Raw genomic sequence first — 72089 nt, forward strand, 5'->3', positions numbered from 1 at the left:
TAAGCTAGCTGCATTCCAGATAGGGCACAGCAGTACCTGCATATGCTACTGCTGCTTCAGCTCTTGGAGGAGAAACTTGTGGCAGTTGGGGGGACAGAGAAATCTAAGTGAAGACAGGGAATGGTAGCCAGCAGGTGCTGAGCTCTCTGTGTGGATGCTGTAGGCTTTCCCTTCCTGACATGGGGATGATGCTCACTGCTCTGCCCATCTTCCGCTATGGTGGAGCACAGAGCTGGCACAGTCCACTGCTTTTCTAGAGGAAGGCACCTACAAATGGATGGGGGGTAATAGCCAGCCTAAGAACATGAACTTGCTGAAAAGCTTTGGAACCTATGATACACAAACAGCATTCCTGTCCTTATTCCCTAAAAACTTTCTGAAGGTATCTTTTGATCAGAATCATTTAAAATGGATCATGAGGAGGTATATGAAAGGTCTGAGAAGCAAAGAACGTGCTGAATGACATGGGTGGATTTACTTTCTTTAAGTATTAGAAGACTTCATGTTTTTACTCCACATTTCTGATACACATCAGCTACAGTAGCATGTTTATGCTGTGGTGCATATGCTTTTATGCTTTTCCTAACAGCTGTTTGTGTAGCCTCACAGGACTGTTGAGAGGAATATCCTAAGAACTGCAGTCCACAGTAGCGGCTGTGGTTGATGTGCATCTTGCAGCACTTTATCAGTACCTTGTTAACAGCTGCTTTTGTGTGCATTCCTCTCTGAAATTCCAGTATATATTTCTCCCAAACTGATATCTACAGAAGACATTTTTTGCCATTCTTCTAGTTTTCCACGGGCGGAGCTTTTCCTAGCTAACTGAGTGTTGTAAGCAAAGTATATGCTTAATTTCTGTCTTTTTCCCTTAGCCCTCTTGTATTTGAGGCAGGAGGGATACTAAAGTATGAAGTAAGAGACACGGGTGCTTTTCATTTCAGTTTTATTATGCAGTGAGATATCATTATGAAACTGAAGTGGCTGCCTACACTTTGTCTATTAGCCAAGGTAGGATAAATTAGGACATTGTTAAAAGGTCCTACATATGATTGTCAAGGCAGGTGATTTTCAGGTGGAGATACCCACCTTCTCCAGGCCTGACACAACCTTTACTTGCCTATGTTTGCCAGGTAGTAAGGCTAGTTCTCTGACTGGCTTCTTCAGTGGGTTTTGGCTGAGTGGAGAAGGGGCGTGAAGAAGCTGTTCTATGGCAAGTGAATGTGGTGCTATTGTAGGACTGGCTTGTAGGATGCATTCTGAGTTCTGTGTGCTTTATAGTTTTGACAAACAGTATAAATATTTACAGACTGTGCTTCCTTCTAACTCTCCAAATGAGAGTCACTCACTCTTCATGAGTGAGTGAACTGGATATTATGTGCTTCCCATGCAATCAGCAGGGTATGAACTGGGTTTGCTTGGGTAAATAACCTTTAGTCTTCTGAGCTTTCTGGGCAGAACTGACTTCTGCCCTCAGAGAGGAATTAGATTTAAGTCATCAGCTGATTTCTACAGCCACCAGGCATCACATTAGATTGTACCAGCTTTTGATCAGTGTGAAACTGGACCAGAACTAAATTGGTCATGTGGATGTGAATTGTTATCAGTCATATTACAACCCCTGTGATTCACTCATTGCCACAGATAGGTTTACCCAGTTCTCCCCTCATCTTTTCCAAGTGCTTTCCCTCAGTTTACTTTTAGTTTGTGTACTGTTAGTAGGTGTTAATACAACTACTACTACTGTGTAGTTTATTTTTCGTGCCAAATTTGTTTTGCTTCTTCATCTCTACTATAGCTGCCTTCTTGCCATTATAAAATGATCAAGCAGGTTAACAATTTTCCGGTAAAACAGAAGATAGAGGGGAAAATGTGAGTCCATAGGTACTACCAAAATCTTGGTCCAAGGGTAATTTTGCTGACAGTTTGCAGTTTTCAGTTTCATGAGATCAGCTCTTAATCTGAAAATCATTCTGACCTGTCCTTTTATACAAAGATTTATTAAAAAAAGGGAACAAACTGGGTGACTATTCCCTTGCTTATCCACACACCTCTACACACTTTCATAAACTCTTTCTCCTTCGTTTTTTAAATGTGTAACAATAAAAGCCCAAGTGAAAATTATGACTTGGCAGAAATTTAGATTGATTTAAGTTTGAAAGGATTTGATATTGTTACGATATAAAACCAGTTCTTTGCTCCTGACTCAGAAAGGGACATTTAAATCATCTTTTACCCAATTACTTCTTTAATTGTCTTCCTTGATGAAAGGATGTGACTGATTGTCATAAGCTAGTTAAATTTATTTCCAGTGTTGAGAGAATGTAATAGGATGCGTGGACAAGTGACAAGGTCTAGTGGCTGACTAAGCCATTAGCTATTCTTAATGACCTGCTTGGCCCGTAACAGTCCCTAAGGTGAGGGTAATTGCTTTTCCCACAGCAGAAGGCTGAGGACAGCTTCCCCTGGTGAGACCCTGTAAAATAAGGTATTCTGAAAGTCCATGTGATTTTGAAAGGCTGTGTGACTGCAGCGCAGGTTTTCCAGACAGTGATTTTCCCAGTGTGATTAGGCTGAAGCAGACCTTCAGCAAGCTTTATGGGAAGGTGTTTTCACAAACTAGGTTGCAGGTTTGGCTCCCAAAATACGGGAGTTCAACAAGTGAAAATAAGAAAATGTCAGAAAGCTACACATTCTACATTTCATTATCAACATCTGTAGCTAGATTGCTTTCTTGGCCACCCAAGAAGGGCAGAGAAGATCCTAGTTGTATACACTACCAGGTGACTGATCTACTATCAGCGCCCTGCTGATGAAAAATCTATACAAATACCTTCTTCATTGGCTACATTTGGCAACTGAAGTAAAGATCCTGCAAGGTTCAGCAAAGAAGGTAACAGATCAAAAGTAGCTCATCATTGCCATGTTCTAAGGATCTTGCTTTTCCTGTTCCCTTTTTTTCTTATTTTGAAGGAAAAGGTTTCTGGTGGCAGCATGTGGAGCGAGTGTGTTTGCATGCCAAACATATTCTTGAAACAACTGCCTTAATATTGGCCCTGGTAACGCTTCCCTGTCTTTAAAACCTAAATCTGCAATTCATCTGTTCCAGGTATCGCTTCATTTAAGAAAGTTGTTTGAAACTGCTACCATGTAAGGTGATAGCCTTGTTTAATAGAGCTACTTTGATCTGGAATAAGTAGGTAAACTGCTCTGTCGGTGATTAGATTAAGAAGAGGATACATGATAAGAAGGAAATGATTCTATTGCTAGCTGCAAGATCTGCTCTGACTGTTGATAGAATCATAGAATCATAGAATAGTTAGGGTTGGAAAGGACCTTAAGATCATCTAGTTCCAACCCCCCTGCCATGGGCAGGGACACTTCACACTAAACCATGTCACCCAAGGCCTCATCCAACCTGGCCTTGAACACTGCCAAGGATGGAGCATTCACAACCTCCCTGGGCAACCCATTCCAGTGGCTCACCACCCTCACAGTTAAGAATTTCTTCCTTATATCCAATCTAAACTTCCCCTGTTTAAGTTTGAACCCGTTACCCCTTGTCCTGTCACTACAGTCCCTGATGAAGAGTTCCTCCCCAGCATCTTTATAGGCCCCCTTCAGATACTGGAAGGCTGCTATGAGGTCTCCACACAGCCTTCTGTTCTCCAGGCTGAACAGCCTCAACTTTCTCAGCCTCTCTTCATACGAGAGGTGCTCCAGTCCCCTGATCATCCTCGTGGCCCTCCTCTGGACTTGTTCCAACAGTTAACTAAACCAGATAGCTGTAATGTCATTGGCAACCAATGTGCTGATCTGCGAGGTCAGGTTCAGTTGTGAGCAATATTTGTCATTCAATGCTAATGAAACCAGGGAAATATTAACAGTTTCCATCTGTATGGTGGCTTTCTTTTAAGTTGATGTCATCTTGCTCATTTTTTTAATCAGGTCCGTGGAAATTAGGGAGCACTAATTTATTCATTCCTTCTCCTCATGGCCTGGAAGTATGTAGTGAGGTGAAGAAGTTGAGTTTATAGGAGTTTACACTAAGTTGGTGTAAAAATGGTAGCCAAAAATTATTTTCTACACACTTTACAGTGTTATTCTTGCAATCTTTCATGAAACAAGTATCATCAATGTTGAGTGTTACATTTTGAAAATAAGTAATCCTTGTAATTGAGTATGATGCCACCGAATGTACTAAGCAAAACTGTATGCTGGTTGTTTCTAAATGGACTGTGGTCAGCCCTTACACACCCAAAAGGAATTATCATGGGTTGGACTAGGCAGAAGTAATAAATGAAAGACAAGAATACTGAAAAGGCAGCTCCTGTTTAGGAGAGCTTGTAGCATTCGCATGTGAACAAGCGCTAGAAGGTAGAGACTGGTACAGTTTAGACACCTGAGCCTATTAGGTTCTGCAGAATGAGAGCTGTTCTTTCCCAGAGCATTGCATTGGGTGCTAGATAGGCTTGTAACTTAAATTTAAATTCAGGAGCTGTAGCTAGCTTTCAAATCACCTGTGTGCTGCCTTTCCCTAAATCCCAGACTTCCTGTAAACTGGAATAGAGTTAGCGGCAGTTTGACTGATCTGTCATTTGTCTTTGAAAGTGCAAGAGAAGCCATCCATTGAAACAGCTGCAAGAGATCATGTTACACAGCCTAAGAGATTCTTCCCAGACAGCCCAGTAGCAGCCCTCCCTTTTTTGCCTCTCCTTTTCTGCGAAATACTGCACTAGATCAGCTAAATCCGGTATCTCAGAAGAAACTGGAGCACAGTGCAAATTCATAAGTAATGAGATTTCTTTTTGTGTAAACTCACCTTTAGTAGGGACAGGGAATAAATAGGGATTGCAGGCCATAGCTGTATAATGGATTTGGAAAATCAGGGTTATTTTTATCCCAATAAGCAGTGTTAATGGGTGACATTATCTTTCATTTTGGACTACACTTGTTGTAATTTCTTGATGTTTGTTGAAAATTGCAAGAAAAGGAGAGGAGAGGGTATACAAGTGGAGAAAAAACTTTCTTTTTTTTGGTGGCCAAAACCAAAAAAGGGTGAGTTCTGCCACCAGTGCAGCTCTATACACTGTTCATAGCTACTGTTATTCATCTCCTTTTTGTGTGTAAATTAATGGACAATTACGCTTGAAAGACGTATAGCCAGGAGACAAGTGTCTCCCTCAGGATCTGTGGATTGGATGCTGGCCTTACAGTCAGCCTTGCACCCGTGCTTTGCTCTTCCTGAAAATTGGAGAACATGCTCTGATAGTGTCTTAGAAGGCAATGTGTGAGAACCACCCTCAGGAATATGCCATAGAAAAGGGAAGGTTCCTCACTGCATGTTCCCTTCACAGTCTTTCCAAAATAAATCTAGTATGCAAATAGAGGAAACGTGCCTTAGGGTAGAGAGAGCAGGATTCCTGTTGCAGTCATACCACTACCTCAGTATGATCCTGGATAAATCCTTTCGTGTCACAGACTGGTTTTCAGGATCCGTAGAATCAGCCATTGAATAATATTTGCTTCTGTTACCATGAGCTGCTAATGACTGGGAAATGCTTTGAGATCTGTAGGCGAATGGCATCAGATTTATTGAATACAATGTGCTGCATAAAATGCTGGCCCTGTTTGAAAGGCAGAGATGAAGAAAGGGTGATTATAGAGCCCTTTGAAGTCTGTGTCAAAGTTTAACAAATTTCTGTGGGCTCTGGATCGGATAATCAGTGTGGAGGGAAGGGTGAGAGAGAAAAACTTCAGCAAGGCCATCAGCTACTTTCAAACAAGGAAGCAAGCTGGTGAACTTGTGACTGGTTGCCCTTTGTACTGGTGCTCAGATGGAGGGAAGGTGAAGGAAACATTATTGAGATCCCACTGATGTGCAGCCAGTTTTGGAACGTATCATGGAAACTCTCTGCATCAACACTGTCTGAATTTCTCTGTCTGCAAATGATGATCCACTGATTAATACACTCATAAAAATGGAAATAACACTATGCTGCAGCCCCACTCAGCAAATCCCCTCACAAATAGACCCTCCAGCTACTCAAGAGTCACATTACCTGGATTATTTCAAGAGTCAGTGCCCAAGTGAGGAATGTGACATCTTGGGCCATTTATGTAACCACCTAATTGTGTAACAGGTGAGCAGGAAGCCCGAGTACAGTGTAAACAAATCCCTTTGCCATTTTCTCCTGCATTGTCAGTCTAATTCTGACGCAGGAAACATGCAAAACTGAAGCCAGGGAATCCAAGGCTTGGAACCTGCTCAGAGCTTCAAGAGGAAGTGCTTCAGTGAGGGTACTTTCCGGCGTGTTTCAGGTGAAGACTGAAATATTTAGCCTGCCTCCTCTGTCTCATTTGTTAGGTCTCTTCTGCACCACCTTGGGTGAGTGCCAGAGATACTTGTGCTCCGAGGAGAGAAGAGAGTGTGATTGACTCCACAGCATGTGGCTTGATGCCAGGAGTTGAGTTCTGCGTCCAGATCATTATTTAATCCCTGATCAAGTTAGCGTGTCTTGGTTTCCTGTCTGTGAGCGATGCATTATAGAAAAGGCTGTATTCCTTTGGGTCTTCTGGAAGGAGGAGCTGGGTGTCTTCATTGTCTCCGCTTCTCCTGACCTGGAGGCAAGTTAAGCACTGGCTGCAGACAGGAGAAAGGTCCACTTAATTCCTGATGAGAGTGTACAGCAGCTGACAATCAACAGCTTTTCTCCTCCAATGAACATGTGCAAAAGAAGAGCTCTTGCACCTACTTCCCCATCATCAAAACTGAACATTTATAATGGGCACTTTTTACTTGTTCAAGACCATCAGTTTACTCAGCTGGTACACACCATGGATTCTTGCCTGTGTTTTATGTCTTTTGCAGCTTCCTCTCCATTGAAGTGCAGCATACTGTGATACCCAGAAAAATCAACCTGATCTTTAAAAAAGAAAGATATTTCTCCAGGTTTACCAGGGCTGTGCTGTAGTTATCATCAATAAAAATATCTAACAACTGGTTGCACTTTCTTGAGAGAAATATGTATGTGTATGGGGAGGCATTGCTTGATGTCAGCTGAATATTTTTTAGCCAAGTTTCATAAGTTGTTTGATTTTTCTCTGCCAAACACACAGTTAAAGGCAGCTTTGTACGTATTTTATGGTGCATAGTAAATATTTTATTGTCATTATTAGTCAGGTTAAAGGGAAAGAATAGGGAATTAATTGCTTAACCAGCTGATGTCAGAAGGCATATAACTCTTATAGCTAATACATTTGCCACATTTCCTAGTCGATGATCAAATTGTCTTGTATCTGCACAGCACTTCATCATGCTGCTGGGCTGTTTCCCTCTGTGTGTATAGTGTTTGTCATTAATGTGTCCATTAAATCAACATACTTTAATGGATCTCCATGCTGCTTGGGTTTTTCCTGTGCAATGAGTATCTCATGTCTTGTCTATCTGGATGTTATTTTTATATGAGGGGAATATAAAGAACAAAAGCAGCAGCAGTGCTCTGATGCTGAGTCACTGCGAGCAGGAGGTCTTGTTCTGTGTGTGTGTTTCTGAGTACATCCTCACACTGCCTCCCTAAGTCAAGCAAGAACTCATTTTACACTGTATATGTACACATCAGGATCATAGCAACTCCCTTACTTTAACACAGCTTCATGTTCGGTCCCTATGCGGACACCTGCTGAATCCCTGGGAACTTGGTTTGTAAACTGAGATAGTCCTTATTATCTAGGGAGGGAGTCAGGAGAAGGAAAGTATCAAAAGCATGTGTAGGAGGAGTTTCTCCGAGCTTGTAACAGTCAGGCAGTACTGGAGGCCACATAGGACCAAGATGGGGAGAGAGACAGAAGTCTTGGACTTTGGGAGATCCAGAGGTGGATCATCTTTGTGTAACACTTATTGAAAATGTCTATGGAAGTACAGAAATCTCAGAAGGAGAGATACTCCACTGAGAATCAGTGACAAACATAGAGAATAGTGAATTTTTTTTCCTGTCCAGTCCTGTTGGAAACACCCCAAGTACAGGCCTTCAGCACTCAAGCACTCAAAACATCCAAGCTGTTTGCAGAAACTGTCCATATGTTTTACTGCTAAGCAACTAAGATTTTCTTTTTTGCTTCCTTTAGTCTGTGCTAACCCGTCTTTACTGGAAACACAGTGGTGAGAGAGTGGAAACAATTTACCAGGATTTGCAGATTGAGGAATGATGCTATACTAAACCTGACTCACTGTAAGCCCACTAAGCCTTGTGGAAAGCCTTAGTTATGGCTTTGGGACCTTAGCTTTGGTATTGAAAAATATGCCTATAATAGCTCAAAAATGAGGCCATTTCTGCTTTCCTGAGGATTTTCCGTTGAGAATTCCTGTGCGAGGTCTGCCAGTGCCTGATGTGTTTAGCCTACTGTATGAAGGGTGCCTGGTTCATCACTCTATGCTGCATTTCTCATTTGCTCACCTCTGGACATAATTCAGTGTCCCTGACGTCCCTCCATTGATTTCAAATTGCACTGGATTAAGCCCAGCAGTCGCTTAAGCATATTCATTTCATGGTTGTTTGTAGTTATGCTTTGGAGGTTTAAGGCTACTGACTTATGAATATCTTTATAGTTGGCCTTATAAAAATGCAGTGCCTTTTCACCGTATATCATGCCTTCACTATTATCATTATCGAGTTACCCCTTTTAACCACTCTGATTTTAAAGTGGAAAACTCTTCCATTACAAAAACATAGCAACCTCCTCCATAGAAGAATATGATTTAATGTCAAGTCATTAACTGTGGAGCATTTTGGCTTGGTTTGTGAGCATTTACCCTAATCCATTAGGCAATGCCAGTACCAGCAGGTGAGTCTTAGTTCACACTGCTCCACAGTCGAGGTTTCTTTAAGCTCTGTGAAAAGCTGTGCTAGCTAGAACAGTGACTATGCCCATATGTCACTAGCTATCTATGGAGGCAAGTTTCTAGAACACAGAGCTAAAAAGGGTTCATATTTTCTTGGCTACTGTGTCAAGCAGCTTTATGTCAACATCTCCAAGTTACATCTAGCCTTGACCTTCAGTGTCTGGTTTGGGACTTTCCAGAGTGAGATTCTTTAAATGAACAGTACCAACAGCTTGGAGCCCAGAGTCTGGTCTCTTTTGTATGGGTTACCACAGGAGATGCATGTACAATTGCCCTATGTGAAAGAGCCAGTCCAAGCCTAAGTGCCCAGTAGGTGATTTGGCACTTCCTTTCAAACCCCATCCAGCAGCTGTTTCAGTCAGACATACCCTATTTCTTTATGTGCATGAATCGTCCAGGAAAATCCTGACTGATTTATGCTGCTTGGGCACAAACTCAGCTGCTCAGTTTCTGTTGTCTCCAACCTTAAATCCCATCAGGATTTTCAGGTGTCTTTCACCTGCAGGACCCAATTCTGTAGGCATTCCAGGGCTAGTGGTTTGGTTCAGGCTATGCACAAGACAGCATGATGGGGAGAGACTTCTTAGCAGGGCCTGTTGTGTATCACACAAGGACAAATGGTAAACTTTAAACTAAAAGAGGGGAAACTCAGGCTGAATGTGAGGAAGAAATTCTTTACAATGAGGATCATGAAATACTGGCACAGGTTGCCCAGAGAGGTGGTAGATGCCCCATCCCTGGAGACACTCAAGGCCAGGCTGGATGTGATTCTGGGCAACCTGATCTAGTTGAAGATGTCACTGCTCATAGCAGGGGGGTTGGACTAGATGACCTTTGGAGGTCCCTTTCAACCCAAACTATTCTGTGATTCTATGATTCTATGACTTGGTTTTCCTGTTCTGAGTGAAAACAGTATGTTGTTGACTGTTTGAAGCATGCATATGCCAGTTTTGGCCACTCTTACTCCCTGGAATGAGAGGTGTGAGGTAAGACAGAGTAGAACAAAGGAAAATAACAATGATTTAATATGGTGGGTTTCAGTTAGAGAAATCTGTTCTTACACCCTGTGAAGAGTGTAAAAAGAAGCACAGGAAATTACTTGGGTTGGTAATAATACAGCAGTCTATGTGGATCACAACTTGCACTCTTCCTAAATACAAAGTATATGTCTTATATTCAAATATAGAACTGGTGGATGTGGTCAGGAGTGATATGCCTGGCAGCTCCTTAGGTCAGTGTCTGTAAAGCATTTAAGCATTTTAATCCAAGTGTTGCTTTGGTCCTTTCAGAACCTCTTCCCTCCTGCAGCGTGGGGTGATCGCTGGGGAAGGTGTCCTTTGTACCATGTGTGTCACCTGCAGCACTTTAACTTTTAGTCTCCCGTGGATAACAACCTGAACAACTTGGGGCCATCAGACTAGCTCCACAGCTCTGTCCTGAAACACCCAGCACAGAAAGTAGGTAACTGGCATGGCTGGAAAAGATGGTGCTTGCCTAGATCAGTGGTGCACCTGATTTCTTCAGCAAGAGATTCCTGAAGGGTGGAGACAGCCAAGTCCAGTTCATGACTGGCCTATTGACGCTGCATGTAGGTAGCTGTTGTAGCAGCAAAAGATAAGGTAGGTAGGGCGCTGGTTGCTGGCCATGTGGATTGTTGCACATTGCCACTCCCAGAAGAAGCAGCCATATTTGATGGGTTAGAAATGGTCACTTGAATGGGGAACTTAGCTCCATTTGGTGCATTGCACTGACTGTGCTGACTGAGAAACAGACACGCTGCTGTGTTAGCTCTGGAGGAGCCTGCAGGGCAGCAGAGCCCTGAGGAACCGAGCACAATGCTCTTGGCATTGTACTCTACGCAAGCACAAAATGCCAGAGCATGGAGCCAGCACTGTAACACTGTGATTCATTTGATCTGTCATATTTAAAGCTATCTCCCTGCCTTCTCCTCATCGTAGTGTCTTAAAGCCTCACTGTTGTCGTTGCATTTGTTTGTGCACAATGCCAGTGATGATTTGTATCCTTGATTTGCAGAAAGAGAGATGAGATGCAGAGAGACACAGGGAATGTTTCATATGTCTAAGTTACACATGAAAGAAAGCACAGTCTTAGTGTTAACCAAGCTGTCCTGGAATCAGGCAAGCTGTGTTAGCTGAAGCATGTGCTTGGGTTAATTAGCAGCCTGGACACAATGAAAGTATTGCTTTAAAAATGTGTGCTGGCATCTGTGTGCGTGGCTTTTAGGAGTATCATCCCACTCAAAGATTACAGAGTGATCTTTAGCCTTATTCTGCAATGTGGCATGGGAGCATAACCCCAGTGACCTACTCCACTCACATGGAGAGTGGGTGGCCAACAGGAGCCTCTCAAGTCCCTGGCGAGCACCTTAACACTGGACACTCTTTCCATAGAGACTATTCACAGTGGAGTGTTCACAGGGACTTTTAAGAGGGTTTTTCATGGGACTAATCACATCTCAGTCCTGCTGTGGATGCTTATTCCACAGGACTCCCTTATTTTGTGGAGGTTTCTTTCTTACATCCATTCCTTTCCCTCTTTCTTTTCTCTGTGAAACAGTCTGTGGCATGACTCAGACATCTTTTTGTCTTGCACAGCATTCAAGATACAAATGGCAGCTTGAACAGCTTGTTGGAACATGGTCCTTTAAACGGAATACAGGATTTGTTCCCTCAATCGAAGGACTTAGCAGGAATCATTTAAAGGCCTTTGCCCAGGTGAAGCCTGGAAGATGACACAGGTTTTTCTGCACTGCACTATCAACTGGAAAACCCCATAAGAAACAGGCAGTTGGAATTATTTTTCCTGGAATTATCTTCAGGTTTATTATCCTGTGCCACACAAGCACTCTTCAGGTTTTAAGCTTTCAGACAATTGCTTTATTAGCAACGCCTCATGATGAATATTCCTTTTTAATTTGTTTTTAATTAGAGTTTTCAAACTTTATCAGTGTAACATTTAAAGAAACATTAGCTCTCTTCCTACTTTCAGGTTGACTGCCCATGGTTTTAGAGTATAAATTTCTTTTGTCCATCTCCCTGTCAGAGCTTATGCTATTTGAGGCAAATGCCTGTCTCTGGTATTCAAATCTGTAGCTGAGCTGAGCATGGGATATGGGGGACCACGTCCATTGTACCAAGCTGATGCTTATAATGAGGCAGATGTCACCTTCTCATCCTTTCCCACCCCCTATCAATCACAGTTTCTATTTGTCCATGCAGGAATCATGAAGCCCAGTATCACAGAACAGGTGAGGAGGGAAGAACACTGGGGGTTTGTCTGTGTTGTACACTAGTGACACCCAAGCAAATGCTAAGAAAACTATCTGGGATACAGTAATATAACTGATCATAACAGAATGGGCCACAGTGAGCTAACTCACTTTCCTCCTCTAGAAGAATGTAAACCAGCTTTAGGCTTTGTATCAGAAACATCCACGTCTCAGCAAAAAGGAAGGCCCAATAGCACCAAATAGCAGAAACTAGTCTGTTTTCTGGTGACAGCTATCCCTGAAGCACTAGCCGTTTTTTATGGTTTTTAATTACCTCAGGAAGAGAAGCATGACAAAATTCTTAATGCCAGGCTCTGGGCAGCTGGAATTAGACTGCTCTAGCAAGTTCATTTCAAGATGCTCCATTGTGTCTGCACCACACTGTTGTCTTCCTTCTGTTATGGCTAAGACCCTTGGTGACAAAGGAAAATTCAGTACCAGCATGGGAATTGAGGCATGTTTTCCATGGCCCATTCTTTTCATTTGGAGTGTTTGGCTCTGAAAGCACTTACATCTTGATTTTCTTTAGTTCTGCTAATCCCAAACTACAGCATTACTGTCTTTACTTATTTGGCATGGTCCTCCAAGCAACACACTGAAGGCTGAGTCAATTTTTTAATAGAGCAGGCAGAGAGAATAATATGTGTTAGTCACTTGCTCTTTTTTTCTTTTTGCTTGATCAGAAGAGTTAATTCATTATGGCTGTAAACTTCCAGTTCACAAAGATGTAACAACAGCTCATATCTTTGCAGTATTTGTACATTATGGAAATATGTTATTAGCGTTATTGAATACATACAGATAATTTCAGTGTTGTGATATAAGTGAATGTATCTGACTGCAGAACCAGAGTAGTTTAAGTCTAACATGTGATATCAATTATTTCACTGCTAATGTTAATGATTTTTGTTGTTACTCTGGCGTGAGGGGAAGGAGGATAAAATGGTCATCTCAGAGGGTTTGACAGTAGGCAGTTCAAACACAGTGGTTTCAGCCCCAAGAGGCTGGAGAGCATGGTTTCAGCACAGACAGGCTTGTGGCATGGAGTGCTGTTTGAGCAGAGCACATGGCTGGATGATGGAGACATTGGCAGTGAGATTCCTTGGCCCTGAGTGGTCATTGTGGCCACAAGTTCCACTCTTGCTTAGGAATCCAGACCATTTGTACTAGCCAGTGTACCAGTTTAACAGAGGAAAGTGATGATCTGCAGTTGTGACATACTTTTCTTGCTAGTAATCCTGTGAATGTGTTGTATCTGTTTTGAAGTGAGTGCAAGGCACCGATGCCCTCTCAGTCACCGTTTCAGGTTAATGCCATGATGACCTATGTATTTACAGTATCTGCTGAGCGGCATTTTGTCACTCAAGGCCTTCTTGTCTGCTTCGTTAGATAATGCAGAGTAACTGCATTTGATAGATTATTGGCCTGTGAATTCAATGCTTGCTGTACCGCAATGTTAAGTGCAGAGTCTGTGACAGCGAAGGCAATTGTCAGACAAAGGTATCAGGAAAGCAGGTAATATTGAACCAGATAAAGAGCAAACTGCAGATTGTGCTGCTAAAAAGTTTCAGATTTCATTTTAAGTGGTATTTGCATCAGTCTTGTCTTATTTAGTTCTCTCCCTGAACTCCACAGAAATTGCAGTAGGTGACTTTTTCCAGCCCAGTGCAGCAGATTCAACAAATAAAATCCTTGGTAAAATCAGCCTGTGAGCCGCAACAAGTGCAAGCCTGTTACAATTTAATAACTATTTGATTGCTGATCTTGAATGAAGTCCACGATCACGGGTCAGTTTCTGGCAGAGAAGCAATGGCAAATAGTGTTACTTACTCCCTTTGTTGCTGGCCTCAGCAGTCCAGCTGTTGGTAAGCCACAGACACTCAGCTATTCTCCTAGACCTCAAAGAGGTCTGTGAGGGGAGGTCAGAAATATGTGACAGGAAAGTGCTCTGTCCGTTATGTGGGTAAGAATTTCTCCAAGGGTACCTCAAATTTTCACCCAGTGTCAAACTCACTAAGTCAAATGAAGATAAATAAAGGAAGAAAGGGGAACTTTCTGTGTAGGATCATGATCAGAGGTTGTTTATTTACTAGAGCAGCATTCCCTGCCTGCTGCTAGCTTAGGACTGAGAAAGATACATCAGCTTTCTCCATGTGAGATGGCTCTATTTCCTCACACAAGGAATAGTGCAAACCTTGTAAAAATTGATAGGGAGGCTTCTACTATTATAAGTGGGCTTTGGACCAGGACTTTGATCAGTGGGGAGATGTATCTGAAATTGCACTATGATAAGCTGTTTTAAGCTGTTGTCTTTTATCATTTTTATGGTGCTGCATGCAATTAGTTTGTATGTGACTTGACAGGCCAGGCAGGCAGATTGCTGCTCCAAAACCTTTCAGTAGCTGTAAGTATTCTTACATGAACACAGGAGAGATGGTGAAAGCACAGGAACAGCTTCAGTGCAAAATCATGTGAAACTTAGAGGAAGAGAAGCTTGACCAGGAAAATAAATGAGGAGAAGGTAGTTGCCTCCCTCTCAGGTTATAGTATCCTTGTTTGGGCTACTATAACCCAAGGTGAGACCTACAAAAGGCCATCTTAGGTGCTTTGTAAAGCCATGTTTCCTGCCTCCCAGATGAACATAGAAGGGCGGGCTGAGGAGGAAATAGTCTCTATGAGCTTGCCTGGATGAAAACCAATGGATGAGAGTCACGTTCACCCCTGGACATAGCTGTGGCAATTGCTATATTTCAGTGAAAGACAAAAGCACTGAATTCCGGATAGCTTGTAATTATGGCAGTGTTTTTGCTTAAATATATCTATTTCCAAGTCAAAGCTTGTTCACTTAAACATGGGTCTGAACCCAAGCCAGAGTCTTAAGTAACTTCAGACTTTGAAGTAGCTTGAGCAATGTGTTTATGTTAGCTGAAGCAAAACCTCTTCTGCAGCCTCACACAACCATAGAACTCAGAGAAGTTCAGTTCATATTGTGCCCAAGGCCCATTTTCTTTAGTTTGTTGAGATTTCATTTGCTTTTGTGAGTTTTTTTCTTGCCTCTTTTTTCAACTGTGATCACACCTCCTCCTTCTACTCACACTTCATTGTTAACTTATTCCTTCTGTTCTCATCTCTGTTTTCTTCGGTCAAGGATTAAGAGCTCCCAATACAGATTAAAAGAATTATATCAACATATCAGTTGGTTCTGCTTCACTTGGCAAATCCTCTGCTTTTCAGAGATGATATTTGATATACTGTGCTGGCTTTTTTCCTTGCAAAGTTATTTGGGGAGCTTTCTCCAAATTCCTGAAATTTTGCTGGTATTAAATTATCCCAATCATCTCATCTCCTAACATAGGGGAGCATGCATTTTATTTTAAGAAATTACATAATGACATAGTCTTCAGGTGGCTTCATCTGTCTCACTGTTCACTTCAGTTTTTTGCATTCTCCTGAGTTTTCTTTCAGATAGAACTATCTCTTGTGCACCTGTGTTGTCTTCTGTGCTCTCCACAATTTGGGCTGATCTTTTTAGGACCACGTTCTGCACTGTAGTGATTTCTTTTGCTCAGGCAAGGCCTGGAAAATTTGGTCCTGCACGTAAACTGAAGCTCACATCCTGCAAAAATGTAGCAGAGCCTTAGGACTTAACCTCATTGTCTTCATGAGGTTAAATCAGTTAGATTTCCCAAGACTAGACTATTTCAGTTGGAAGGGACCTACAAGGATTATCTGGTTCAACTGCCAGACCAGTTCACAGCTTTTATGTCTGAGAAAGTCTGAAGAGAATATGGAATGCCTTGTCTGTCCCTGTGTATCTTGGCACAGTCTTCAGTTTATTTCCCTCTGACTTGAGATCCAGTTTTTCCAGTCTTCCTGGTAGAGATGCACCAACTAAGCTAAGATCCTGAAAAATATTTAGATGCCTGAGTTTTGCTTAAGACTGGACCCCATAAATTTTGGCCAAAGTTCCCAAGCTGGATATGGCTGAAATCAATGTGTTCAGGTATGCTGAAAGACAGAGCCAAGCTTTCTGGCTCTGACCCACAGGCACTTGTCCATGTCTTTCATTTTCAGCATGTGGGCAGCCCTGCTGCCTTTTCTAAGCTTCTCAATGCATAGGTCCAGATTACGATAGAGAGCATCAGCTATATGCATACAAGTACCCTGAAATAGTGAGGAATAAGGTAGCAGTCTCTTGTGTAACCACTGTGTCTTCAAAAGTGAATGTAGGCACAAGCAATGTTTTATGTTTGATAAAGTGTCATTAGCAGAACTCCTCCTGCCAACAAATGTTCATGCCAACAACTCTGGCACAAAGTGCCACTATCAGTGATGTTCATACTCTCTGTTTGCAAACAGTACTGTAGCCTTAAAGACACAGGCCAGTACAGTAACATGTTGCTGGTGTGATAAGCATGGGCTTGAAATAAAGTTTAAAACCAGAAAAGGATTAAATGGCTGCAAGTCAAGGGCCAAATCTAAGTAAGTTTTCCTAAGAGCCAACTGGTCTTCTGCCAGGTCTTCTGGTTTATCCACAAACTGGTTTCCCTTTACCTGTGTTGGCATCTCTCTGCTTAGGTGATGCCATGACTCTCTGCCAGGTTTATTTCACATTACAAAATCCCGAACACTGACTGGAAGAGGTTGAAAGGTCCCTCTTGATTTTAGAGGAAATACACCTTATTTTAACATGGCTATGGACTTGCTATTTACTTTTTACATCAGTGCTGTGTTGCTAAGTCTGTTTATTATTACTCTTATAGTATTTGATGTCCTGTAAAACTAATCCCAGCTCTCACTGTCAAGTGATTAAACAAGAATCTCAGCCTTCACTTAAAAAACGCATTTACAGGTTCAGTGTTGTTGAGAAGTAATTGAAAAATACTGTTTGAAGCACCTGAAAAATAGTGGAAGTCAAGAATGTGGAAAAATGTTGGAAGTGCTTACGTACTCTGCAAAATGAGAAATCAGAATATATGTAAAAAATAAAGTTCTCTCTTTTTTTTTTTTTTCTTTTTTTTTTTCTATGAAAGTCCCATGATTTTTAAGTTAAGTTTTGGGAGAAAGATTAACTTCAGTTAATCTTCAGTCAAGTCCTCTTCCTTGACTCTTTGGGGTTGATAGCATTGTCTGTGTTTTCCCCAATTACTTATGCTGTTCTCTTACTCAAACCTCTCTTCAAAAGGAGTGGGTCAAAGTGGGTGGAGGATGTAGGTTTGGCTTAGCACCAGCCTTCACCCATTTTCAGGTTAAAGGATACCCACAAAGGGAGTCAGTGTTGGTATTTCTTTTCCCCAGCCAGCCCACCCCACTTTTTATTCTTCACTTTTTTCATTAAGAATTAGAGAAATTCAAAAGGTTCTCCTTATTTTTTGGAATTTGCTGCATTTCCCCTTGTGAATGCAAAGATTCCCCTGCCCTAGTTTGTCTAAAAAAATCCCTGACAACACTGACAATGTGCCATCTGCAGCCCTTTGAGCGTGACTGGGGCAACACTCAGCATTTACAAAAGAGTGCTGTTCTCTCAGAGGTTTGAATTCTATCCATACTGATGTTACTTATTAAATAAAGAAGACTTTATTTCCTGATGTTTTATTTATTAAAAAACAAGGGTTTATTTAATATGTTAGGCATAGAAGGGACTTCAGTGATGCATTGGCTTTGTGTTGGCTCTTAGATCAGGGGTGACTTTCACTCTGTACAGTACATGTGTAGGTGGGGTGCTTGTGTACCACGGCAAACATGAGAATGAACAAGTTCTGCGGGCTCCCTGTACCAGGCATCTGTGCTCAGTTGTACTGGGCCTGAATAGGCACAACGCTGCTTCCCTGCAATGGTGTCTAGTTTGTGTTAGCACAAGTGAAAGGTGGTTCAGATTTGGTGAGGTGTCCTAAGCAGGTCAAAAGGCTCTCTTTTCTGGAATTTCTGCTTTAGGAAGGTCAAAGCAGTCTTGATCAGGTTTTGAAGCCAGTGAACTTTTGCAAGGCAGGCTCATTATCGCTCTGCTCTGTGCTGAGGAATTTGGGCTGGAACCTTATCAGCTTTGGAGAAATGTCTGCCGACACGGAAAGATTACCTAACATTAGAAATGGATGCTGCAACTTAGATAAAAACTTAGATGATAAAACATAAGTTCAGTTCTTGGCTTTGCTGACTGGCTGTCCTAGGAGTTCTTAGGAACCACTTCTTCTCTGCCTCAGTTCTGCTTTTTTGGTTTTTTTTGGTCCACATCCCATTTCTGCCTTCTCCCAAGATACATTCTGTTTCCCACCCACACCTTTCCTCATCTGAGAATTACTTAAGTTCCTGAAGAGGAGTCCTGTGAAATGTATCCTACACAGATGCACTGCTGGGGCGGAGCTGGGAATAGAGCATGGGTGGAAGGAAGTGACTGGGACAGGGATGAAGGAGAAAGGTGGTATATGGGACAATGTCACATTGCCACGCCAGTGGACGGCAGAGTAGAACTGCTCCTTTCCATGGTGCTGTGGGTCTAAATGAGCTTAAGCTGATCTTGCAGTGTCCCCCACAGAGGCCTCCATAAGACCATGGTGCACACACAGAATTGAGAGCAGCCACAGCAGTCAAGATAAAACTGTGTAGAAGATGGTATCCATTTAGAGCAGGTCTTCCTAGACGTGATCCTTCTATGCCTGATTATAGGGCCTGGCCTTTTCCATCAACTCCCTGCCATGAGTGCCTTTTCATCTGGTGTTCTACTGTTTGGAGCTCCACTGGCTTCTTTTGCCTGTCCACTTGTGTCAGCTAACAAGCTTCTCCAGCTTCCCTGGGGCTCTTGATTCCTCTTTCCCACTGTTATGTACATGTCTCAGCAACTGGCTTTCACAGGGACTCTCTAATCGCCACCACGGTCTCTGGGAATGACAGAGAGTTTCTTTGTGTGCAAAGTAATAAGCTGGTGTAAGTAAAATCAAGAAAGAACAAGGCTACAGTAATGCAAAACCCATTATTCTTTTATTGGACAAGTGTAGTTTTGATGCTCACACTTGAGGGTATGCTAGCAAATATGTTAAAAATGCTTGGAACATGGAAACTGACAGCCTGACACCTCTTGTTTCCTATGAAGCTTTACAACTAAATTGATACACGGGGTCATCATGGCCCTTGAGCCAGCACCGTGGAAGCCACTGCTAAGTTTTCCATTGACTTCATCAGCTGAGAAACTGAGCACTAAATTCTGGTTTGTTCAAGAGCAAAACTCCTGCCTCTGATCTTCCTGGAAGAAATCAATATTCTTTCTTATTGGATTACAGCTGCACAAGTGCTGTGCAGTCTTGAAGCATGGCCAGCTTATCCTTTACAGGGAATGAGGTCTGCGAGTTGGAGGAACTGAGTCACCTAAGTCATTAGCTTTATTTGTCTATTCTAAGCCAAAACAAGGCCAGACGAAATTTGTTTAGGCATCCATAGTGGAAACACAGTCCACCTAAAAAGTAGACTCCTGACAAGAGCAGTATTTGTATTTACTGAGAGAGCAGGTGGCCTGACCTACTCCAGGGTTTGCCTAGAGTAGAGCTCCTGGCTAGTTATGGTATTAGAGACCTTTAAGACAATATAAAAGAGACTGTCAGTAAAGCTGGGTGGTTAGGCTTCTGTTTTTATTGATGGATCTATGCTCATTTAATCAGGTATTGACGCTTCTACTGTTGTAAATACTTGGAGTTCCCCTGTGCAGGCAGACCTTTGTTGCAGTGGAATTACACTGAGGACTGTACATGTAATGCCAGATGCAGGACATCAGAGACCTCCTGGTGCCACTTTCAGCACACTCTCAGCTACTGGTGCTGAGAAGCTGGTAGGGATCGCTGGATTGGTTCCAAGTACAAAGTAGAAGGCAGGAAAGTCTAGTTCATGTTGGAAAGGTTATGGTGTGTTTCCACCTCATTTGGAGTGATTGTGCTAGGAGACAATTTATACAAAGTTGCTATGTGAAAGAAAGTTGCATGTGTTCAGAATGGCTATATGTTTATATAAAAAAGGTAATAGTGCATATGCCATTGACTTGAGTATCATAAACCTGTATGCCATAAGCAATTTTAGTTGGGGGATACAACTGCCAGTGCAGCTTGAAGGAATCCTCCAAAATCGCTGTTGCAAGCGTGTGGGCTGGTAATTTATTCATTAGCTCCAGAGGGAAAGAATTGTATCTTCAGCAGACAGCTGATGAGTCTTGGCATTTTTTTGTGAGCCTAATTGCTGTTCTGTAATCAGTGAACCCCATCCCACCCTGTCTGTCCCCAAGCTTTCCAAGTGAGGTGCACTCAATCTTTTAAGCATTTTGAAATGGGCAGTCATACTCTGTCATCCTGCAGACAATGAATTTCCACTGACGATCCCTGCATGAGAGGCAAGAGAGAGATATTAGTGATCCAGAGTGGCAGAGGATAAGACTACACAAGGAAGAATAACTTTACTCCAGGTATTGTGGCAACAAAAACATCTGCCTGCCATTAGCTAACTTTCCTCTGGGTGCTTTGTGGTTTTATGGGATGGAAGGAGATTAAATATGTCTGATATAATTCTTTCACATTTCCTTACAAGGTGAGAAAATCAGCTCTCTGAATAATCAGGTCTCTGAGTATCCTTTGGAAGACAATGACTCTTGGTGGTGATCAGTCCTAAAGCGACTTTAAATCAGTGACCAAGAGGAAAAGAATGGTTCTGTCAAAAGTCATTGACGTGATATATTGCTCAGGAATGTGTACAAAGTAAAATTGCGTGTGATTTTCAAGTCATTTCTAAGTGGGGAGTTATTCACACAGCAAAATTCACTTCTTTTTTTTTTTTTTTTTTTTTCTCTTTTTTTTTCCCCCAGGTCATCTAGCTTCAATCTTTTATTAAAGATATGAAGGAATCAATAGTGAGAGAAATTAAATTCACTTGTCATCCTTGATCTCCGCAAGTCACATGTGAGGCAGAGTAATGTATATGAATGTAAGGAGAGTTTATGCTCTTCCTAGTCTGTGAGTAATTGGATGTCTGTGTTCTCTCAGCAGGGTGATACAATACCTACTAACAACTGCTAGCTGGAAGCATGACTGGAGCAGCAGGATTCAGCAGTGGAAGCCAGTAGTCTACTGTCCAATAGGCTGCAAATTTCCACTTGGTTTTATTGTGTGTTAAATTTCCCCTTGACAAAAAGGCGTAAGTTCAAAGGATCGAATACTGTCCTGCTGTGGAGCAAATGTTCAATTTAGGCTGCTTGGTACTGGCTAACAGGAGTTCACATCTAAGTACAGTCCTTGGAGATGGCAGCCATCATTTAAATTGGTAGTGGGTAATACTCAGGGAGGTTTCTGAAGGTTTTGATTCTGCTAATGGTGATCTCCTAAACCTGAGGCATGCGACAGGTAGTGCTGCTGGAGTGATTCAATAGGAGCTTGCTTTTCAAGACTCCTGCACCATCCTGGTTTTCTGGTGACTGGCTGTAAACAGTGAGGAAACTGGTGCAGAACTTCCTGTCCCTCAGGGATGTACTGGGACATCTGAACCCAGGTTTCGGTATGAGTGGCTCTTACGTGTTTTCACTGGCTGGGTAACTCTATCCTGAAATAAGAATAATTTGACTCTTAAGCTCTGTGTAGGTATAAAGTGTCTCATTTCAGCTTTCATTAGCTGAGGTTTTTAATTGGAAATTTACTATGCCACTTTACCAGTTTATGCTGGGTGTTGTTTGGAATGGGTCTGTCTCACACTCACCAGCAAGTCTGTGTTTAGTTATGTAGTGTGTAATTTTGTTTTTCTTTAGGCTTTTCCTAGATGGGTTTTAATTGTAATTTCCTCATAAAACCAAAGGTTAATGAAATGCAAGATTAATTTTTAGGTTTATTTTAGGAAGTCCTCATTTGGATTATATGCATGCTCTTCAAAGGCAGTTATTGCTCTTTTGGTCACCAAGCTACCTAGACAGACCAAAAAAAAAAAAACCCAAAAGGTGACACATATGTGGATTAACAGGATTATGTGAGTCAAAATTAAGATCTGCTAAACTAGTACCTTTTGTCAGAGAGACTTTTAGCTCAAAAGCTGAAGTAAAATTATTTTTCTAAACCAGGGTATTGTAAAGTTAAAAGTCGAGTTCTTTAAAATAAATGTATTTTAGTTATCTGAATTAATAACATGCTTTAAAATATCAGAACAGAATTATTTCTCAAGTTGTAAGTTAAGCTTGAACTTGCAGACACTCTGGCATCTATCCACGTGGTTGATGGCCAATAGGTTTATGCATTTAATGTCTTAATACATCTTTTATTGCATTACTTATGTTTGAAGTTACGCGTATGTCCAACTTTTCAGGATGTAGGCAATTGCTCTGTACCATTGTTACTGTGTTTTTAATTCAACAGTAATCAGCCTATTTCAATTTGTAGATCCCATTCATGTTTTCCAGTGGGGGTGCAGATCTCATCAGGAATTGTCCTGTGTGGCACACTCTCGAATATATATGAACTTGCCTCTGTAAATCCTTAACACCAGTTTGTAGGTCCCCTCCAAATTGCTGATTTCCTGCATTTTCCTTGGCTTGGGGAGTCAATATTGAATTGTCACCTTTACTCCCCAGCTGTCATGTGCTGTCAGATTTGAATTTTTGATGCTACAGAGAAAATATCTTTTATATCCAAATATTGCCAAACAATCTGTTTCCAATTCAGTTAAAAAAATATTTATGAATTCCTTTTCCTATGGAGTCTGACAAAATCCTCTTTCTTTAATCATATGAAACTTATTAGGGACCTAAAATACCCTATAATTTAGCTCAGCTAAGCTTGGTAGATACCCAGCTTGTCCAGGCGTTTCAAATGTACTTACTGTCGGGGTATCTGGGTGTTGATCTATCTTTCAGTGGTGATGTCTGAGCAGATCACCCGAATAAGAGCAGAGAACAGTTTTGTAAAAGAAATGAGATTTTGACAGTCTTCACGTGCTGTTTTTGCATTAGGCCGTGAATACCTACCAAGCACATCTGGTAATCCCCACCTCCTGTCCAAGCTACTTGCTGCAGGTTGGGGTGGGGAATGCTCCAGTAGTGCTCTCTGGGCTCAAAAGACAGATCCAAGCAGATCAGAGTCCCTGAACAAGGTTCCATGAGGGACCCATGCCTTCCTCACTTAGCATGTTTCAGAGCGCACGCTGATCTAGTGGAAAGTGTCTCCCTTCCAGGGCAGGTGAAACTAGATGATCTTTAAGGTCCCTTCCAACTCAAACCATTCTCTGAATCTATGATTATTTTCAATTTTGGAAGCTATTTTACAATGTATATGTCTGTGTGGGTATTTTCAGTTGTTTACAGCCAGCTTCACACACTCCCTCCGAAACTTGCCTGTGTCACTCTGTTTGACAAAAAATACTGCCTTCCCCTGTAAATGTTAACTTACGTATGTCCAGAGGTCAGCCTGTCTGCAACAGTGTTACCACCAGTCCCAAACATGCTCCCAGGGGTACTTGAGGCCTCTGCTAATTCTTTCCAGCTGCTTTTGTTTTGCTTTATAGACAGTTGTTTCCTCCTTTGACCCATTTAAAGTGGAACTGAAAAATGTAACCACTTCTGAAGTCTGTTCTCCACACATGAGCACTTAAAATGTCTGATGATGCACAGCAGCTCCTTCATTCATTCCTGATACACAGGCATGGAAACATACAGAGAGATATTATGGAAGAGGAGGTGGGGATACCACCTTTCTAAACTTTCTACAGCTTTTGCCAGAGGCATCACCTGTTCTCTCAAATGTCTGTGTATCAGCAGTGACCTCAGTGATGCAACATCTTAGGGAGTAAGAAAGGAAGATATGATTTCTGCAAGTTTATTCGAAAAGTCTATAAATACTGAACTGTTTGAAGTTATTAGGAAAGCTTAAACTAAAATACCTTCAGAGGCTTTTTTTGTGCCTCTTGTTAGCTCAAGAGCATTGCCCATCATGGGCTAAATAGTATGGACACAATTTTAATGTGCTTAAAAATGAAAAGCAGTCTCAAAATCTACAGCATCTTTACACAGGCAAGCTGCATGTGTGTTCTCCTGGCAGGCTGAAACTTGGAATAGATTTTTCTGCTCCTATTCTGCCTCAAACAGACGCAAGGAACCATTCAGGCTGACAAACTCTGCTGACTTTTGTGAGTATACCACTCAGGGTAATCTGGCATGAGTCTGAATTATGAACTGGTGTAGCAGGAATATTTTTCACTCATACACTAGACAACACAAGTTGGTTTTAGTCATTCTGGAAATTGGGAGCCAGAAAGTTCATTAACACAGAAAAGTCTCCCGGATTGCAATTCATAGTATGTTTTCTCTACAGTTTTCACCTGCTACTATTTTGCAGGTTCATCTCTGTTGTCACAGCAGTGGTGGGACAAAGGTGTTGGTGGTTTCTTCCCTTTCCAAGTGCTATGGTCCCATAACCTGTGAGGACCTTTAGTCGTGATGTACATCCCTATGATGCTGCCTCTGCTCCTGCCTAGTTCCCCCACTGCTACCCCATTCTGAGGGCTGTGTTAAGCCTTCAGCAGTCAGAGGTAGAAATCTGCTCAGAGGCATCCATTACCTCAACTACTCTGTTTTCGAGGCTTGTCCTCTGACTTTTCAAGGCTTGATTTCTGACTTTTCGCTGGTCTGTATCTGATGGAGGCTGGAATCCAGCTGCAAGGGGAGAGCACTGTCTGCTTTATCTCCCCTACGTTCTGCCACAGTTATGAGGAACAAGGATAACAGCACTGGGAAATATTTAAGAGAAAAACCGCAGAACAAGGGATGTCCCTTGCAACCCTGTAAATTTTTTATCTAAAGCGATAAACACATACTGATTCAGTTAACTGTGAAAGTTACTCTTGGACTCATAGGAACAATTTGCAGACATGGCTTCCATTTGGCAATAAACAGGCTAATGAATTTTTGCCAGAAAATTACAGTTATAGACCTGCAGCTAATGTGTTATCATTTCTGGAAAAGCCTCCTTATTTTAGGTAAGCTTTTGTCTGAGGGACTCCTAGTGAACTCCAGCAAATTGAGAGTATCACAGTGACAAAAGCACCTCGGCTCCTTTGAGTGTTGCTAGAGGAATCTTGAGCTGCTGGTGTGTTTAAACTCCCACTTCTCTTTTCTCTCCCCCCTTCTCTTGTAGCCAGTTTTGGCAGTGATATACCAGCACAGTGCACCTTGCCTTGCTGTCTGTGCTGTGTTTGATAACAAATGCTTTAATATGCTGGATTGAGGTGTCTAATAAAAAACATCAGCAAAGAAATAGCTCACAGTTGATATATTAGAGGTCAGCTTGAAAGTAAAGAATCAAAATCCCGCTCCCGCAATCAGGTTTTAGCGACTGTTCACACTCTCCTTAAACTTGCTCTGTAAGGATCTCTGTAGTCCCGGGCAAACAGCACTGTGGGGTTTATATTAAGTCCAAATTAAAAATGGTTAAGTCATTTTTGGGAAAGGGATCAATGTGCACCGCATTGCCTTAATTCCTGGTGTGGCCTCAAATCTGTTAGAAATGTGTTGCAATGGACTTGGCAGTTTACAGCATTCACATTGCAGTTTGTAGGGTCTGATCTTCGCATGTTGGCAGATTCCCTGCTTCTCTGCAAAGAAATAGTAAGCGCCTCATTCCCTGAAAGGACAGGGTGTTCAGGCTCAGTTTTTACTGAGTTACATGAAAGATACTCCAACTAGAGGTAGGTGAGAAACAAAACTAAACATCTGGTTTATACTTTGCATAGCTCAGATTTAGCCAAGCCTCCTATTGCTGCATTTTTCACTGCTCAGATGAACATGGCAAATGATCCACTTGTACATGAAGGTACCCTATGCCTGATACACCACCCAATTAGCCATATCCACTGTGGTCCTCAGAAGTACTCACCTGCTGCTGAATACCACAGCAGATGATGTAGCTGTGCACTGATTGGGGGAAACAGGAAAGGAAGACCGTTTTAAAATAAAATAATTAAAAGTTCTAATGAAACAGGTGAAAAACAAACCTGTCTACAGCAGAGAAAGTTGTGGTTGCCCCTCGGATGTAGTAGTCATAAGTGTACATCATCATGTCCATATCTTCTCCATAGTGTCCTGGATATTCTGTTGTTAACCTTTTACATTAAGGGAAAAGAAGATAATACAATTTAGCATCATATAAAAAAAAAACACTTGACAGAATGCAACTCAAATAGTAAATTTTTCCTGCTGCTTTGAAAATTCTTGTTTCTTATCAGCACCACAAGATGCAGTGTCACTGTGAGACTACCTTTCTCTTCTACACAACTAATTCATGTAGTTATTTGAATATATTTCAGTAAGTTTAGAACTGTTAAGAGCTAGTTGGAGTATTTTATGTATATACATCTGCAGCTCTGGCATAAAAGCAGTGTGAACAAGAGCTTGTCTACCACTTATGTCTTTATTGCAGGGATTTGCTCCATCCTCTTTTGACTCTGTTTGGTTTGCTGCTGTGGAGTGCTGCAAATGCTGCCAAGTCAAATAACTGCAAGCATTTATCCATTTATGAATTACATTAATGAATGTAGCAATTAATCCATTCCTCTTTGTTGTTCCCACTTTCTGCCTAGTTTATAATGTAAAAATATGGGCCTGGACAACATTTGTTCCATGTATTTTATCTAAGAAGCTCAAAGTGATTTTGCACTTATTAATCAAATTATGGTTACTGCTTCCCTGGGAAATAGGCAATACAGTACTTGGTTTTAGAGATAATGAACAGATGCAGGAAGGAGCTGGGATCTTGACCAGTACTTTATGTCAACATTATGTTAGAGGTCAGGAATGGAAACCTGGCACTAGTCTTTCCTTGTATTACTCCATTTTATGTGGAAGTTTTTAGTGGCATTGTGTCAGCATCACTTTGAAATGGCACAGGGAAGAATTAGGTTCCCTGTAAGGGAGATGCTGTCCTTGTGGAAATGAATGGTTAACTCCTCTAGAGACTAACAGGGTTAAGATGCCTGTACAGAAATCCTGACAACCATTTTTCTGACTTCATTCAGCCCAGCAGCAGTGCTTGAATGATGCTTGAAGGTGATCTTTGCACTTGCCAGCCAAGCACTCATGTACATGTTTAGATATTGTTAAACCAGTGGGGTCTGGGCACAAGCTTAAATATTTTATTCTTTAGGAATATAATTATTGGGATAGTTTTAAGTGTTTAAAATTAGATGCTCTGGGTGCATTTGGAGCCCAAACCAGTAACCGTTGGAATACTCAGAAACGGAAAGTTTACCTGAAAACTGAGGGATTCTGTAACATTGCGCTGTTTTCTCCTGGAGCCATTTGCTATAACAAAAAACTCCTCTGAAACTGCCATTATTCTCTGTGTTTTTTTAATGTATTTTTGATCACCTTGTCTGCCCTATTTTTATGCTTTTTACATCTTCTTTGCAAAGCAGATGTTTTTCTTTAATTTTCAAAAGCTGAAGCAGACCTGGACTTAAGTCACATCATTCAGTTGTAACATCATTCCTTGTAACAGATCATTATTCCTCGACAACTGAAAAATGAGATTGAGTGTGAAGCTCAAGCATGGCCTTTATACGATCCCTAAGTGTCAGCAGTCAACTTCTTTCTTTGAAGATCTCTTTCTCAAGTCCTTTGGCTGTGGCAATCATTAAACAGATTACCAGTTGTAGTACAAGAACACCTGTCCTCAGGTGTGTTTGGGAAGCAGAAGATCAGGCCTGGTCACAGTGTCTGTTGTCAGAGCTCTGATCAAGGCCCCCTGGATTTGTAGTACTTTTTTTAGTAATTGTAAGTAAGTAAGTAATTTGTAGCCTTGCAGTGCTGTGCTGTTGGTAAGAACTACAGTAGTATTTCACAGGTCATGCAGACAGCTGCTGTGGACTAGGAGAAAAGAAGAAACCACGTACATGAGCAATTGTCGGGATGGATAAACAGACAGAGTCATCAGTGTGCTCTGCAAGTGGAAAATTAGAGCCACAGTTTTCAGCCCAGCTCCCATGAAAAGTCAAAAATGAAACCACTATGGAATTTAAGGGTACTGGCTCTGATCCAGGCAAAGAAAATAAATATATATATATATTATAAAAGGCTGTTTCCCCATGGCTTCTCACTGGTTAGCTGGTGATCTTTCTTAGACTAAAGATCATCACTTGAATGTGTTTCTATCAAACAATGGCAAACCTGATTTATTTGCTATTTTGATTGAAGGCTGATGTTACTATTTTTGCTTTCAGGACATCCCCCCTTGTGCTCCCAAATACATATTTATTTGTCAGTGTCAGGCAGTTTAAAACCCTGACTTGAATACCTCTTTACTTAGACAGCCTATGACTTCAATCTAGAATACAGTTTTATGGCCCCATAGGAGAAACCTTTAGCTGATCATAAGCTGGTCCCTTGGTATAGCCAACTTGCTGAAAGCCTTGCAGTTTGCAAAGAGCTGCTTTCAGGGCCCTGCGCTCCATGCCCAGAGCTGTAGCGAGAGCTGAAGTATACTGCACAAGGCCTGACCTCTGCTACATGGTCTGCATTTTATCCATTTTCTTTACACAGAAATCAAGCCCTTGAGGAGGACTTTTTTGCGTGCATGAGTCTTCCCTCAGTGAAGCTGTGGGTCTGAATCTGGGAACTTGAGCCTATTTCTGGATCCAGAGCCACAGCCCAAGAGAAATAAGGGTTACATCTATGCTAGTAAGTTAAACAGCACCAGAGAATGTTTCTGGGCACTATAACTCAATTGCCTATATATGTATTTTATTAGAGTAACCCTTGGGGCAGTTTTAGCCCAGACCAACTAGCAGAGTTCAGCCAATACCTCAAAGACACAGCAGGCAGAATGTGGACACCCTGTTTTGGAGGGTAAGAAAGGTTAATGGTGTGGCTGCTTCCTCTGCCAGAGAAGAGTCCCCATATTTAGTTTACTAATTTGGAGCTGAGTGTCTGATAGTGTGTCTTCAAAGATTCCCGGGGTGGAGCAGGTTTTTAAAATGTGGCATGAAAACCAGCTATGGATCAGAATTTAGTTCTGCATTCCCCCATCAGCTTTAGGGTTTTGGGCTTCTTAAGGTTATTATGAGAAAACTTCAAGACATGTTTATATATATGTTCCACCAAATGTGTTTTGTAACATCTGTTTGGCGTTCAGCAAGGAAAGTGTTCCGTGATCTTGACCAGCACTATGTACTGGGCAGACAAGACTGTGCAAAACACAAGGTTAAAAAGCAGCTTGCAGTTCTACTGAGAGACAGAACTGAGAGTTAGTTCTTTGAACTTGTTTCATGAGTCTTTCAGTTGAAAAGGAAATCTGACAACAAGCTTCTGAATTGCTGTGAAGGGTCTCGCAGACCTTTCACAGAAGCAGGTGGTGTTATTTTGAAGTGAATGGATGCAGTAGTGAGCCTTCATTTAGCTTCCTTCTTCTTCTGCCTGCTGTCATCTTCCCCTCCCTCTCTATTCTCCACGTTATCATTCAGCTTCCTAAGGTCCTCCACTAAGCATATTCAAAAAGCAATTACTGAAAGTAAGTGATGTGGGGACTTGAGCTGCTCTGCAGTTTGTCTTGTTACATAGACAGATGCCTACTGACTCCTTTTGTTCTGGAGAGAAGTTATAAATAGTGTTATGACAGCAATGTTCAAGTTCACTTGGGTCTGTGTGGTCTGTCTGTCTAATTCAGTTCTCTTTGACGTTTGCTGTACTCATTTCTGAAACTGTTCCCTTAAGTCCACGCATCTCAAGGTCATCTGGATTGCACTGTATCATCTGGCATCTGGGAGGAAATGCAATTGGTTGTCGTATAGCAGGGCTCTGTGGTGTGACCCAGCTCTTCTCTATCATCCCCATTTTTGGAATCTGGGCGAAGTTGCACAAAAGATCAGCACTGAGGGATACTCTGGTGTTTAATGCATAGGGATATTCAGTAGGTGGTTTTCTCATCATGAAAGGGAGAAATTCTGGTCGTTTAATTCAGCCATTAAGGGTTTTCTCGAAGTGGTCTGCCCAGCACTGGACAGCAGTTCACTCAGCATTTGTTGTAGTTCGGTCTGTAACCTTGTTATCAAGTGTTTCATATCAACTGTGAACCACCTTACAGACAGGTAATTTATTTACAAACTTGGTAACATTTATAAGCCACGTGTGGCAATACATGGTTTGCACCTGAGAGGAGTTATGAAATAAGGGAGAAAATTTTTGCACTAGTTGGTGAGAGTTTGCCTGCCCACAGGAGTCTGAACTCCCAAAGATTCCAAGGCCAAAGGCAAGACCCATTTGGGAAGAGCCATCCACAGTAGTCTGCACAAGGGCCCTGTAAGCACTTCTAGCACTGACCTCTTAACAGAGGAAACTGAGCTAGGGGAGTAGTGAGAAGTTTGCAAATAGCGAGTGCTGAGACAAAGTCCTTGCTGCTGTTTTGGGGTGTATAACCCAAAACCTAAGGCCTCTATAGCCAAGCCATGGTGCTTGTGGTGCCTGAGAAGGATACATGAGGGAGGGCCCTAGGAAAGAAGCTTGCAAATCTGCTATGAGAAGACCTGTGTTATACTGATTGTGGGACCTAAGCACTGAGTAGTTTGGTGCCAGATGAACTCCAGGGAGGCAGAGGATCTATGTGAGGGCTAGCAGGGTGCGTTTAGTGGGATTGTTTACTAAACACAGATATGCACATAGGTGTCAAGAGAAGAGAAAGTAGGTAATTCTACATTAAAAACCTGAAAGAAAAGTTTGTGAGAAAAGATATAAGTGGTTTGGCATGTGTGTGGGACAGCAGGAAAACATGACAGAAAAAGGTATTTTCATAATGGGGTTTTTAGCTGGGACAAAGTAGATGTGGGATAGTTTAGCTTCTGACTGGTTTGCATCACCGCACCCATCCCCATGTTTTTCTCATGTACTTTACTATAACCCGATAAATCTTGCTCAGGGTAGGAAACGTTGGAAAAAGGCACAAAAATAACATGGTTACTGTTGTTATTGTTGTAATCTGAAAGTAGTAATGTTGTTTATTTTCCATCGTGAAGAATTACTGTTAGAGATTAATAGAAAACACAATTACTCATTTAGCACTGAGAAGAGTGTTTAGTACTAACCCACAGTGATCCCTAGCACTCTTTGTAATGACTGACTTCAGAAATAGTTATCATCAGTCTATGGTTTACTGATCAGAAGATCGAGTCCCACCAATGGCCTTATTAATACTGTACAGTCTGCCCCTTGGAGAAGTAAATGGGAACTGTGGGTATGCCTTGCCTTCAGGTATCAAGCAGATGAAAGAAAGGAGTCTTTTGAAATATCAAAGACCGTGGTAAAGCTCATGGTTTCTTGCTCCAACTGTTGAAAATACTTATTCCCTGCTAGTAAGTACATTGTTTCAGAGTACTCTTACATTTTTCATTTCTTGTGCAACTACAGTGCTAACAAGATGAATAGAAGAAGCTGTTTCATTTCAAGAGTAGAACATAGTCTTTGACATTAACTTTCTGACCTTTGAGGAAGAGGAGTGTCCCCTGAATGGCCTTGCTGTTTCAGACATTATTTACAAATGCTTCAAATGTATGACTCTCCTAAATGAGAATTTTTTTTTTTTCAAGAGCCAAGAGCCTGCATATTACATTAAGGGAACATGGAAATTATATGCCTCTTCAATCAATTTCAGTACTTCCTCCAGCTGGAAAACAGTGGTCATCCCGTTTTAAAAAGCACACTGTGCTGAAAAGCGAAAGATGGTCTTAGTAAACTATGTGCAGAAATTGCTGCTAATGCTCCCAGTATAGGTAGATCCCAGATTGCTGGGGTGCCAGGGAACTAGAGGTGACATGGAGCTGCTCTAGAGATAAGCAATTTTCTCATGTGGCCATATCATGTGTATTTTGGGATTGAGTTCAGGCTCCAGGATCTGATATCTCAGATTCTCCTAGAAACATCACTGACCTTCTGTTTCCATTCACAGGGCTGAGGAGCCAAGAGGCCAACACAGTCGGATCGCAGTTCTTGGAGGCCTACATGAGCTAGTGCAGTAAAGATAAAAGCAGCAGCAGAGAGCTCAGGGCATCTTACACCTGTTCCTCAGGAAAGACATGTCTGAAAAAACATTAACCAGCTTTCCAATGTTAAGTAAGTGAGTTTCTCCTAGGATGGCTCTGGAAGATGGTCCTGGAGATTGAGCTGTAAGGTTGTATTTGCTGGGATACAAAATAAACCTCAGTTAAATACCTTTATTTAAAAAAAAAAAAAATAAAAAAGAAAGAAGAAAAGGAAAAGCGAGGAGGGGAATTGTGTTGTGCTGAAGTGTGTGTTTCTGCCACATCTGTTCCTCAATCTGTATGTCTGCTGTTGGTAATCTCTGAGAAATCTGCATAGGATCTCATCAGTTTCAACATGAAACTGGCAGGTTGAGTCAAGAAAACAAATTCTTTAAGCCCCATAACTCTTGGAAAATGTAATTGTTGCCTGGACAATGTTACTGTGACAGAAAGCAGCCACAGCTTCAGAGAGACCTTCTGGCACTTGACCTGCTGGTTGTTTGGAGAGGGGAAAAAGTCATAAACAGTCTGTGCAGACTTGGAGCTGTTCTGTGACATGTGTTTGCTTTTGAAAGTATGGATCAAGCTTTCAATTTCCTGACAAAGAGAAAAATCTGAACTCTAACGGGTCCACTTAATAACTTTGTCTCTGCATCTGCAATGGATTTGCTTCCTTTATGGTTTGAATCAGCACATGGTTTATTTTACTGTGGTGGTATTCCTTAGCCAGGTAAAATAATAGGAGCTTTTCTGCCTCCTGTGAGGGATATTAATTATTTTCAGTATGGTAAAAATGTGCAGAATCCGTGACAAAACTTGGCATGGTGAGGAAGGAAACAAAGTACTTGTAAAAAAAACATAACTAAATACCAAGTGCAAAACTGTGAGGCTGGAAAAGATTAGTATATTTATTTTAAATATGGGATTACTGTGCAGGTAAACTGGGAATTAATGGTTAGAAGATGAGCTGTAGAAGAGAACTGCTGGGCTCTAAGAGTAAGGGTATAGTTGCTACTAAGCAAAGTCCATAAGCATGTATTTGGCTTTAACCGTGTTGTTAAGTTAAGCCAAGTGTTTACTTGTGTGTTTCAGTCAGCGTGATGGTGTCATAATTTAGTATTCCAATAAGTATTAGCACGACTCAAAAACCACAGGAGTCTTCCAGCTGTAAAATCAGGTCAAATTCTAACAAACCATTTGCATAGAACATATACATAGGGAAGACCTGGTTTTATTTGTTTTAGGGAAGACCACCTCGTGAGAAATGTAGTCTTGAAGAGGAAAAGCCAAGAGAAACCATGCAGAATACCTGCTTTTGTATTTGCCAGAGACCCCTTTACAGTGACAGCTAGAAGCAGAAGGGATCAAATACCCAAGGTGAGAGCTAATTTAAAACAAAGAGGTTTGTCACACCTCAGTATTGTCAGTTTTCTTAAAGATGCCTTTCTGTCCGTATTTGGTTTCTTAATGAAGGATTCATTGCACATTAAAATTCAAGGCTGCTGAGAAATTCTGCACTGTGGATTGTCTTTGAATATGGATTTTTGTATATGTCACACATGATCCACGAGGCACCACATGTCATTGCACATTTTTCCTGTATTACTTTTCCACTTTTTACTTTTACGTATAAACATATACTAATATGCCTTTGCATGAAATCGAGCTGCTTCAATCAAGAAACAAGGGTCAGCAGCATGTTAAGAGCCATTTCTCCACAGACAGTTTCTTGACAGCTAGTTTCTGGAACATGGTAAATACCATTATAGGTTGGGGCAGAAACTGTAATAAATAATGATACTGTGTATGCACACACATTTTTGTTGTGCCTTATATGCATATACAGTTTGAGGTCCTACCCATGCTAGCCCAGAACTGCTTTGCAGATTATTTGGAAAATGGGTTCTCTCTGTCAAGTGCATCTTAAACAGAGCGCAAGATACAGACCAGAAGTGTGATGTGTGAACAAGGTTTTGTGAATTTGGAAATACCAGTGGAAGCAAAGTTGTGAATGAGATCTCCTGGACTTAGGGTATGGGAAGTTTAGTTGCTGCACGCTGAAGTTGAACAATTCAGACAAGTCACATCTGTAGCAGCAAAAGTGGGTGAAAAGGGGGATTTGAGCTACAGTATGGCAGTTTGTGTTGCTTATACATTAGCATAACTACTAGCATTCACCCAGATGCTATTTAGACAGGGTAAAGGGAATAAAATGGAAAAGAAACCATTCCCAGCAGACAATAGGCAGGAGACCGCTGTTTTGGAGAGGGGATTTTCACTGCATGGTGTAGAATCCTCTTTGGGATCACAAGATAACTGTAGTGGAAAGGGACCTCAACAGGTCTTTATTCAGCCCCAAGGATGACCTGAACAGCTTCACTGGGCAACCTGCTCTACCGTCTCACTCTCCTCATAGAGCAAAAGGTTTTCTTTATAACCCCCTGAACAACTGTTTCTCCCAGTTTGGTGTCATATGCGAACTTGGTGAGAGTGTGCTGTGTTGCCTCCTTAAGGTAACTGATAAAGATGTTGAGTAGGAAAGGTCCCAGGGTAGACCTTTAGTCACACTGCTCTGCTTGTAATGGGCACCCAGACAGGGCATCACCCCTCAACTGCTACCTTCTCAGCCTGTCACCAGTCTTTTGCCCATCTTTTTGTCTGTCCATCCAGACTGTAACATCCTAATTTGGATAACTATATGCAGAAGGAGCTTGTATCTGCCTTGCTAACTCAAAAGGCAGAATGAGAGCTTGAAAGAAATCGGAAGAAATATATCGTAAGGAGGCACTTCAAGAGAGTAAGGTCAAACAAGGCTCTCAGGTAAAAGAAAACTGTATGAGAGAGACTATCTAGGCTGAAAGTATGTATGGAAGTGTCAAGATAGCCCAGTAGCTTGAATGGAACAAACTGGGCTCCAGATTGAGTGACTGAGGCTGGTAATACAGGGTACAAAATGGTTTTATAATGAACCCATAATTACAAACTACGCACCAGAAGCTTTTCACAAGCCAAGTGACAGGTCTTCTCAGGTTTTACAGCTTTCCCCTCCCAGAAGAACATGAAAACATAGGATTTTTACCCTGCTTAAAGAGAGAAACTCTTCACCTGCCTTTTCTGCATGGCAAGAAAGTAGCATTCTTTTAAGCACAAAAATGGAGTGTTGTCATTGTTGGAAATAGAAGGACAGTATAAGAGTCCATATGCAGCTGAGATGGAAATGCTGCATGAATAACCCCAAACATTTACGTTGGGATTTGCATTACTCTGCCAATTTGCAAGGCTGAGACTAGTTGTCCTAGTTGTTCCTAGTTGTCAGGAGGACGTCTGAGGAAAGCAGAATTGTCAACAACAACAGAAGAGGTCAGAGAAGATTTCTATTGTCTCTCTGAAAATACATGGAATATTAGAGGAGTAAGAGATTGGAAGAACTGCTTAAAAGTTAGGGTGAGTTTCCCTCAAAGGGAAGAGCCTGGGCAGGTAGGTAAGTTAACCCACAGAGCAGAAAATCTCTGCAGGCATTGTGGGCTGGAAAGGGGGCAGGAGAATGTTCAAAGATTTTGTTACAGAGCTCCTGTAATTTAAAATCTTTAACCATAATAATGAAAGAATATCTCTTTTCCTCCTGGCTGCCAGGAGACTGAAGGATGGAAAGCAAGGCACTGCTGTTGTGTTTGGCCAGTAGCCAGCCAGATAAGTAAGACCAACAGGCGTGTAAACAGTTTGTATGCATCTCAATGGGAAGTTTACTTCAAAACTGAGTTCTGAAGCAAAGATTCAAGCACAGATTCACACCCACCACCATTTTCTTCCTTTTTTTTAAGTGCAGACGGGTTATTCTTTGTATTAGTGAGAATAGCTGGATTAATAGCCCTGGAGAGTAAAATCATGAGTTCTGTTACAAAGAACAGACCAGAGCAATCTCAGCTTTCTCTACGCAGTCTGCTACTGTGATTCTGGCTCAGTTTACAGAAGCCACACCTGAGGACACAGGGAAGCTCAGTTTGTTTTCCCATAGCCTCTGTGAGGTTGCCACTAGCAGTTGTGATACTCTGTTGAGGTGAGGCCACCATTTTTTTTTAAGGTTTGGACTATGTTCAGAGGCTCATTTTCAATTTGGTCTTCAAATAGCCTTGAGAGGGGGAGCTGCTGCTGGTACCCACATGTGTTCATCTAGGGCTAGTTACTGCCTTGCGCTGTTCAGTGTAACTCTGCCCTCATTCTCTTCCCTTAGCCATGAATCGTCCAGAATCCTGTTACCAGACTGGAAATAACTTGCTTAGCCCCATAAAACACAGTTAAAATTTTCTTAAGACAAGGTTTTTGATGGGCCAAGTGGCCAAAGAAAGACATTTATAGGGACTGCTGGGGAAAAGAGGCTAACAGGTTTGGTTTCTGCTTGAACTCACCAGCATGAATATGGGCATCTCCGGCTATAGCGGCAGCAGTAAAATTGCCATTCACGGTCAAGCACAGATGGAAAATACTGACTCTGGAAACCAGCCACGAGCCCATTGTTCGAGCAGGTTTGATACCTAATAAACAAGAGAAAGGGAAGAACACATAAGAAAAACATGGTATTAGATTCTGTGCTAGTTCCAAGCAGTTCTGAAAACATCATTAAAGATTTTGATTCAGAGTGAAAGTTAAGGGTCTGGCTTTGTATTGGGAAGCACTGTATGAGCTTGCTGTGTATTGAGCAACCACTTTGTATAAGAAAGCAGTAGTTAACTAATAATGTCTTAACATTAATGTTTCATTTAAAACCTTTTAAACTATTTTATGATCCTATGAAAGTATTTAATAATTTCAGCATGCTAATCAGGGAAGAAGATTGTTCGGGTGTTGGCATTCTCAACTGTTTACTGATTTCAGAATAGTCCATTAATATTTTTATCTTTGACTTGGTATTTGAGCATTTGGGGTTCACTTGAGTAAGTTTTTTCAATCGCTTCTCTCCCAAAAAGAAGCTTTACGAAGCAAGAAGTTCAGCGATTTATTTTATTTCTTTCCCAATTACCTGTCTCCAGAAGACACTCTTAAACCAAAACATTACAGGCTTGTGAGGAGATCATGACTTGATAACATCACGTGAGGAAAACGTTATGAGGTCTTATGAAATTATAAGGCTCACATTAATTTTATGGTTGGATTTTCAAAAGAATAATCTGCTGTTTCATGCTCTCTGTGTACACAGCAATTCTGTCACACACATAAGTCGCTGCCTTCAAGTAGTATAGTCATGGTCTCTAAGCATGCAGATATATGCTTCTCTTTCTGCACACCCTCCTAGCATCTAGACCTTGATACCCAAAGTAATTCAAGTGATAATCAGTTTGAATAGCTTGCCTCTTGGAGACTAAAGACAAGCAGAGTGTGAAAAGAGGCAGCTCATTAAGTCAGCTAGTGAGTGCTCATTCTTTCAAGCACCCTCCTAGCCTTATTGTTTCCCTATTGGAGAAAATTACAGGAATTCAGTTTCTTCCATTTTCTTTCGTTTTCTTTCTTTTCCCTTCATCAAGGAAAACTGGCAGCCTTGAGCTGTAGCAAACCTTCCTTGCAATACCATAATATCAAATACTTTGATATATTCAAAAGACACTTTCAGAAGTAACTTTATGACTAACAAATGCGACAAATGTCTCCTGGTTTCATTCAATGACCTCATAGTTTATTTTAACGACCCTGGAGTTTCCAGAAGGGAAAACACCTCACTGAACAGAGTTTGGTGTTTGGAAAGTCATTCACTTGTGCATGCAGGTGTTCTTGAAAAGCATGAGACTCAAGAGTCTACATGCAAAAGCTGAAAAACTGATCAATTTTGACGAGTGCAGGAATTGATTCCACTGTCTAACTTTCAGCTTCCACCTTTGAACAAGGGGTCTCTTCTGTATGTCGCTTCTTTCACTGTGTTCTGTTTTTCAGATAGGAGTATTTACATTTGTTTGTATCCCTGCATCTCCCGCATAGCTGAGGCCACACATACTTGCTGTGCTTTGTGAGACTCTTCCAAAGACCTTCAGAGTTAAGCAATTATGGGGACTCTGAGTTGCTATGGTATCACACCAAGTAAGGCAGTTTGGCTCTCACTCAGAGGATTTCAGCAGGACTTTGATAGGAAGCTGCTCTGGGTTTTGGCACATAGGCCATGGGAACATATGGCTAAGATTCTGTGTAAACATATTGAATAGCTGCAGATGATGGGTGTTATCCTGATGGAAGAAAGGTTGATTCACAGAAATATAGGGAATGGTTGTACCTGTTGCAAGATGAGCATTAATCTGTGTAAAGTAGAACCAAACTTGTATCTGTTCATCTTCTTCTGCCTCTCCCCCAGTTACATGCATTTCCACTGCTCCAGTCTTTGTGCCCCTAGGAGATTTTCTAGGTCTTTTGCCTAGGTGCAATAACAGGAGCATTTCATTCCCACTTTTCCTTTGCACTTCCTCTCTGAGGCTCACCATTACCTTGCAGTGTCCCTCCCCCATCTATTAGTGTCTGATATTTCTTGTCTTTGTAGGAGGTTCTTCCTTATCCTTTTCTCCCCACCTGCTCACATTAAGTCTGAGAAGTCCAGCCCTCTTTGCCCTTTTTTCTTGACAGCTTTTATTTTCTTGACACCTCTACTAATACAGTCCAATTTTGATGGGAAGATTTATTTTGAGAGAGATGTCACTGATGGACCCCTCTTTTTCTAGTGGATTGAAAAGAATCTAGCTAATATAACTCTCCTATGTCTACATGTGTACATTTTGGGGCAATAAACTTGAGGAAGGTTTAGTTATTTTTCATCCTGATTCTATCTTCTTCTAAAAAGTTTGATTTAAAAAAAAATTAGTATTTGAAGTTTCCATAAAAATTAGTTTCTTGAATAGAGAGGATAGCTGGGCATAAGTCACGTCTTAACATTAAATTGCCATTTTATTTAAAAAATATTCAAAGTAAAATTTGAAATATACTTTTAAGCTTATGTTCAATTCTCCCTCACTATTTTTGTCTCATACACACCAAGTCCCGCAATCTGTTATTCAAGCTCAGTACTGGGTTCAGTGAAACAAAACCAGTAGTGACACTGAAGTAGTTTTCTTTAGCTTTGGGATAATATACAATTTTTTTCCCCAGCATGTTTCTTCAAGTCAAATCCAGGTATTCCTCCAAAAATGAAAAGAGGCTCTCAGAAATTTTAGTGCTTATTTGTCAGCTCGTATACCATTTTTCCTTCTCTTTCCTTTTCCCAGTCAGCCTCTTTCCTACAAGCAGAAGGTAATTCTTCGAGGGCTACAAAGAACTCTTCTCACACACCTTTACAGTCAGATGCTGTATGCACTAATTGGAAAACAATATGTGAGGATTTCTTCCTTCTCTGTTGAATTCACTACTGCTGTCACAGCAAATCCTACAAACCAGCATGGTGAATAAAAGCTAGTGATTCAGGACCTTTGATTTATGGCCAAGTAAGAAAAATGTCTTTTCTACTAGACCCACGTTGTAACACTTTGGTTGTAGAGAATTCAGTATTCAGAGTTAATGTCACTGTGTTCTCCTCACTCATGAAATCCTGACATGGCTAAGAAGAGAGGAAGATACCTCTTAGAAGGTGAATGCAGAAGAGAATGAGAAGCCATCTGGGACTGTGTGAGATTAAACTTGGCAATGGATAGGTTATTTTGTTTCCCTGATTGGCTCAAGTTGTGATGCATGAAGAGTTGCTTCTTAGATTTGGTACTGGGAGGAAAGGAGGTGAGCTGGCTGGGAAAGTGGAAAGATTGGTGGAGGTGAGGGTCAGGAGCTGTTGAATGAGAAGTTGCCTTTCCCTTCCCTTGTTTACATCAGTAACATGACTGCAGTGTTTCATAGAAAGTAAGTAAAACTATACAACCTTATTTTGGGAGGAGTTCTGTGTAGTAACAGGGATATGGCAGCTGAGAGTTTCCTGGCCTGCTGCAGTTGCTGTAAAAAGCATCTCCTTTTCAAATCTTCTTCTGAACTTGTTAATGAGTGTTGTACAGCTGACTTCGGTCATGGCAAGCAACCAAAGTGTGCATCCATGTTATCAGTTTAGCTCAGGTTGGGATTGCTTTCCTTGTTAACCAGCGATCTTTTATCAGAGCGACCAAACTACAGCTGCTTTGAAACAAACCCACTGAAAATGTGCATGTGGATTTTAGGTCCATGCATGGCTTGTATTTCAGTCTGCTTCACAGATGCACTTAAATCGTGCCACATTATGTGCACGTGTTGATCTAGTCTCAGCCAAGAACTGTGTACCTCATTGACTGAACATTTGACTGCCAAACTAAAGACAAATATCGCTTGCAATTGTATAATTGTTTTAAGCAATGGCACCAGTTGTGGTGAAATTTCATAATTATGCCTACGTCTAATTTTTGCTCTGTGCTAGACAAAGCCGAAGTGTTGAGCACTATCTGATGTTGGTGCTGTGTTGTAAACCTCTCTCTCAGGCCCCTGTCCTTCAGATATGTCAGGAATTAGCCTGAGCAGCATGCTGTCCTGAGGATGACAACCCGAGGGGAAGTCTGTTCACTACAAATCCACTCAGCTCAAGCTGAGATGCAGGAATTGTTGCTGTTAGAGCCTGCATTGCATCCTTGCTGCACCCATTGGGTAGCACTCCCTGAGGCTCCCTGGAATCATGCAGGGTCTGACACACAGAGCAGTCAGTAGTCACTGGGTCATGCTGCATTAATGGTGATTTGTTCCTTATAACAGGGTGACCTGAGAGTCATTCTTGAAAAAAATGCCACTGTTTTGCTGTAGAACAGATGTCTCCTATAAAACTTGCACGATTAATTACTTTAAAGCTATCTATCTCTCTAGAGCCTGTCACAATAAAATTAACCTATCTATATATTAGGGAGATGTATCAGACAAGGCAAACTGATCCACTAGAAATAATGCTGTGTGAATTCATCTGCAGCCCCCCCTGAGGGGCATACGAAGAGTGGTGGCCTAATGTCACGCAGCTGGTAAGGCCACAGTTAAAAGTGTGGGAGGCATTTTTAATGATAGACTGTTTTCCTGGAGTGTTTTTCCACCAAAATCTTTTACTTTCAATATCCAAAACTTAATTTTCTTTTGGTACAGCATGGAGGGGATGCGCTGTCCTGCTCTCCTGAGTTATTTTTGCGGAGTGTCCTCCCTCTGTGTAATGTGGTTAGTCATATGATGAAAGCTAATTTAATGGTGAGTTGCAGATGAGTGGGGAGACATAAATGGCTGAGGGCAGGCTCAGGACACTTGAAATGCTGGCACTCAGACAAAGGGAATGACTTTTCCACGGCTGATTAGGCCATGCCAGTCTCCGATGGCCACTTGTATTGAGAAGTCTTCACTATCTGTTGTAGGGTGGTGAGACATGTTGTCATGACTTCCACATGCCAAAGGCAACTTCACTATCATCTTCAGCTATCTTTTTCTTTCATTTAGGGGTCAGTGATGACTTACTTTCTTCTCTCTGCCCAAGGGGCTGATGAGGCCTCCCTAGCTATCAAAATACTCTTCCTCAGATGCTCTCATTGGACTCAGTCCATTGCAGCTGTGCTAAAAGCTTGTAGCACTATCCCTTTAACAGAAACCTAGGGCTTTGAAGAAAATGAACTTGTTTGCATAGATAGCTCAAATTGGAATAGTTTGAAAGGGTACCTTGAATATCGGGTTTGGGTAATACAGCCTCAGATTTGAGACTTGAATTGATCAGGGATTGAGAACAAAAGCAGTTCCTTGCAGGCTTACGGGGATGTGCTGCCAGGGCCTGAACAAGAGGCTCCTGCAGCCACTTCCTTTGCTCATGACTCTGTCTTTGCACCTAGTTTGTGGGCAATGGGGTTGTGTGCCTACTAGAAAGATCTGTGTGTATGTGTCTGTGCACTTAAAGAGAAAGCAGAGTGAGAATGGGAGTGGGGAGGGAAATCCTAAACACCTGTTTTTTTCTAAGTCCCATCCAAACACTTTCTCAGCAGTCCAAACAAGGAAAAGAGGCAATAAAAATGAATTAAATACTGCTTGGCTGGAAATGTTTCTGCTTCGTGCCTTATGGGTAACTGGGAGTGTATTGCAGATATAGCATGGTTCCATCTGTATTATGTGGTGTAAACCAAACATTTTCTCCTGGGAGGAAGAGTTAATTTTCTTTCACTTGCAAGCTTCTGTTCACTTGTTCGTGTGATCCCTATCCTTTGGTATGATCACTTTCAGGCAAGAAAAATAGTTTTTCTTAAGTACCTTATTCAAAGACTTGTCTGTAATATTAGAGAAACAGTGAAGAACAGTCTCATCCACAATCACTCCAAACTTACCTTTTCCTAGGTCGTGAAATATTTACCAAAGGTCAAACTTGCTCCAGTACAAATGGAGCTAAGAACATAAGCTTAACCAAGAATAGCATCTTGGTTAGCAGGTAGCCTCTGCAGGTGTTAGGACAGATTCAACAAAACCTTTGTATACGTACGTAACTTCAAATATATTCACAGATTCATGAAGCTGAGAAGGCAGCCCTGGCAGCCTAAATTTTCCCTGTGAGTCTTGTAACATGTTCACAGGTTTTTCATGTCCATTCAGCAAAACACAAAAGAACATGCTCTCTTCAGAAATATATGTACATAAATGCTTAACTTCAGGGATGCATTTATCAGCAAAGCACCTATAGTTAGATGTATTTTGAAATGTCAGTAAGTAATTCTAGGCAATTGTCAGAAGTGATTGGTTTTCATGAGTCTGCTTCTGGAGATAGGCAGAGTGCCCCAGAGAGCAGTTTTTAGAGTACCTGTTTCTCTCCATTGACCCTGGAAGGAAGCAGAGGTCATAACCTAGGCATCATAATTAGATGCCTAATGGGGATCTGTGTCATTGCCCTTTTTCTCTTGAATATTTTTGTTCGTATCTGTAAAATGCAAAGTCTTACGGGTTTAATCCTAGAAGTCTGTATGATACTTAGTGTAGCAAGCAAACTGAACAAGCTTTGCCTGTGGTTCCCTCCTGCCCTGCAGCTCCACAACTCTCCTATCCCTATGCTGCCCACATAATTTCTACCATTTCTCCTCCAGTGCTAATGGCCAAAGAAAATAATGAGTTGAAAACTCTTTCTTCTCTGCTTTGTATTTCCACTTCATTTCTCTCTAAAGGTTTTTTTGGTTTGTTGTCTTTTCTAAAGAAATGTCTCTTGGGTTTGTCTCTGTTGTGCAGCTGCACAATAGTCCGGGATAGTGATTTGTGAAATGCCATAAACATAATTTGACAGAGGTAGTTTTTTGGTGTTTCTGCCAGACTAGAGTTTCTGGGACATGGCTGAGAAACTGGAGGGAATTCAAAGGAGAGCTGTACATAAGATCAGCACTTGCTTAGGAGTGTTGGAGTACAAAACTTCCAAAGGAGAGCTAGAAGAACAGAGATGTGTTCAGCCTGAAGGCAAAAACATGGGTGAAGGTGTGTAGGTGAGGGGAAGGCCTAGCTGCTACCTATTAATAAGTTAAAAAGATCTTACACAGAATGCAATGTGATAGTTCACATTACTCAGTGAAGGCAGGGCAAGGAATAGAAAGCCTCAATTACAGCAGAGGCAGTGTAGCTTAAACTTTAGGAAAAGCTTGGCAGCTTTGCAAGTTACTGGTAGTACAAGCCATTGCATCTTCCTGGATGTGATGTACAAGGTCAGACACAATGCCATATGTGGCAGAGCTGAAGAAAGAATATTACAGTCCATCCTACACGGATGGGGAATGGACTAGCAAGTCCTACAGAGTGCTGTGTTAGCTGACATGAGGATGATGTATTGCTCACCGAGAGACTGGTTTGTCAGGAGATCAGCAGGGAAACAGAGGAAGCTAAACAGGAACTAAGGGTACAGATTGTGACTCATCTCTGTGGTCCCACTTGATTACAGAGTGAATCTCTTTAGTGCTGGGGATGGTTCCAAATAGCACTGAGCTGGGCATGGAAGAGAGAAAAGAGACAGCTGTGAGGAGTAAGACTGCCAAGAGAGAAGGTTTGGGATTGTCAAAGGTCCCACAGGCTGCATCCATGCCATCACTTTAATTTGAGGTTTGAGTCTGCACTCAGACGATCCAGGCTGGCTGCCTGCTGGCCCAGGCTTTCACGCCAGTCTGGGATAAGCCTGCTGGGTTCTTGGGCAGCAGTGTCTGGGAACAGTGAGGGATGTACTGGCTTACAGCAAGCAGCTCTCCATGAAACACTGTAGATGCAACTAGGTCAGCCCTGGATGCAGAAAACTGCAGAACACAACAAGGCACAGCTAGCTAAGATACATAGACATAGTCTAAGTCATTAGGAGGACAAGTTCACCTTTGCAAAGGAGTATGTGTTCCCTAGTCACTTTGATGTATTCTTCCTTCCCCCAGTAGATAGAAGAATGGAAGAACGATATCTTTGCAGAAAAGACAGGTAAATGTAAGGATGTTGGACTGAAAAGGTGAGCTAGAGGAGAAATAACTAAAATAACTCCAAAAGCAAGGAAATAGAGTGAAACAGGGTTAAACACATTAAAGAGGGGTTGAAATAGTTTGGAAAAGAAGATATGGTTGACAATAGGAAAAAATGTAGGCAAGAAAGAGGACAAACTGGAAACATTTTTTAAGAGGTGAAGGAAAGGAGATTTAGATAATACACTGGATGTAGTCATGCTAAGCATATGGAACATGGTGATGAATATGGCCCCATGGTTAGACAGCAGAAGAAAATGTTCTGTATAGACTTAACAGTGTCCTGCTTGTAAGGGGTGAACTTTAGCATTGCAGTCAGGGATTTCTAGAAGGAGAATAATGATTTTATTTTGAACAATAGAAAGGTCTAATTTAAAATTGCTGTGCAATAGGTAGAAATTTCATCAATGTATGAAAACTGAAGAAGTCATCTAGGGTTATTACAGTGTCTTCTTTCTGCCTGTTTTCTAGCCTTTCCCCTTTCTTTTCAGTTCCTATTCCAAAATTAAGTGTCGGGTCAATCTTTTTTTCCTTAGCAATTGCATCAGCCATAGGAATGTATCACGTGGTAATGAAAGACTATGAATACTTCAGAACAGAATTTTGAATCATTTAAAAAGCAAAAGCTTTACATTTCATTGCTAACCTGTTCCCATATAACATGAAATCTACAAAAATCACTTGCAATTTCTGGGGAAAAAAAAAAACAAAACCAAAACAACACAAACAACCACATTTCAAGTATTTGAGAATATTCTTGCATTCATTTCATTCTGTTCAAAGAATATTTCAGACTTGGAGTTTTTCAAAACTGTGTTTCATGTTTCATGAAAAAATCAGAAGATAATTAAATGCTGGCTATGTACTGCCTAAACATGAAACACTCTACATATTCCTGAAATTACTGTGGCCATAAAATGTGATCACCTTTGCCTCTAAGGTTGGTGGAACATAAAATGTTTGGTTAACCACAACTGACTGTATTAGGAAATTAACATGATCTTCTTCTATCATTATCATGCATATATATATGCACCATCATTGCTTGTTAGTGTGGATTTTTGGCTCCTGGAATACCAGCACGATGAGAAAACAGCCTTTGACGGTGCCTGAGCCAAAAAGCTTAGCAACAAAAACACAAAGAGAAAAGCCAGTGCAATATTTTTGTTTTGTTTTGTTTGTTTTTTTTTTTTTTTTTTTTTTTTTTGTCCCTAGTGATAAGAGCAGGAGTGAGGAGTTTTGAAATTTGTTACCCAGTTTAGTCACTGATCAATGAGTGGTCTTTCAGGAGAGACTTTATCCTTTCCTCACTGAAGGTTCATGCCTTATTTTCCTCATCTGTGAACCAACAATAACAAGACCAAACCATTTTGCAGCTGAGTTTGTGAGTGACCAAACAATGCAGCATTTCTAAAGCACAGTGAGACCCTCAAGCAAGAAATTGCTAAAGAGAAGGCAGATGTGATGCTGATCATCTCACACACAGGCATCATGATTAATGAGTCTCAGGCAGTTGTTCAGGGCAGTGAATATGATGGCATTACTAAGCATTTGCATTGCTCTGACTGCAGTATTAGCACTCACATTCCACACGGGGTATCAGGGCTGTGCCCTCCAGGGGTGGTTGGGGGTATCCTACCATTCAGTTCCCGCCCTGTTGATCTCTTCCCACCAGCACTCTGTCGGCTCACCGAGGCTCTGGGCCGCTGGCATGCAGGCGTAGTTCCACAGTCTGTCAGAGCCTTCCTTCTTGTTGAAAACACTCCTGATGGCCACGATCACCTGCCCATGTGGGCACTGGAAATTGAAACCCTGCCGGTACACGTTAACCCATTCATCATTATCTCCATAGTTATAGGGGCCATAGTAATAGTCACCATACTGGCCCCATGCCACAGTCACCAGAGGCAGGAACACACAGAGAAGGACGAGGTCCATCCTGAGGATGTTCCTGGCTTAGAAATGCCCTGCTGGTTTGTTGGGCTGGCCCTTTTATATTGCTTCTAACATTTGGCTTCCAGATGTTATGTTTCCAGATCCAAGTGCAATGTGTCATTGCTTAGCAAACCTTCTCTGAGTTACAGACACATCCAATTACTTCTTAAGGTGGAATTTTTGCAAATGTAGTAAGTCTGCAGGCTGCAGGCCTGCACTCTTCCCACTATCCCAAACCATCTGTAATCCCTGCAGAGCTACTGTGTAGACCAAGATACACATTGTAGTACAACTATAACAGACATCCCACTTTGAACCTCAAGAGAGCAGTTAAGTTTCAAAACAACTTTATTTAAAATTGAAGCTTTATCTGAATTTGACATTTTCCAACATTTCTGTCCTGGGTTCAGCAGTAGCAGTCATTTTTTCTCCTTCTTAGTAGCTGGTGCAATGCTGTGTTTTTGGCTTTCGGCCTGGGAACAGAGCTGATAACACCGATGTTTTCAGTTACTGCTCAAATGTTTAGCCTGACCAAGGACTTTGTGAGTCTCATGCTCTGCCAGGGAGGAGGGGAAGCTGGGAGGAAGCACAGACAGGACACCTGACCCAAACTAACCAAAGAGGTATTCCATACCACAGCACGTCATGCCCAGGATGTAGAACTGAGAGTCGCCCAGAAGGGCTGGAATTCTGCTGGGGTGGGGTCGAGGTATTGGTCAGTGAGGTGTTATATTTTCTTCCCTTGTTATTTCCTTTATCATTATTATTATTGGTGGTAGCAGTAGTGATTTGTGTTATACCTTAGTTATTAAACTGTTCTTATCTCAACCCGTGGGAGCTGCATTCTTTCGATTCTCCTCCCCGCCCTTCCAGAAGCGGAGGGAAGAAAGGTGGGGGGGGGGAAGTGGACTTCGTGGTTCTGATTTATGGCCTGGGTTTAAACCACGACAATTAGTAACATGCAACAAAATGTGTGTCCCCACCCTCTTTTCCCTAAATATGGTGACATGATTCTGTTAGTTCCTAGAAAGAAGGGAGTTGGGTAATATGTGGGATTCATTGCTCCTGTTGTAAAAAATCCTTTAGACATTTTGGTTTGGTTTGATTTGGTTAGAGGTGGGGTGGAGACCCAATGACTGAGAGTCTAGTTCAGCATGGAAACAGCTCACCCTGAGAAGTGGAACATCAGCTTATTCCATGCAGAATTGATTTTGATACAACTATGTGTGGGCACTGTAAAGCTGTGGACTTGGCAGATGTTTTAATGTAAGGATAAAGCGCATAAGCAAGTTACGATGAGATAAACTTGATGTGTCACCATAGCATACTGGAATCTGTGAACCTAAAACTACCTTGCATTTATCGTGGGCTAGAAACTTCGGGTAGAGGAACTGCTGTGCTGAAAATTCAAAAACTGACTTGCCACTTGGAAATGTGTTTATATGTCACATCCTACATAATTTCTTTATCAGGAACCCACCCTGCTCAGGAGATTGTGGAATGGTGTGCTTTAGTTAACTGTGTATTTGACCCATAGAAAACTGTGGGACTTGCGCATGTTTTATAAGTAAGAAAGTCCAAAGTCAATCTAACATGAATCTAACATATGCATATGTTGCCTGTGCTGTGTTGCTATTGAAATGTGTGACCCTGGGAACAGCTCCAGATTCAGATCTTCTCTTCCAGCAAAATTACCACAAAGGATCCAAAGGATGTTTCTTGCTGCAAGTTTCTCCTCCACTCTTTTCACTACTTTTTTTCCTCATTTGAGCCATGCACTGAAAAAAATGTGTATAAGCTTTTACTCCATTGCTGATACTATCAGAAAGAAGATCTATGATGCGTAACAGTGGACTCGCTTTTCTCTAGGGAACTCCAAACCCATCATGACAGGTCATTGCTTTGCAGGAGCATAAGCATCCCAGGAGGTGAGTACCTTAATGAACCAGCCCCAGATCTCAAAAGCTGCCTTCAGCCTCATTAACCTCACTTGCAGATGCTGCAGCCCCAAATGCCTGGGGACAAGGGCTGTTGAGACAGCACAGAACAGCCCTTTCCTTGGAGCTGCCATCCTCTAGATCTTAGGTAACACTAGGAGACACAGGTAGCCAAGTCTAAAGAGAGAAGAAATTAAAGATTAAAAACCCCATAGTTATTTGATGGGCAACAGCCTGCAGAATTGAACTGCACAATCTCACATGAGTTTTTAAGCTAAATAATGTATTTTTTTTCCTCTTACTTAGACACATAGTCACATCTAGGAGTGCTGCACACTGCTGTGTATGCCTGAGAGGCATTATGGAAGATGTTTAGCAGGAACACGTTATCATATATATATGATCCTCATTTCACATAGCCCTTTATAAGCGCTGTTCCTTGGAAGGAAGTCCTTACATAGCCCAGTGGTAAAGATGGGGATGAGAAGGGGGTAAGTACTCTATGGAGACTAGAGCATAGTCTTCTTTTGCCTACCTTTGACATGTGTGTGGAGTTTCAAGATGTCTGTTGTCATTTCCTACATACAGTCTACCCTGCTTGATCCCAGTTAGTGGATAGGGTGGCACTTCCATGATGCACTGTGATCACAAAGTTGCTTGGCTGGGCAAAAAGACTGTGTAGGGAAGACACTGAACGCAAGAGATATGGAACTACAACTCCCTGTAGCAGCTGTGGCAATGTAGACATGTCCTGACCAAGGACTGCCTGAAAATCTATAGTTCTGTGTTTCAGGATCCAGTGCTTTCTGGGAACTTTTAATATTAAATTTCATGCATCATTCTTATACTGAATAAAACCAGAAGAGAGCAGAGTTTCTTACAGGATGGACATGATGGTTTTTAGTCACTTTGGAGAAGGGTGGTATTTGTGAGTGGGAGGGACTGTGATTTGAAAATTCCTGTAGGGGTTAAAAAAGAGAATAGTGTGTATACATGAATTTTGTTTCTGAGTAATGCTCATTCAGTTCTGCAGCCCACAGCTGCTTGGTTCATGAAGCAAAGCTGAGGCTATGTGCAACTTGTTTCGCTAACATTTCACACTATTGCTCCAGCCCAGATAATTCCACCGATGTTGGCAGTGCTGAGAGTTACAGTTTTAGCTGTGTTTCCATTGACTCACTGGCATGTTAACTGCTGTGCCTTGTCTGTTCTGGCCAGTGAATCAAACACAGCAGTTCAAAAGCCACTGGCTAGAAGAGCTGCAAACTAATCTATAGCTTGGTGACTTTGCTTGACTTCAGTCACTAGAAGACAACTCAACAATATTTAAGAATCAGTCCCTCTCTGAAATTACTTGCCCTTTAATTTGACTTTAAAAACATCTGTTGCATGCCTTACACATCCAATCTCTGGAAAATCAGGAAGTCTCAATCAAGTAGTAAATATGCGGTGCTAAGACAAACCTTTTGTTATCAGTTCCTTGCTATGGAATCTATATTGGCTGGTAATTTTTGTCACTGTTAGTTCCTAGAAATACTACATTTAATCCACACAAACAAATATTTAATTTCTGTCTTGCCCAGTGATGGTAGATGAAGGTGATTATTCTTGATATGCCTGCTCCCTGGTCTAACTTCAAAGTTAGCTGATTTTTTGGACTGGCGACCTTAAGAAGGTTGACCTTTCCAACCTGAATCATTCTGTTTCTCTTCTGCTGCTGATACAAGATGCAGCATTACTTACAGCTGCAGGTGTTACTAATGCTTTGGAGCCACTAGGAGAAATGCTATATTCTCTTATTATGCCATGTTACAACCATGAAATGTAGGAGATTGCAGTGCTTTTAACTAAAAACACAGATGCAGTAGTACCATTCAAATGAATAGCAGTCACCAGCTTAATGAGCTTTATTTTAGCACCCAAGCTCTATACTGAAATAGGAGAAAGAATAGAAAAGCTGTATTCGTTATTTGGCAAACACAGAGACACTAAAGCTGCAATGAGAATAGCAAGGGTTCAAACTTGGTCAGGTAACAGGTACAACTAGACCTGTGTCTACAGAACTGGGTTGCATGAAAGTAGTGTCATCTTGTTTTATTGGAGTAGCTGTGCTGCTGATGCTCCTGCATCTGCCAAGGCCTGATTCATGGGCAACCAGTTTATTACCCCACTGTGAGAACACAAGGGACATATAAGGGTGTTATCTCACAGCACTTCATCCTTTAGACGCACAAGAGTGATTCCATCCCATATTACTCAGGACTATAGCCAGATATGAAGCTTTGCATTTTGTGCTGGTGAATCTCCTGAGCCCTGAAGTCCCACACTAAACAGGTGTGGCAGAAGCAATGAGAGTAGCAGCAGCAATATACATCTACTTCCAAGCTAAATCAACCATATTGTGGCATTTCACAGTGAGAAGAAAGTGTTTTTCATGTCAGCCGACTGCATCACTGAGGTTGCACATTTTGAATGCATTTTCCTTATTTTATTGCCCACTGTCTCAGAATGATGCTGGCAGTTCTGATAAAGCAGAGTGGCTTGGATGAGTCAGGGGGGCTGCATGGTCTGTGAGTGTAAATTGAATTCCATCACTGATTACTTTTCTGGGCCATCTTTGCAGTGTGACTTTTTTTTTTCTTTTTCTTTTTCAATAAGCTTCCTGCATTGTCAGGTTTTTCAGAAGTGTGACGACTTGGGGTGCCTTCAGTGTGTTTTTGAAATGAGGCTACAGAAGCCTTGGTAATGTGGAGAAGGATGAAGCTGCTAGAAAGCTGTGCTCCACAAGGGACAAAGATATACCTTTGTCAACTTTTTAGCTCAAAGCTGTTACCTTCTTGCAGAGTAATGTATATGGTGAAGGCTGGAGTTCTTTTGTCAGGGCTTTCTACTGTTAATGATACTTTTCCTAGCACCTTTCACTTGATGTACTTTCATTAATTTCAATCTCTTTATTGAAAAGTAGAAAGGTTAAAAACCTCTGTATTTACATGGTAGGTCCAGTGATCTGCCTAATGTCCACCAGTACCTCAGATCTAGGAATAGATCTTACACTACAGCAGACTGTCAGCATCAGATGCCAGCCCTGGGAAAGATACCTTTTCCCAACCCCTTCTTCCTGCTGCTTCCCTACAGAGGCACTGGTTTGGCTTCTACTTCGTGTAGCTCCTTTTTTGGAAAAGAGAAGCTACTAGTTAAGAACCTGTGATACTAGAGGATGCTGCAGAGCTGTTTTTTCTTTGGAAGTAGCTATAGAAAATTCTGATAGGATACCACCTGGAATACACTCTGGAAAAAAAAGCATGAGACACAATGAAATTTTTCCAAGGTTATCATAAGCCTTTGGATTGCTTCTATAATTGATTCCTGGCAGCATGTGTAGTATTAAATCATGAGTTAAGTAATAGAAGCAAGCAGGAAATGCAAAACTTAACTCATAAAATCTCTGAGGGAAGGGTAAAGAAGCTGCAATGAAGCATTAGTAAAGAAAGAACTGAAACAAATTTTCCAGGTGTGGGAAATGACCTAGGTGCCATCATCAATTATTTTGAAAATGTAGTTTTCAAGTGATCAGTGAGCAACTGTTTCATAGATTGATCACCATTCCTAGATTACCCTAAAGACTGGGTTGTGACTGTCGCTTCTGTGACAGTCACAAACCTTTGTGACAAACCTTTCTTGGGTAGGGAAAAGTTCCAGAGTGGACAAGAGTTAAATTGTGCAAAAGGAGAGACTTGTTATCGATTGCTGCTTTTGTGCAGGCATCCTAGAATGTGTACAGAGAAGATTCTTCCATTAAACAATCCAGGAGCCTGTTGTCATTATTACTGACTTCCACAGATCTCTCCCCAGAAATAATTTCAAATATGGGATATTTAACCAGTTCTGCTACAGCCATTCCTCAAATCTGGGCATGAGGAACTTTGTAAATAGACCATTACGTACATGTTGTAAGAAGTCATGCACAGCTTATAAACAGAAAAGTATGCATTTTTTGTTCAGGTCTGCTAGCAGTGAATAAGTTTGAGGATTCCTACTAATGAAAGTTGCTCTGTTCTAGTAATTCTTCCCATTTGTGCTAATAAAGTCATTCCCTGAAGTTGCCTATTACAGAGCTGTTGCAATTACAGTGACTTTCAGGATCATTACAATAAGGAAAAGCCAATTTGATGAGTGTTTGCCATTATAGTTTCAAATGTCGGGGCAGGGCTTGATATGTTTTCAGTTACATGGGACTGTTGAAAGCTAGGTGTTTTTTTCTAGTACTTTTTGCTAAAAAGGTCTTTTCTTATTGCCATAGCTGTTATTGTTGTTACTACTATTTCTTTCAGCATATATGCTTAAAATCCATGACAGGTCTCCAGCTACAGTTCTGTATTAAGCCCCAGACAGGCAGGGTGCAGTGTTTGAAGGTGAAGCTGCCAAAAGAAAAGAAATAAGCCTTGATGCTACAGGAAATCCAGGGGGCATTGATTCAGGAGAGAGCCAGATGCTTCAGGCTGAGTCAGTGCTGAACCCCCTCACAGATTCAGCAGGCAGCATTTTACCAGGACCTTTGCATAGATGCGCTGTATAACTGTATAGCCCTACTCATCAAAGATATCCTCATCTGTTTTAATGTGATAGCTTTGTATTTAGTCTTTGGGCTAAATTCAAGCTTGGCTATCTCTGTGCCATGTAGAAGTTGGTGGTTCCTACTTGATATAGTTGGAGAGCTTTCTTGAAAGTGCAGTCATCAGCAGAGGCTTAGAGTTCTAAGACTTTATTTGACTCCTTCAGGAAGAGATTTCTTCTCCAGTGAGCTTGTTGGGAATTTGAGTGAAATTGATTCTAAACCTAATATATAAGGAGTTTTGAATACATCTATGAAAAATTACCTTCTCCCTCTCTCAACTTATTTGAAGTTTGGCCTCAAAATGTGTAGCTTGAGCTGATCCTTGAAACATTGAGAAAGTCTGTTGTAATAAAATGGGTAGGAAAAATGTTAAATTCTAGTGCAGAAGAAGGTAGGAAAAAACCCCAATCAATGTATTTTTGAGTATTTTCTTCATAATCTGAGAAGAGATATGAAAGAGGTGCAAGTCTTATTTTGTTTATTTTGAAAGTCGCACACAAAGCTCATTTCTGTACATGGCTCAGTTACCTTTTCTTTCCATTAATCCATAGGAAATCTTTTAGTAAAGGCCACAGCAGCTAGCTGTAGCATTTTCAAACTCTGTGATCCTGGGGCTTAATATGAGCCACCGTTTTCCAGGGGGGTGAATGTAGCCATCGACTGAATAGCCTTTAGAGGTCAGTCAGCTTGTCATGGAAACCAGACATTGTGGCTGGTGAGCAGGTTTCTCCTTCAGAGAATTTTGGTATCATTAGAAAGTTCTCACATGGGTTTCTCTAGCATAGAGCATGACCTACAGATCATAACATCACTGTGAAATGCTGGAGGGAAAATCTGAACTAATCACTCATAATAACTCTAGACAGACCCACAGGGTAAGTTTGAGGTCAGGGCTGAATTGATCTTTGATGTGAGAATGGCAGTAGCTGTAATTCTCTTGCTGGTCATGGGAATTGGACTGAGCCAAAACCAGTTTTCTCTGAACTATGTAAGTGGGAGAAGGGATGAGAACGTGACTTGGGAGCGTCTCAGTTCTATGTGCAAAGAACTCCATCTCTGTATGATCATTCAGGCCAGTGCAAAGCAAATGCTGAGTAGGAACACTCAATAATGGTTTATATAGGTTTTGTACTTGCTTTCTCCAGGCTTCTTTATGTCTAAATAAAATCTTAAGAGTTCAGCTTTAACAGTTCTTACATTAACAGTCACTAAAGTTGGGTGCTATCTGGCAGCCCATGTTATGTGGGAAATGAAAAGAGATGTGTAGTTGCTCCCTTTTGGCCATATGGTTTGTGAATTTGGATAGCTGGGTGACAATGTAGCCATTGAAACCCAGCTTCCAGCCCAGCTCCTGGTGCCCTCCATCCATTTGCATTCTAGTCATGAGAATGACTTATCTTTTGTTTGCTTTTTTGCTTTTCTGGTGCTGCACCGGGGGGGGAGGGGGGGGGAGGAGGGGAAGAGAAAAATTTGGGGCAGGAGCTTTTGTGTCCTGTCGCTATAATTCATTATGATCTGACCCCCTGGATTTTCAGCCCCCCTCACCCATCCACCACTCCTTACGTGACTGTCACCTCACATTATTGTAATTAGCAAGTGCTGCCCCCAGAGATCTGACAATGGAAGAGAAAAATCTGAGAAGCTCTCTGCCAACTTAAAATTAACAAATTAACCCTGTCACTGCAGGACAGATTGACCTGCTCCAGAAGTAGCTCCTTGGCATTTGCAATGGGACAGTCCGATGCTCCTGCTGTTGTAGTGCAGCTGCCTTGTCTCACCCTGCTTTGTCCTCCTTGTGCCCTCCCAGAGCTGCTTCACCCTCCTTCCTCCCAACATGCCACCACTTTTTGCTGGCTTTGAGAAGTGAGGCTACTAATGGAGGCGCTCAAGCCGACAGTCCCAGGGTCCATGTGTGTGGATGATAAGTGTGGCTTTCCATGGCTATGCCAAATGAAGTCTGCCCACCCTCAGAAAAGCCCCTGCTGCTCTGTGCATGTCTCTCTTCTCCTTTCCCTCTGGCTGGGACTTTTCCTCCCACTGTGTGAGCACCACATAGAACAAAACCACCTGTGTTCCTGCCCATTCATGTGGCTGTTGGTTCACGCTGCTGGCTAAGACTCGCCATCTTTGCTGCTGTGGATACCTCAGCCAGGTGGATGAAAGCTAGATCACATCTGCCTCCTCCTGCTGCGAGTTCCCCACCTTTATAAAGGGACTTTCTCCCAAGTATGACTGGCATGTGCTGTTGTCAAGGCCCTCGTTACATAGCATTTACAAATCATCTTCTTATCTTGTGAGCGGGAGTTGGCTGGAGGTCATCCTTGTTGCTACTCTGTGTAGCTCATTAGGAGCAGCTCCTGCTCACCTTCTGTGCAGAGGTGACAGCACAGTGACAACTCAAAGGAAGGTTCCCTTCCCCTGGGAAATACATTGTTTCAAACAAAAAATCGGAATATGGAGAATGCAACAATATCTGAGACCCAGTCTCTATAGCCATTGTATCTGTTCAGACAAGTAGAATGCAGTCAGAGATCCTGAGAGTCCTGCAGTTCAACTGAGTGATGAACTATTTCAGTACTTATGACAGGCATAAAACCGAAATTATATTTCCTTACCTGTACTGCACCCTCCTGTATAGGTACAGGGTTTTTTACTCCCAAATTCATAATAGCTGGTACCCCTAGTCCTTTAAAGGTAAGGCTATACTCTTTTTTGAAGTAGTTCCACATTGCCATTACTTCTGATCCATGATGTGCTTCCCGTCTAACCCTCTTGATGTTGCAAGCAGTTACAATGATCAGTATTGCTTCAAATTGCCTGTTTCTTAGCATAGCTTCTCTATGGGGCTGAGGCAGATCAGCTTCTCCTCATCACCACAAGAAGTGTGAGAGCTCCTGAACCATGATTTCAGTATCTGGTCTTTACATGCTCAAGCCTTGAAGTTCCTGGACCTGCTGTCAGCTTTCAAACATGCAGATTTGACTTCGCACCAAACAGCTTGTCGTACTTTCATGCCTATCTGCATGGCAGACCATTTTTGTAAGGGCACTGTTTTGTGCCTGACACTGTGCTAGATCCTAGCAGTAACTGTGTTCATCAAGAAGCTGGAAAATGCCTACAGAGCTGTTACTGCGTTTAGCTTTTCTAATCACATCAAATTCTGATGGCTTGTCTACTACATCCACAGCATAATGCATCCTTTCCTTTTCTTTGTGATACGTTCTAGGTTATTTTATTTCATAGAGAGCTCCAACACCTTTATTAGGGCAGCAGGCTCCACGTTTCTTTTCTCACTTTTACCATATTTACATCCACTTCTCATCATCAGAGAACACTGTGGTTCTCTGGAAGTGTAGCCTTGAGAGTGCATAACCTTGGTGTTATTTTTTGCTTTATATGGATAAATGAAGAGGAAATAGTTGCCAGTAAATGTAGACATGGAAAGAATGAAATAAAAAACAGCAGAACTCTAAAAAATCTCTGGAAACAAAGTTTTGTGCTTGGGTTATCATAAGGTGAGTCATTGGAAAAGCAGACATGACAGGCACTCATAGAATGGTTTGTGCTTGTATTTTGTGGCTGCCTTCAAGGGAATGTGACATGATTAAGAGAAATTTCTGCTCATTACTTAAATGCCTGGCTAAATTTTATGTCCATGCAGTGCAATGCAAAGTGTCAACACCCATTGTTTCTCAACCTCATGATTTAAGCTAACTAGAAATGTGTGTGAATAAGTCTTGCACTGCTAGGTTAAGCTGTCTCTGTGCCCATACCCAGTGATGCTTTCTGGTGAAGCATGGAAAAGGGAAGGGTTTGTCTTCAGTAGCCATCAAATACTTGTCACCACCTGAGGGAAATAAGGACCAGAATCATAGAATAGCAGAATGGTTTGGGTTGGAAAGGATCATAAGATCATCTAGTTCCAACTCCTCTGGTGTGGGCAGGAATGCCTCACTAGACCATGTTTCAGAGTTGTCCTACTAATCATGGGCAGAAACACCTTACTTTCCTCATGCTGCAATTGGCATAGTATAACTCAGGTTGGAAGGCATCTCTGGAGGTTTCTGTGTCAACCTCTTGTTCACATCAGTGGTGGCTGAAGATCAGCTTGCTCACAGCTTTAGCCAGTCTTGAAAAACTCAAGGGATGAAGAATGCACAACCTCTCATTTTTCCACCCACAAACAGAAAGTATAAGTTACAGTGCATGCAATATAATATCTTTGTGACCAGAGGAACTTGGTAACAGAATCAAAGCTGCTGTTATACTTGTTATTCTGCACTTGTGCACTCTTCTGCTCCATATCTGGCTCTACCACTATCCCCTTCAAAGTGTTATATTGGAAATGGTATAATTTTCACTTTAGGAGGCATGTCCTGCCTTTGTGACCTTAGAATATTTTTAGCAGCATAGATGCAGGAGCATGCCACACATGTAGTGAAAGTCAAAGACTGTTTCTCAGCCTATATTAGGCTCATTTGCCAACTATAACCTGACTATTTTTATGAAGGATGCAAAAACCAGTAGCTAAAACCAGTGCATCAGTGTTCTTTTATGTCAGCAGTAGGTTAGACCAATTGCCTGGGGAATTATCACTGTCCCTACCTAGCCCAGTAGCGCTGCAACTCTCAGATGCCCTGGCAACCTTGTACTCAATAAAAGAACTGTGCTAATTGCTTGAAACTCTTTTTATGTCTTCCTTCCAACAGTATTTTTGTGTATTTGTACCTAAGCTTCAGAATATTGGCAGTTCAATGGGAGGTGCTGGTTTAGTAAATCCTGGAGTCCTGGGTTAATAAATCCTGACACACTTGGTTTAGCCACAGCTTAAGCTGGCGTTGCCACTAGGCTGCTCCGTATCCTTTAACAAATTACTTTGCCTCTTCCTGTTCATGTTTGGTCTTCTGCTCAGTTTTGTCTTTTTCGCCTGATATTGTAAGCTCAGTTGTTAAATTACTGTCTCTTACCATGGATTTGACAATTGATGTCTTGCAACCCCAAGCAAATGCCCATATTCCCCAGCCATCAACTATTTGTTTCTTGCTTCTTGCTCTCTGTCCTTTCACAGGAAAACTCACAAAAATCTTTGTCTTGTTCTGTTGTGGAAGGAGATGGGGAAAAAGGTTCCCAACTATTCAGCCGAAACCAAAAAAATGTTTCTTATCTAGCAGTTACAATAACTACTATAAGCTTGTCTTTCTAGATACATGATTTCCTGACACTAAATAAATTTGACATTTACAGCTGCTTTTCTTTGTTCCAAGAGACCGGTTTCTTTTTTCCCACTTAAAATGATGTTTTATTCTGAAAATTGTTATTAATATTGGCACCATGGGGGCTGCATATTTCTTATGTCAAATTTACTCAGAACACGAATGTGGATCGACAGCAAGAAACTCCCTGGCTGTTGTGGCCTTTAGGTCATGGTAGAAAAAGCCTTTTCTAACTCACAACCCATCGAATCTGGATCTCAGAGTCTTACTGAACTGTGTAGAAGAGATGGAGGGCGATGAAGGAGGGCATGACGCACAGGACCAAGAACAGGCTGTGTAAGAAAAGCAGGGACAGCAGGCTGCTCTCCCTTGTCCCGCTCTTGCTGCTACAGAGAATTTGTGATGTTGTAACAGGCTTTGCAGTGAGCTGAATATGAATAGTGCTTCTCCTGGGCTGTAGTACAATCAGCATTTTTGCTACATTGGCTTCATTGCTTTGCTTCATTACTCCAGTGAGCTGACTGGCAAAGTCCAAAGCTGCATGCTCAGATAGATCCCTGCAGTGCTGCAGGCAAAATAGTGCCCAAGCAATAAGAGTAAGGAAATAATGAATCTCGTAAGCACCCTTCACTTAGGCAGAGATTCCCTGGGTAACAGTGAAAAACATGGAGAGAGTGTTGCCAAAAATTCCTTGTTTGCTGCAGAAAAATTAATTTGCATATTGTTACTGCTCTATGAATTGCCTGATACAGTCTCTGCCCTCCACAGCAGAGAATTGCTGACTGCCTTCATACACAGATCCACATTCCCATAAACATGAGGCTGGGATGATGGGATTGCTTATCATTTCACCAAGATGAAACCCAATTAGAAAAAGCAATTTCACTGCAGTATGCACATCTCTTACCAGCTTCCTCTATTCATTGTTGTCTCTTGCTTACAGTCTTAAGTATGAGACATTTGAGTAAGGATCATTAGGTGTTCACAGTGCTGAACACAATGGGATCCTCATCTTCCTTCATCAATCACTATCACCATCACCGTCACATCAGCATTTATTTGTTTACACTGACTGTTCTTTCAGTAGGGAGCTCTGCTGGGAACCATAGTGGTAACAAGGATAAAGCACTGCTTTTCTCAGCCATGCCTCCTTTTAAGAATATAAATGGCTTAGCTCTTTATAGTACCCAAAATGACATTTTTCCACAGATACCAGTGATTATTTTCTGAGTTGGCCTTTCTCTTTTGTGCCTATCTGTTTCTTTTTTGCACTGTAATATATTCTAGCTTTCTAGCACTTTCCATTTAAGGATCCTGAGGCTTTTATAGCTATGAGGTTACAGAAATGTGATATCTATTTTACAGATGTGGGAAACTGAGGAAAAGCATGATAAGGTTTAGTTGTCATCAGGGTCATGCACTGAGTTTATAGCAAAACTGGCAATTAAAAAAAACAGGTCACCACCATTTCTTCCTCTGTTTTTAGCCATTTTCTTACTTTGTGCCTAATCTCTCTCCTGTCTTTCCTTTCTACCATTTTCCCACTGTCTCATCCTCTCTTTCAGCAGGTCCTATCCCTAAAAGTGGGGTTTGTTTTCCAGGTTTGTAAATCTGGATCTGATCCCCAGCTGCTCCTTTCATGTAAGTTCATGCCATACAGCACTCACACACTGCCAGCCCTGCTTCTCTTTTACATGCTAACAGCTAGGAATTCCCGTAACAAGTTTCCAGCTGTGGCAGGGATCTTGGACACTGGCAGTAATTCTCATCTCTCCTGCTTTTTTCCTGTGGCCCATTTGTAGTGCTGGCATGTAACTTTGGGTTAAAGGCCATTAGTATTTTGCTTTATACACAGGTAATTCTGGAATATTTTGGAGCCTGCAGTGTGTGTAGACTTGGAGAACAGTGTCCCCTTGGCCTTTCTGGACTTGGTATCTGTTGTATGACCCTCTGCGGTAGTATGTGGCAATGAGGGCCATCATTTTCCAGTCAGTATTTCAACAGAGATTCCTAATACAAATTTTGTTTCTGTTATTCCCACACTGAAAAAAACCCCAAAACCCAAACCCCCACAATGGACAAAGTTCCTGGATGAAATCTTCGGTGTTTGCCCAGCAGTGCACCCTCAAAAAGACAATGATGCAGACTGATAAAGGGAACTGTTTCAGGTTTGAGTGGGTTTTTTGGGTTGGTCCTTTGGTGGTAGGGTTTTTTGTTTTTTTCACACTTCCCAAAACAATGACATAACTTCTGCAGGTGGTTATTTCAAAAAGCTCTGGGCAATGTAGTCTGTGAAGTAAGAATAGCCAATTCAAAATTCTGATTCCAATTGACGTGAGTACTCTTTGTATTTTAGGCACTGTGTAAATGCCTTTTCTGGATAGATTTTGTATCTTGTTTTTAATACATTGAAATGAGGGGCAGCTGCTAAGGAGGAGGGGAGGCTCTTTGCCAATGTAAGGACACCAGGAAAGCTGTCTGCCAATTGCAGTAAGAGAAGAACATTTTTTTTCCTTTCCACTCCTCTACTCTTTTCCAGTGCTTCTACTGCTTCACATTCACTCCTGGGTAGAGGTAGGAGTTCAGACTCCAAACTGAATCAGTTCTTGGTTTCTTCACTAAGGCTGTCAGCCTTAGTGCTGTCAGCAGAGCAGAGTTGTGTCATGACAGTGGCTTTGTGTTGTGGGTAACTCTTCTCTTTGAGGTGGCTTGACATAAGCAGGCTTACAGCCCCTTTTCTCCTTTAGCCTGCTTAATGCAACGTGCACGCTGCAGATCACTAAGGCGGACATTACTTGGCTGTACATATCTTTCAAAAAATGCCTTCAACCCTCTTCTCTCTCCCAAAAGATCTCTGGAACCATGTCTTTTGTTTGAATGTTAGATGCTCTGGTAATGGTGGCAATGGTAGTTTTTCAGGTGGGACAAAAAATAAGCTCCCTGCTATGCTGTTTTCCAAAGGAGTAGAGGCTGTCCCAGCCTTATTCTAAACACGTGGTTACTCATCCATACAATGCCTGTGCTACTTCTTATTAGATGCTAGTTGCATTCTCCGTTACTCAGAATTTCTCAAGCATTCTTCATTTGCAAAAGCAATCCTCCCTACTTTCTGTCCTGCACTGCTGATAAATAAGTAGATGTTGTTGTTACTGTTATTGTGTTGGTGGAAAATTTGTCCTGTATGCAGAGCAGAGATTGTGCTGGAAATGGCCACTGTCAACTATACTAATTGATGGAATCGTGGAGTTTGTCCCAGTTGCTTAAATGTCATCATTCATATGTATTAAACTATAGTCTAATGGTGGAGTATTAATCTGGAGAGAGGAACTTCTCATCAGGTTGGAAATCCATGTGCAGCTGGTGAGACAGCATCTGAAGCTGACCTCTTGTTCCCCCTAAAAGTTTCAAGTACACTTCAGCTTTTGAAGCTAAACCACTCTGCTGGAGGACTGCCCGGTCTTGCTTTGGCTTGCTTCTTTCTCTGGATCCTGCCACATAAGAGATGTTAGGTACTTTGTGTTTTAGAAACATGGAAAATGTGGCTCATGTAAGCTTATGTTAATAGATTGCTGTACTCTTCAGGTTGATGCTGTCTTTTGCATTCTGCATTTCATTTGTTTTTGCCTTGTCTAAACCTCACCCCTGTTCGTTTGCAAAGAGGACTCTTTCGCAGAGGTGGCAGGATTTGCTTAGAGTAGAAAGAGAAAGAGACTTGCCATGTAAATGTACCTTTCTGGAGCTTTGCAGCAGGATCTTGTTTCTCTGTTTTCTGATGTCCTCTTTTTCTGTACTTTTGAATGATGTCTGTTAATGCTTAATCACCAGTCAGCTATCTCCTGGCTTGTTGAGGTCCACTGACTGTCACCATGCAACCCACAGCAGCCTTGTTTTTGTATCATCAGAGTGAGAAGAAAGCTGTCTAATGGAAGCACTTCTTACTGGAGTTTTTGAACAGCCAGCCACAACTCTTACCCCATTCTAGGTAAAGATATGCTCATGAGGTAATAAGTGTGCAGAAAGTTATTTAGTAAAATACCATATATATTTATATAACCCTCCCTATTTATGTATCCCCCTCCCTATATATATATTTATGTATCCCTTCAAAATTAGGCACTATCAGCGATTATCTGTAGTGCAGATACTAAAGTGGACCATTTTAACGTGAGGCCCTTGGACATATGACAAGTTTCACTCCATACTACAAGGCATGGGCTCCTGACATCCCTATGGCTTACCTGCATAAGTGTAGTTATGCTAAGGTAATGTGTGACTTCTCTTCTTCACTTCTCCTCTTCTTTCTTTGGGTGTGACTTGCTGCCAGAGGCATGGGATACCATCTTAGCATCAGGTTGGTTCCAGGGAAAAAGCATTGGCATAACAGCTACGGCTTGTGAGACAGGTCATTTTTTTGTTTGGCCTTTGCATACTTAAATCATTTTTTCTCTGTAGGGCAGGGGCAAACTTCTCAGGCAGATGGTAAGATGTGAACACAGGGGAGAGTGGTGAAGTGCGCAGCTGCTATCCCATCCTGTGTCCGTACTTGGTCTGACAAACTGCATACTTTGTCAAGTCCTGTTTGTAATTTCTCTCTTGATTCAGCCTATTTTCCACCAGAGGGAAGGGGAGGTGAACCAGTTAATGAACACAGCTCTTTGGGGCAAAAAATATTCAAAAAAATTAGGGCCTTGACATGGTAATTTTATATGCATGTGGATGTTTTGTCAGCCCATGGTCATCCCATAGAGATAGCATTTGCCTGAATGGAAGTTCACTGGTTAGGTAAAGCCAGAGTGTGCACACAGTGTATGAAGTGCTTTTGGTTTCTTATGACATGAAATGGCCTTAAAATAAATCCTGGCCCCACAGAAATCAAGACCAAAGCTCCAAGTGACATCTGTGGGGCTGAAGTTTTACAAAACTTGATCTTCTAGAAATGGCTAAGTCTAGATGGGCCAGATTTTTTTAAGCTGCTAATAGGCTACTATAGAGAAGGATCTGTTTTTGTTAGCTTAGCTTGCTGTGAAAATACGTTTTCCTTTAGAAATGGTCTTCCCATGATGACTAGGTCGAGGAGGGATCATAACCACACACTTGATAAGAGAGTCTACAGCTCTATGGGATGAGGCCATAAGGCTCTTCTTTGGGCAGCGTGGGGTCTCATGGAAAAATCCTGAAGCATCCACCTGAAAAAGACTAGGGAAAAACTGAATTTCAGACCTTGGATTCAACTACCCTGCTATTTTTCCATGGTTCATATTTGAAGCCTGAACTGGGATCCAAATAGAGGAAAATAGTCATTCTCTCCTCATAGAAGAGCTGAAATTGCAGGCTGGCATTTCCCTGACCTCTGAGTTTTCCCCAGTACTGTGTTTTGTGGTATCAGCCTGTTTCACCAACCACATTAGATCAAAAGAGACCCAGACACCTCCCTGTCAATGACAAAGGAGTTGCTTTCTTCCCTGACACGATTCCTGCCCACAGCCAAAATCTGAGATAAAGTTTGCCTAGGAGGATTGCTCAGACGTGCAGGTCATGGGGAGGCCCAAGCATGTAAACTTGGAGTGAGTCAGCCTCATGACCTCTATAAGACTGATATTTGAAGATGAAGTGAAGGAAAGACAGGCCATGAGTGCGAGTGTCAGTAACGCGTGTGTACACATGTGAGTGAATCTGTGGGTATGAAGCTGAAAGCAGAACTGCTGCTGTGATTGGCAGGCAACAGGAGTAGCTGGACTGGCCCTGAGGGTAGGAGGAAAGGGTAAAGGCAACTTCAGACCTTAAAAGTGCCATCACATGGACTGGGCTGGATTGAACCATGCCATTCCATTGACTTCTGTGCCATGCAGCCACAGTGACCGCATCCATATTTAATGCAGGGTTTTCCTCATCCTTCAGGAGCAGAGAGGGGAGAGAAAAGAACCACATATGTTAGCTAGATTCAGAGTTGTGCTATAGCTCTTTTTCCATCAGGGACATCTCAAATGAGTTTCTCACTGCATTATGGCCAGTTCAATACCCAATGCACAGGGCTTGCATGGGATTTGCTTGTGTGAGTGAGGGGAAATGATTCACTCTGTGGCAGCCAGAGCAGCACCAACAGAATTAGAGGAAAATTTGTGCATACGAGGAGATGGAACAAAAATTGGCAGCCTAAATCCAAATAAGTTTATTTCTTAGGAATTACATTAGTAGTGGTTAACAGGATCAAGATGAGTCATATCAACAAAAGGCAGTAATGGGACAGTTTCTGCTACAGACTTTGCTGTAGCTGTTGCACAGATCAAGAGATCTTCAGCGTTAATTCCTGGGAACAATAACATGGAGGCCTGCCTCTTGATTATAGCAGTATGAAGCAGGAGTGAGTCTGTTGAAACAGTGCAGTTGTCCTGACACTGTGAAATGGAGGATGAAGATTCATAAATCCATCTGCCAGGAAAGGAACAGCCCTGAAGATTTCAAAGGTACACTGAAATGACTGGCACTAGAGACAGTAAGAGTGCATTTTCTTCCCACAGCACTATTCAGCCAACCTTGACCTTTAGGGGAGAATTACTATGTGAGGATTGCTCTGCCCCCGTATCTGCTTTGACTCCTGGCTGCTCTGCACCATCAGCCAGCAGGGGGGCTGGTGTGAAGTGTCTGCAATCAGGGTATCTAACAAGGCACCCTCTTTTTCTTCCAGCATGGGCCAAAGGGTACCTGTGGCAGTGTGAATAGCTCTGTAGGGGCAGTCAGCAGCAGGGACTGGTGAAGTCCTTTCCTTGGTAACCCTGAGGATGGGCAAGGACTCACAAGGATTTGCACTCATCTTTTGTTCCTGTTTCTCTCAGTGCTCTATAACCAGCTGCTGAAGCTGAAGCTATTTCTAACCTCTTGGGCAACATTTTACTTCCACTTTCTAGCTGGTCTCATTGGTACTTTCTTTTCCCACCCTTGCACATGGCAAGACTGGCTCGGCAGTGCAGACCAGAGCAGAGCTATATGTCCACGGAGCACCCAGGAGCAAGCTCAAAGCAGCAAACACAGCTGGTTTTGCTTACCTGTGCAACATGTTATGCCCACTTCAAGGAGAGGGTTTGGGATGCTTGTAGGATCTTTATGAGATAGATGACAAAGATGGTATCTTCTCCTCCCTCAAATGTACACAATCCTAGGTTTAGCTTTGCCTAATTTCCTGGGAAACCTAGAGAGTAGTGGGAACCCATTGGCACTGTGGTATTGTGTCCCTCCACAACACTGATATGCCCTCGTTGACCTAGGTCTCCACTGACTCTGGCCTTCTATCAACAGCTTCAGGGAGACTTGGATGTAAAGTGCCCCCTTTTATTCTTCTGCCTGTAAGAAGAGTTGGTGATGGGGCTTGAGGACGAACAAAGAAAAGAAATTCCTACTTGGTCTCCATTTTCAGTCTCTGTTTCCGGTCTCCACTTCCTCCTGTTACCAGATTAGGAGATGTCTATGTTTCAGTTATATATTTTCGGTTTTAATGAAGAATGTCTGCTAGTATTTTCTGGTTGACTGCATTCATTTTAGAGAGTAGTCTTATAATTTTGTCATTCATTGTGGCCTTCTGTTCCCTCTAGTGGTGGCTGGGCTGGCTCTCTGAAAGCCGTAGCTGAGTAGAGAGTTTGTTTTAGGTCTGAGCCTACTTTCAAGATTTAATTTATCCTCAGTCTGCATTGTTCACCACAGATATTCACTCAGAGGGCTAGAGGGTATTTAATCCAGGCTCTGAAGATTGAGAATAGTCCTTCTGCAGGCCTGGACTTCAGATGAGCTGGTGTGTCAAGCACCAGTCAACCAGCAGGTGTCCCAGAAGGCCATTGGTTTCTCACCAGTAGGCAGAGGATCTCTTGTACCTGGACTTGGATCTTCTGAAGGGCAGTGTGGATGCCTTGCCACACACAGGGTATAGCCAGACTAAAAGCTCAACGTACAAAAGGAAAATGTGTGGGTCGTGAGACTGGGTGTGCTTGAGCCACGATCTTCAACTCACCACGTGGATACAGTCCTTTCAGGAGCTGAGGAGCCTGCTGTTGCCTTGGTGATTGGATATGGCTCTATTAGAACAACCAGGATAGCCTAATCCAGTATAGTCTGAAGGATTAAGAAAGAATCCCTGCAGCACAGCAGTAGAACGAGTGATTTCAAGGATGATGTGAGGCAGATACTGTATTTTGTGTCCTGTTTAGCCAACACAGGAATACTGGATTGAGACAGACAGCTGCTTATCATTCCCCCATGCTGCAAAGAAAGGATTACCTTTCTCATATTCCAGAAGCCCTTCATCTTTGAAAGGGACAAGAAGCTCACTGAGTACCACCAGTTCTCTATTAGTAGTACCGTCAATGGACAGTAGTTTCTCTAGCCCTTGCAAAGGAAATGAAACCTCTGCCTAAAGGAAAAGCAGCAATAATGTATTAGTCCCTGACAAAAGCACAGGAGTATGTGCTAGCACCATCTAGCCAGCATCCCCATCACTGCATTACCAGCTATCTCTTCCTTTTTTTAACATCTTCCAGCATGATGCAAGTAGTTATCCTGTATTTTCAGCTACAACTCTTATTTACTGCCTTGTATCCTTTGTCCTCTGGCACTATTGTCCATCCTTCCCCAGTTCCCAGTGTTTTTCAGGGAGAGGCTGCAAACTTGCAGGCAAAGCCGTCAACTCAGTTCCAGTACTTGGGAGTGAGGGGGATGGGAGATATTCTGGGTAATATCCCAAGCCTCAGACCCTCCCTGAAGGGTGAAGCCAGAGTATTCCTGTACTCTGCTTACAGTAAGTGCCTGACACATTGTGAAAATGGCTCCAGGACATACACTGAAGCAGCCCCTGGGAGATCTCTAGCTTGACATGAGGCACACTCCATCAGTCCTAAAAGCAGGGAGCTGTCAAGTCACCTGCTACCTGCAGTCTCCAGGTGGGATTAGCCCCCAGGCATGGGTGAGCTGGACCAAGCTGCCAAGCTGTTTCATTTCAAGACCATGTGTCCAAAACAGCAGGGGAAGGGCCAGAGGAGCAGCAAGTAGTCAACTGAGGCAAGTAATCACCATAGACTAGGCAGTGCTGTGGAGCCAGCTGTCCTTGCACCCCATGTGAGCAGTACCCCGTTTCATGCTATGGAGGCTGTCCTGGCAGCCCACTCTGTCTTGAAGCTTCCATTGCTCCTGAGCTCATCTTCTGGCCTCCTTTTTCGGGGGTGTGCTCTGCCTGCGTGGTGACATGGGGGTAGTACAATAGCATGTAAGTGAGGGCAGGATATCCCTGCAAGCTCTTGGTTCTCATCCCCAGCATGTGAAGGTCGCTGGCTCCTGGGTAAATTTCCATCGGATGCAGCACTCTCCCATTGCGACTCAGCATTTCTAACACCCGACTGCAGCTTCTCTTTCTCATTTGATGATTTTCTTGGTAAGGGGAACTAACAGCCATTACTAGAGTGATTTGGCCACTCTCCAACAGTGTGTATATTACTCACACATTTCCCTGCTAGCAAAACGCTTTTCTTTTTTCACTGTCTGGTTGCAGCCTCTTCCTATCTTCATCATGAGATAGCTCAGAAGGTCAGTGCTAAAAGAGAAATCTCAGAGGCTTTTTTTACAACCCAGAGTAAGGGAGGGCCAGGGGGATAGGAAGGGTGAGAGGGAAGGGAGGGTATGCCCAACTGAATTGTTTCTTCACTAGGATTGTCTCTGATACATCTGAAAACATGATCCTGGAAAATGGGATATATATAGAAACTGTACTTCCCCAGTTGGGTAAATCTCAAGGTCATCTGATGATCACTGCAGAAGGAATGGCTGAATACTGCTGCTGTAGTCCCGGCATCATGAGACTGTAAGACCTTCAATTCAGCACTGAAATCTGCATACAAAATGGGATCTTACTCCCTCTCCCTAACAACCATCTCTCCTGAAACTGCTTAAGGAGATACACAGCCCAGCAGCGAGGCTGCTCAAAATGACTGCATGGCTTTCTTTTTTCTGTGAGAACATTAAGCTGTTAACTCTAATTCCCCCGGAGGCACAGGTCTGCAATTCATTTCACATACAGGGCGTTTCAGGAGTTTACCTAAACAAGCTAAGGACCAAGTGCTGGCCTGAAGCTTTTGAGCCCTTTTGATCCCTTGAGGAAATTCTGAGTGGAGGTGCTGGATGCCAGAGTCACCACAGAGAAAGGAGGAGCAGAGGACTCATGTTTTCATTACATCAGTTATATTCCTGCACAGAGACAAGTCCTAAACTCATCATCAGGTCAACACAATCCTTTCGTTGCCCTCACAGCCCCTAAAGTGCTAGTTGTCAAAGAAATCTGTGGTAATGGGAAAAGGTGAGAGCAAGGTCATGGCTGCAGCTATTTCACTCTGGCCCAAACAACTGTCCAGGTCTAAAGAGTGAGGAGTCTGCACTGCAGAGTGTGGAATCAAGGAGACACTGTCCTGAGGCAGCTCCCCACTTCCGAAAACTTAAACCACTCTCCCCTTCCAAAACATTAAAGGCAAAGCAAATGTGACCTCTAGACAACCTTCCTGAATTGCCTTTCCTCAGCGCAGAGCAGCATCTTCACTTGTAAGATCTGTTTTGACATACCTTTTCTACAGTGGGGGTGCTTGCAAGAGCCTTTAAGTTTTGTGTGCAGGGTTAATAGAGTAATTATTCATATCTTCAAACATTTATTCTGCTGTGAATCAAAATACCGGATTGCAACAACAATATTGTAGCAAACTCGATGAAAAGCAAAGCAGTAATAAAAGCCCAAAAAAAAGTTAGCCTGTGCCACAGTAGTCCGTGATGAATGTGAGAATAATCATGTGGCAACTGCAAGGAGTGTGCAAAGCATACAGCAAAGGTGAGTGCTCACAAGAGTGTACCACTTGAAAGGTATGTTTTTGCTGTTGCATGACCTTGGGTCATATTAAGCTAATGCAAACAAATACAAGTGTGCCAAGCTGTACTGGAGCATGTCTTTTGAAGAGGTATGCTCACTCAGGTGAGGCTGTAGAACTGCTGCAATCACTTCCCAGGTCCTCAGCCCTGCAGTACGCTGGGGAAACATTTTCTTCTGGGTAGCAGGAAGCTGGTCTGGTTGCCTCCAAAGGATTACTAGAAGTGTTGCCTGCCCATCAGACTGCATTGCAGGTGGATGTAAACCTAGTATATGCTATCTTAGTGAGGGGTCATTTCTGATGTAGAAGTAGTGAGTATGTAGCTGACCAAGAAAATGCAGCCCAAGGGAAGTTATGGAAAAGCACTGGAAGACTAGCAGTTTTGAATACAACATCTAACAACCTGATCCTGAGCCAAGACGAATGGCTCGTTAAACTCAGGCAATAGGTTTTATTGGGTCAAGGGGAAATGGATAAGAAAAAATGCTGTGGAAAAGCTTAATTTAATGCTGCAGGTGAAGGTGAACACTGAATGTGAACATACGGTGCTGCACAAAAAGGTGTACAAATACAAAAGGGAGATACAAGGCAAGACAAGATACAAGTCCAAAGCATTTGATCTCCAAATTCCCAGATCGAATCTGAGCAGAAAAACTTACATAAAGGTTTAAAGGTGGATCCTATGGCAAAAGCAGTGGTTTCTTACCTCTCTGAAGAGTACAGGCTGTAGGGGGTATGAATTCTTAGCCTAGCATAGTCTTTCTTGCTAGGGCTTGTGTGAAATTGAATCCTATAGAGGTTAGAGGATTCATACCATAAAGGCTCGAGCTAATGCACATGTCATACTTAAGGATAAGAAAGATGATTTTTCATGGGCCAGATTACTTTAGAGACATTGGCACTATTCTATCAAGGTGAATCCCGTTTTCCAGCCAGGAGTACACGACACCACTGGGCTATGAAATGTAGAAGCAGCCTACTTACATGGAAGGAGGTGGTTAAATGCATCAATGGGTGAGAAGCCTGTAAATACACTGTTTGTCTTGTTAAACTTCAAAAATTTAGGGCAGAGATGGTAGAGTTGGTTTTTACTTACTGAGGCCCAGCTCAAAAAGGCAAATGGCTCATGAAGCACTCAAAGTAGTGGTCCTTGTAGGAACTCTACACTATTGCTTGATAGATGTTTTAACTTTTCACTTCAATGCTCTCAAAAGGGAAATAAGTTACCCTGATGTGCCAGCTACCTTGATGATTAATGCACTGCTGAGGCACTTCGTGTTTTTAGGTGGCCTCACAGAGGTGTCTGGTAAACAAGAAAGACAAAGCTGTAGCTCAGACATTGTGGAAGCATTTATCTGCTTTTTTCCCTCTTACTCATTAATACTTCTTGTTGAAGACGGACTGCAGTGAAATCATTATTATGCTTATGCCCCAACCCATGTAATCAAGGCATGGCCAAAATTCTCTTCTTAGGTCTTGTCCTTTGGGTGTAGCACCAACTCCATATTCAGTCTTCCCTGCTGGATAGAGGAGCAAGAATAATTGTGTGTTTTTAACACTGGGGGAACCATCCCCAACAGTGCTAAAATGCTAAAGGGGCCCCACGGAGACTGTACAGGTTAGGGCCATGCCAGGTAAGAGGGTCATAATCTGTTCATTCACTTCTTCTAACTCTGTTTTGTGCATTTTAAATTCTACAAAGTCACAAGAGGCTCCTTCTGCTATGCACATTTTTTTAAGACTTCCAAGCAGAATGACCTCCTCTGTTCCCTTGGTGAGAGGACACCCTTCTGCCTACAATGAAATGAATCAAATAATATCATCTGCTAGTCCAGGGGGCATCTTTCAGCAGTGGAAGCTTAAAGGTTTTGCCTGGTATTTTCCCTCTTCCTAAAGCGCATGTTAATGATTTTGACCTTTCTAGTAATATGATTCCAAAAACAGTGTTGCAGCAGCTGAGCCCTAAGCTGTCACTGTGAAGAGAAAATTGCTATCACTCTGAGATCAAAGCAGAGGGCTGCTTGTTCAAGCCTGTGTGGAGATCCCCTCACATTTGGACATCCTCCTCTCTCATCTCTCCGTGTCCTCAGCTCTGGGCCTGCTGTCAAGAAGTTCCAGTCTGGTTGGCCAATGTAAGGATAAATCTCTGCCAATTCTTAGCATCAGTGTAGTATAAAATGCTCTAGGAGAGCCAAACTGGTTGAATATTTTGGGGTGATACCCAAGGAATCTTTGTGCACAGGTACCTGGCATAGAGGGGAGTGTTTGTATGAAACCATTTGTTTGTGATGTGCAATAGTTGAAAGGACATTTAGGCTATTTGTTGATAGACCAGAAAGTAGTCCCTACTTCCCTTAAGCAGAAGCTGACTGGTGTGAAAAGTCTCTTTCCAGATCTGTGTTCGTTTGGCTTCTCCCGCAGTGTGAATAATCCCTAACATCTTCATGACTCAGTGGATTTGCGATGGAAATCACGGCAGTATTTTCAGAGTCACAGTCTAATACCTGAGCCCCGACAGGATTCTTGCCCCCACATCCCTGGCATTTTGCATAGTTACATAATGCCTCTTACTCACAGCACCAAAATCAGGAGTGTGTCCATGTAGTGAGGAACTAGTAAAATTTGGAGTAAAAGCCAAACCTCCTTCTTGTTTACTCTTAAAAACCTTTTCATTCATTTGCAGTTTGCAATATGTTTTTCAGATGTGATTTGCAGATAACTTGCTCTAGTGGTGGGAACAGTAAAGTCACAGCTTTGTTTTTAACTTCTTGGGTTTGCATTGCAAAATTCAACTCATTGTGTAGACGGAAAGTCCAATTAGTTGCTTTGTGAGACGAACATGAGCATCTGCCTTCAGTT

At 42.0% G+C, this 72089-nt stretch overlaps 1 protein-coding gene across 1 annotated transcript; it reads right to left on the reverse strand.

Annotated features, from left to right (window-relative positions):
- Positions 1 to 20478: 20478 nt before the first annotated feature.
- Positions 20479 to 46582, reverse strand: DPT (dermatopontin; the record flags this gene model as incomplete). Its single annotated transcript, XM_080613494.1, has 4 exons — positions 20479 to 20545; positions 26184 to 26291; positions 36599 to 36724; positions 46284 to 46582. The coding sequence occupies 4 exons, from the start codon at positions 46580 to 46582 to the stop codon at positions 20479 to 20481; spliced, it is 600 nt and encodes a 199-aa protein (XP_080469620.1).
- Between the last annotated feature and the right edge of the window lie 25507 nt (positions 46583 to 72089).

Source organism: Psittacula echo, assembly GCF_963264785.1.
Source record: "Psittacula echo genome assembly, chromosome: 3".
Taxonomy (NCBI): domain Eukaryota; kingdom Metazoa; phylum Chordata; class Aves; order Psittaciformes; family Psittacidae; genus Psittacula; species Psittacula echo.